The sequence below is a fragment of the Leptonychotes weddellii genome, chromosome 16 (assembly GCF_054177405.1).
Source record: "Leptonychotes weddellii isolate Sample4059 chromosome 16, ASM5417740v2, whole genome shotgun sequence".
Taxonomy (NCBI): domain Eukaryota; kingdom Metazoa; phylum Chordata; class Mammalia; order Carnivora; family Phocidae; genus Leptonychotes; species Leptonychotes weddellii.
The window spans coordinates 23,677,023-23,742,499 of NC_138384.1; the positions used below are offsets into that span (position 1 = coordinate 23,677,023).

A 65,477-nucleotide genomic window follows, 5' to 3' on the forward strand; every position below is an offset into this window, starting at 1 on the left:
AGTCGGCAAAGCGTCAGACTCTTAATTTTGGCTCAGGTCATGATCTCAGAGTCGTGGGATTGAGCCCCAAGTCGGGCTCCGTGTTCAGTGTGGAGTCTGCTTGTCTCTCTCCCTCTGCTCCTCCCCCTCCTCTCTCTCCCTCTCAAATAAATAAAATTAAATCTTTTTTTAAAAAAATGGCGCACCTGGGTGGCTCAGTGAGTTAAGCATCTGACTTCGGCTCAGGTCATAATCTCAGGGTTCGAGGATTGAGCCCCACATCAGGCTCCAAGTTCAGCGGGGTGTCTGCTTCTCTCCCTATCCTTCTGCATCTCCCCCAGCTTGTGCTCTCTTTGTCTCTCTCTCAAATAAATAAAATCTTTTTTTAAAAAAAATGGATCAAAGGCCTAAATGATAAAACTCTTAAAATAAAACAGGGATAAATCTCTGTGACCTTGGATTATAAAATGGTTTCTTAAATACAGCACCAAAAGTACAAGAAACAAAAGAAAAAATAGATAAATTGGACTTCATCAAAATTTAAAACTTCTGTGCTTCAAAGGACACCATCAAGATAGAGTAAAGATGACCCACAGAATATTTGCAAGTCATATATCTGATAAGGTCAAGTATCCACAGCGTATAAAGGATTCTTTTTTTTTTAAGATTTTATTTATTCATTTGAGAGAGAGAGAGAACACACGAGCAGGGGGGACAGGCAGAGGGAGAAGCAGATTCCCTGCTGAGCAGGGAGCCAGACATGGGGCTCGATCCCAGGACCTGGTGATCATGACCTCAGCCAAAGGCAAACGCTTAACAGACTGAGCCATTCAGTTGCCCCACGGATTCTTATACCTCAACAATAAAAAGAGAAATAATCAACTTTTTAAGTGGGTAAAAGATACTTCCAAAGGAGATACGCAAATGACCAATGAACACACGAAAAGATACTCAATATCATTATTCAGGAAATGCACAGCTAAACCACGATAAGACACGTCTTTACACCCACTAAGATGGCCATAATTTTCTGAAAAAAGAAGAAGTGGTGAGGATGTGGAAAAATTCAAACCTTCATACATTGCTGGTGGGAATATAAAATGGCGGTGCCACTGTGGGACACAGTCTGGCAGTTCCTCAAAAAGTTAAACACAGGGTAACCATATGGCCCAGCAATTCCACTCCTGGGTGTACCTCCAGGAGAAATGAGACATGATCATACAAAAACTTGCACATGAATATTCATAACAGCATTTATTCATAATAGCCAAAGAGTGGAAACAACCCAACGTCCATCAACTGATAGATGGATAAACAAAATGTGGTATACATAATGGAATATTTGGCCCCAAAAAGAAATGAGGTGCAGATGTATGCAGCACCATGAATGAACTTCGGAAACATTAGTGAGAGAAGCCAGACACACAAGACATGCATTGTATAAGGGGATGGGAGAAGGGAATGGAGATGACTGCTGATGGTTGGGGGTTTCTATCTGGGGTGATGAAAATGTTCTGGAATTAGATGGTGGTGACAGTCATACAATCTTGTGAATATGCTGAAAACAACTGAATTGTACACTTTCAAATGGCTCATTTATGGTATGTGAATGGCATGTGAATTATATCTCAATTTTAAAAAGAGAGACAATGGAAGCTAACATTAAGGCCAGCATGGGAGGCCTTCCTCATGGCTAGCATGAGAACTCTGAGGCTTTAACCATGTTTCCAGGGAAGCTATATTGCAAAGCCAGTGTGGTCTGTTTGGTGCAAAATAGTTGTGCAAAAACTCTGTCGGTCATGTGACTGAGTTACAGAGCTCTTGCAACTGGTTGTGAATGTCAGAGAGCATCCTGAACTCAGTTTGGATAGAAGGGTTTCCGCCATGATCACGAGGCACTCATACACCTTTACTCCTCTCTTGACCCCTAGCATTAGGTGGTCATTCACATCTCTAGTAGAGAGTGCTTTGCCCAGGTCATTCACTCATTAATTTATTTTCCCAGTACTTTCACTTGTACAAAGTTAAACAGTTTATATGTTAAGCTTCAATGTCCATATCATTGTTGGGAGACAAGTCTCCCTGGAATCCTCACTTTCTGCACGGCCTGGGCCTTTTGAGCCAAAGATATGTTTGAATAGCAAACAGCCTTAGAAGCTAGAGATAAGTTCCCTCCTGAGAGATTTGGATATTACCTCCCCAGAGATGTCCCAGAATAGTAAAGATAAGCCTTCTCTCTCCCTGGGAGATTCACTTACATTCCAGGGTAATGAGTAATCTCTCTCTCCAGAGGGGAAGATGGACAGGTCATCAGTTTCCTAATTTTAGGGTTCTTCTTCTGTGAGGCACCCCACTCCATGTGCAGGTAACACCCAGCTCTCATCACATTTCCCTGAGGAACTTGGAACATGAGGAAGTGTTGCCCTGGATCCTGGTTTTTCTGTGAGTAATAAATCTGTGTCGCTGACCCAGGGGTCTCTTGTTTTCTGTCAGTATGTATGTAAAATTGTGCCAGTCTGGAGAGCCTGGGTGGCTCAGTCGTTAAGCGTCTGCCTTCGGCTCAGGTCATGGCCCCAGGGTCCTGGGATCGAGTCCCGCATCGGGCTCCCTGCTCGGCGGGAAGCCTGCTTCTCCCTCTCCCACTCCCCCTGCTTGTGTTTCCTCTCTCGCTGTGTCTCTCTCTGTCAAATAAATACATAAAATCTAAAAAAAAAAAAAAAGATTTATTTATTTAGTTGAGACAGAGAGAACACAAGCAGAGGAAAAGGCAGAGGGAGAGGGCTTGTCTGAATCCCGGCTGAAGGCAGATGCCCAACCATCTGAGCCACCCAAGTGCCCCCATATTAGAAGTTTATAAATAAACTGTCCAACATTCTTACTGCCACCAAACACCCTTTGGTTTTCCACCATTCTTGGGAATGCCATTTCTTTAGTAATCAGATTGGGGGTGGGGGGTGGGGGGACATGTAATCAGGAAGCTTTGTCCTGCCTTCTAAACAGTGATATCCAATAAGAATAATGGTCTGGAATCTGGAAGCTTTGGATTCTAATACTGCCTACACCATGAACTCACTCCTGATTTGAAGCGAGTCATCCTCCTTATCAAATCATGCATTTTTTTCCATCTTGGAAGTGAGGGAGTTGAGCTAGGGGGTCTCTGTGTTCTCATGCAGTTTGAGATTACTGCTTTGTTCTGAAGAAATGGCATTTCTTCTTTTTAAGATTTTATTTATTTATTTGTCAGAGAGAGAGCACAAGTAGGCAGAGCGGCAGGCAGAGGGCGAAGGAGAGAAGCAGACTCCCCACAGAGCAGAGAGCCTGACGCCGAGGCTCAATCCCAGGACCCTGGGATCATGACCTGAGCCAAAGGCAGACGCTCAATCGTCTGAGCCACCCAGGCACCCCAAAATGGCATTTCTTTTGATCCAGCAGTTCCACGGTCAGTGCAGCCTTCTGCAGCAGCCTTCTGGTCCTGTGCGTATGCATTAGCCTCGTAGCTTCCAACGTGCAAAGCTGGAAATGTGGAACAGCTCAAGCCCATCTGGGCCTTTTCAAAAAGGCTGCATCATACCTCTCGTGGTCAGTGCCCACACTGACGTCACTCTTACTCGTTGGGAAATGCTCTCTCCAGTTTGGGGGACAGCCTGTGTCTACGAAATCAATGGCCTGGATTGCTGTGATCCTGACATTTTCCTTTTAATAACTTTTTAAATGACAAAAACACTCATTTAAGTTGTGTGAAGGAGTTGACTTCAACCTCCAAAAGCAGTGAGAGCTACACCTGGGCCTCAAAGTGGGAGGCCAGACACATGGCTTAGATTAAGGCAAAAGAACAGTTTCAAGTTTGAAGTTCAAGTTTGTTCTTTTGCGTGTGTGTGGCTCTGTCAGGGCCTTAGCATGATTAAAGCACAGCTTACTTGGGGGAACTAAATGATATGAATGTATACATTGGCTTCTACTTCTCTGAACTGTGCTGAGGAGCTCAAATGCGCTTAATCACTGAGCACGGGGAATCTCTCCCCAGGGCAGCTTCCAGACTTGGCTTTGAGGTCACTGACTGCACCCTCTCCCTGCCCTCCCTACTGTCAGCTGAGTGAGGCCTGGGGCTTGTCTGAATCCCCTAAGTCACCTTGTCAGGGCCACGACACTTGCAGAGAGAGGAACAAGGAAGACCTGGTTGGTTCTGACATCACTGATCTGTGACCTTGAGCCAGCCATGTGACCTCTCTGAGCCTCACACACTCTCTTTCCCTATAAAACGGGGCTGATAATCCTGCCATGAAAACCTCATCAGACTGCTGGTGGGACATCTCTTGCCCCTCTCCAGCTCATGTGATATCTGGGAGCATCTTGACTTTGTCCATCTACCTCGTCCCTGGTATCTTCCAGACTTGACAAGTGCTGTGCCATCATCCATGCAATGCCCTTCCTTTTTTTTTTTCCCCCCTTAATAAACTTTCACTCATTCTTCTAGAATCAGGGCAAGTGTTTCCTCCTCCAAGTGATTTTTCTTGACATCCCAGGCTGATTGTCTCTGTTCTGCATTCCTCTGGCAGGAGTAGGACCTGTGTTTACATTTGCTACTGCACTTAGAGAACCCGAGATCACAGTTTCCACCTTTAAGATGCTCACAGACAGATGCAACATGTTCTTTTATAATTGGCCTTTTTTTTGCAATGTCCCCTCGGGTGGCTAATACAAGTCTAGGCACGTAATGGGGCCACCAAGAGAGTACAAGGACCCAAGGGGTGTGGGGGCAGCATTGGCATTGTCCAAGACATGGGAGGCCAGCCCCCTGCCTCTCTTCACGGTCGGCAGATCCCGCAAGGCCTCTCAAGGGTGATATGGAAGCGATTGGGCTCTATCTCGAGGAGCCTCTGAAGAGTTTTAAGCCAAGTGAGAGATGGGATTGGCCATATGTTTTAGAAGGATCCCACTGGCTACTATATGGAGAATGTATAGAAGGAGCAAGACTAGAGTCAAACAGTCCAGTGAGTGGCTGTTGGTGTGACTCAGCACAGGGCTGATGGTGCTGGTCATGTGGACGGCAAGAGGCAGTTGGCTTCCATTTCCTGTAATAATGAGAAAGCTGGGGCTGAAACCAGCTCTGCCCCTCCTCACCTATGGACTTCAGAGAGTGCCAACTTCATAGCCTCATTGTGAAGAATATGTGAGGGAATAAATGTTTTAGTAGTGGTGCTCTGCCAGGCATGTTCTGGAGGTCAACATGTTCTGGAGGTCAACATGTTCTGGAGGTCAACATGTTCTGGAGGTCAACTGGGGAATATGGGAGGTGAGGGAGAGCCAGATCAAGGATGACTCTTGGATTTCTGGCTTAAGGAAATCGGCAGATAAGTCAGAAATGACTCAACTATGAGCATGTCAGGTCTTGGGATAGGTAGGAGCAGGACATACTTGGGATCTGTGGGTGGAATGTGTTTAGGCCCTCAGATCTCAGCCCTGGCTCTGATCCCTGGTCCTCACTCCCATGGGCAGGGCAGGGTGGATGCAGCATAAGCAGCCAGGAGGGGTGGAACTGACTGGAAAGAACAATAGGTCAATTAACTGAAAGGCTAGGCCCTATCAAGAGGTGCTCTGGATGGCCCCGAGTAAGTCACTTAGCCGTCACGCGTGTGAATGGGGGGGGGGACATCTGTGTCCCAGCCTGGTTTCCCAGACACTGAAAGCTGGAAAGGACAGATGATGACATTGAAATATCTCTTCAGGGCGCCTGGGTGGCTCAGTCGTTGAGTGTCTGCCTTCGGCTCAGGTCATGATCCCAGAGTCCTGGGATCGAGCCCCGCATCGGGCTCCCTGCTCAGCGGGAAGCCTGCTCCTCCCTCTCCCACTCGCCCTGCTTGTGTTCCCTCTTTCGCTGTCTCTCTCTCTGTCAAATAAATAAATAAAATCTTTAAAAAAAAAAAAAAAGAAAGAAATATCTCTTCATTTGAGGTGCCACTCATGTGCTATCTCTTCCACGTCACCTCTCCTGGTTCCCCAGCCAGCAGCAACCACTCTCAACTCTGGACTCCTAAAACCTGCACCTGCTGCGTACTTACAAGGCCCCTGCCCACACAGGTGCTCCTTGCCCCGTGAGCTGTTCTGCGCCCCCTCGCTGCAAGCGGCCAGTACCAGCCCGGGGTAAGTCCAGAACCCCGCAGCTCCTGCTGTCATGATCCTAGCCAACAGGGGAGCTAGATGGTTCTCCTTCGAGTGAAAAGTCCAAGTGTGAAGCAGAACCGAGAGAAATCAAGGCATTCACGCACAATAGGACTGTACAACAGGGGAGCCACAGGTGGACACCATTAATAAAGTATTTTTATATCATTTATTAAAATCCTTAGAGTTATCAGGTGGAGAAGGGTGGATGTACTTTTCCAGAGTAATTTCAGATACGCAGAAAAGTGTCTGCAGCCACGCTGTGAGCCAGTGGGAGAGATTTCCAGAGGGTCCACGTGTCAGAGACCAGGATACTCTGGGGGGGCTCTGGAGATGCTCTCCCACCCCGAGGAGGGCCCCAGTCACCAGAAACTACCCACTCTTGCCTCCTGCTAGGAGGAGGCTGACGGTGGCAGGGCGCTGCCCTCCCCTAGACATCCCCCAGCCGTTCTTCTGAGGCTTTGCATTTCTCCTGGGGCAGGCTGGACAGAGAGGGCAAGGGTCGGGAGGATACAAAAGACTCCGGGCAGTCCAAAGAAAGGGCTACCTCTTCAGATGAGAGTGGCCCTCTCGACCAGCACTATCCCTTCTCCACCCAAGGCCGCCGAGGCAGCCCAGCACCCCCTACCCTGGCTAAGCTGGCCTCCTCTGTCCTCCTCAGGGACAGGGGGCCACAGAGCTTCTTGCCTGATGGGTTCGAAAGCTGGCACACAACCAGTCCCCACCACTGCCACATACCGAATACCCGCATGCAAACGGGCACACACAGACACCCTCAGAGACACACACCACTCACTTCCACATATGCACACAAATGCCAAACACAGGTCACACTCAAACACAATCACCCCAAGTGCACATGCATGCCCTCCATAAACACCAAAGACAGACATGTGTATCTACAGCTACACACACACACACACACACACACACAGGCACTTCGAATATTCTCTCCTTAGAGGTTCTATATACAGTTATGTACCAGACGCTGTGAGGTGCTGCTCAGGTCCCCTGGCCCCTCTTTCCACTGCAGCATTCATTTGCCCAGGCAAGGTCACTCAGCGGGATGGGGTGAGAGGGAGTCTGGGAGGGGGATTCGACGCAGAGGTATAAAAGCCAGGCCCCATTGCCCCAGTTCAGGACAACTCTTTGGGGCCATTACAGTCTCAGATCCTTGTTACTGCTGTTGGCACAGCTTCTCCTTCTACCCAATCCTGCCTCCTTCAGCCACCCAGGTGTTGATCATCAGAGGGCTCCCCAAAAGAGCCATGAGTCTTTGCAGAACTCTCCCTTTCTTTCGGGGTCTTCCGTCCTCTAGACTGGGGGAGACCAACTCTTTTCTGCCTGCAGCCTGACGGCTGACCCACAGCATCTATCCTCTAGCTTGGATTCCTGGGCAGGTGACCAGAGGGCTGACTCAGGGATGGGAACAGATTGAGGATCCTCCCAAATATCTGTAATTGGTGCTGAAATTGGTAAAAGGAATCTACCCTTCATCCGTGCTTTTAATTCTAGTCTTAATCCCCAGCTGGCTATGTGACCTGAAGCAATTCTTCCCTCTCTGGCCTCAGATTTTCCATGTATGTAGTGGGAAGCCTGGAGATGGGGACACAGCTTCCTGGGACACCTATAAAGGGCTGGCAAGGTATGGTTTAGATCTGTGCTACTCAAAATGTGGTCCACTGGCCAGCAGCATTGGCTTCACCTAGGAGCTTATTAGAAGAGCAGAACTGCAGGCCCCTCTCACGACCTGCTGAATCAGAATCTGCATTTTAACAAGACCCCTGGGTGGTGCTGATGCACACTACAGTGTGAGAAGCACTGTCCTAAATGAGCTCTGAAAACCTTTTCAGTTTCTAGAGTTCTAGAAGTTATGACTTTAACAGGATTGGAGTAGAGAACGTGGGGCTTTGGATTGAGAGGAGTTATTAATTTGCCAGTGAAGCTTTTTCTTTGTCAATCCCTGTTGACACGAGATAGCTCCCTGCTAGAACTGAGTCCTCCCCCCTGGGCCCTCCTTGGGCTCCCTCTCCTCCATCTGATCTTTACCATGTTCTGTCTCCTCCTCTTAGCGCCTTTCAAAAATAGCTAGTGTGGCGCGCCTGGGTGGCTCAGTCGGTTAAGCTCTGCCTTTGGCTCAGGTCATGATCTCAGGGTCCTGGGATCAAGCCCCACAGGGGGTTCCCTGCTCAGTGGGGAGCCTTGCTTCTCCTTCTCCCTTTCCCCCTGCTCATGCTCCTGCACTCCCTCTTGCTCTCTCTCAAATAAATAAATAAAATCTTTAAAAAATTAAAAAATTAAATATCTAGATAGATAGAGTGAACCCTTTGCACTGTTATCTTTTATCTTTGCCCCTTCCTTGAGACTCCTGCCTGGACTGGAGACATGTCGCTAAAGTTGTTGCTACCACCTCAGAATACTGGGCGATGGCCACACCCAGGGAGCTCCAAGTCACAAGCCGGAAGGACCTGGGTCCTTGAGGACTTTGTGGGCAGAAATGCCGTGCCAGCCCTGGACTACTTATATCTGGATTTTTATGTCAGAGAAGTAAATTTTATCTCCTTCAAGCCAATTATTTGGCGTCTCTATTACTTGTAGACAACCCCAATTTTAACTGATATATTGGCAATTATTTTGAACCCCTTTTCCACCTCTTCCTGCATCTACTCACCAAACCCTTTTTATCTACCTCATCGATATATCCCAGATCTGTAACCTTTTTTCCGGAATTGCTACTTCCACCTGAACTCAGGCAATCAGAATTTCTTGCCTGGATTACTGCATCAGCCTTCTCTCTACTTCATAAGAGTTGTCCCTCCCCATCTATCTTTCCTACCAGTAACTCAAATTAGCTGTCGTATGAGAAAGTTCAATATATATATTACAGAAACCAATATAACAAATAAACACACCCAAAATGATGACTGTTGTTAATATTATCTGTAATTTTTTATGAAGCAAATATGACAAAGTTGTGCCATCCCCTCCACAAGGGCAAACACCCTATTATCCCCTCCTGATCCTGTATTTTTTTCAAACTTATACATACTTTAACGAATGAATATATGAAATGATTTTGCATATGTTAAATTTGACGTAAAGGGTTCTGCAGCTTGCTTTTTTAATGTTTTTGAGGTTTATCTATGTTGATGCCTATAAATTGAGCTCATTCAGGGGCTCCTGGGTCTTTCAGTTACTGGATATAAAAGTAAACTAGTGGGACGCCTGGGTCGCTCAGTTGGTTAAGCGTCTGCCTTTGGCTCAGGTCATGATCGCAGGGTCCTGGGATCTAGCCCCGCATCGGGCTCCCTGCTCAGCAGGGAGCCTGTTTCTCCCTCTCCCCCTGCTCCTCCCCCTGCTTGTACTCTCTCTCTCTCTGTCAAATAAATAAATAAAATCTTTTTTAAAAATTGAGCTCATTCACATTAGTAGTTCTATAGCGCTCCATTATGTGACTATAACAGCACATCTGTTTAACTGTTGATGAGCCACTCGGTTGTTTCCTGTGTTTTTCTTTTGTAAACAATGCTTCACTAACATCCTATACATGTGTGAGGTCTCCAAGATCTATACTTCGAAGTATAATTGCTGGGTCTTAAAGATAGTAATTGTTATGGGTTGAAATGCATCCCCCCAAAGTATAGGTTTAAGTTCCAACCCCAGGTACCTGTGAATGTGACTAATTTGCAAGATGCCAGCAACCTTGGTTACTGGCAACTTAAGATGAAACCATTAAGGTGGGCCCTGATCCAATATGAGTCATGTCCTACAAGAAAAGAAGAGACCCAGCCATACACACAGGGAAGAAAATACCATGTGAAGACAGAGGCAGAGATTGAATGATGTATCTACAAGCCAAGGAACTGCTTGCTGGCAAGGATTGCTGGCAACTGTCAGAAGCTGGAAGAGAGGCAGGGAACAGATTCCCGTCCCAGAGACTCCAGAAGGAATGAACCCTACTGACACCTCAATTTTGGGCTTCTAGCCTCCAGAACTGTAGAAGAATAAGTTTCTGTTGTTTTAAATCACCCAGTTTGTGGTACTTTGTTAGAGCAGCTAATCTAGTGGTGGAATCCAAAGTGGTGGAATCCAAAGTTGTGGCCTGGGGGAGCACAGGTTGAGTTCAGGGAGAGAGCAAGTGAGTCTGAGTCTGAGACAGTTAGCTGGGGCTAGACTGGGAAGGGCCTAGAATATGACCTTGGATAGGTGTTTGGATTTATTCATTCAGGCAATGAGATACCACAGGAAATAAATTAAATCGGCAAGGGACACAGCTCTACTTGGGATCTTTAGAAGTGTCAGAGAAACAGCCGTTCTTTAGAGCGGACTTGTTTGAATCGTTCTTCAACTTCTGATATCTCAAATTCACTCACTTTTTCCTTTAAAAGTGATTAATCCCTTCCACACACAACTGCAAGTATTTGACAAACTCGAGTTTGTCATTAGTAACCACGGGTTATCTTGTGCTACTAAACCAGGCTGTTTTTAGACATAATCGGCTAATCTCACTTAATCCTCACAAATACCCCCACGAGACCCGCCCGTTATCCTCTACAAACAGGGATTAAAGAAACTCAGGAGGAAGGCGAGGTGATTTGCCCTTAGGGAAATATCCAGCTAAAGATTGAGGACCGGCAACCTTGGTTACTGGCAGTAAGGCAGGAGGCAAATTACTTAGCCTACACCAGCCTACATTTTCCCAGCTTTCAAACTGGCACGATAGCAGCTCTACTGTCCGGTCCGTCGTGATTAAACGAAAGCTTTTCAGGCGCTGCGAACCGCGAAAAACGGCGCGGTCACCGTTCTCAGGAACCACGTGGTCCCGGGGATGCCAACTCCGCGGCGAGCCCACACACACCGCTCGGTGCAGGAGGCCTCGCCAGGGTGCGCTGTAACGACCCTCGGGCCGGCGGGCGGCCGCTCTAGCCGCCCCCGGGGAAGTCGCTGTCCTTACCTTCAGCCGGAGCCCGCGCCTCCGTGTCTACGGCCGCTGGCCCTGCGCTCCGTCCTGCTGCGACCCACTGCCTTCTTGCCGCCCACCATGGCCCTGCTGCACTCCGGCCGCGTCCTGTCCGGGGTCGCTGCCGCTTTCCACCCGGGCCTCGCTGCTGCGGCTTCTGCCAGAGCCAGGTAAGCAGGGGAGACCGAGGCGGAACTGGGGACAACAGGCCTGCCCAGCCGGGCTGCGGACGCCCCAGGACATCTCCCCGCCGCCCCCAAGCACAAGCGCGAGCACCACGCACACACTTTCTCTGACACCCCCTCGGCTTCCCTGGGGGCTGATAATTGAGCGTCGGCGCCTCAAAGTGACCGTCGGGGTCCTACATCCCTCGCCTCCCTTGCCCCCAGGACCGTAGGAGAGCGCGCCAACGCGTTCCCCCGGGGTTAGGAAGTGTGGCCCTCTACGGCACCCGGACTCCCATTCAGGGGTGGGGGGGTCACGAGACGCGGATTCGGCGCCGTGGGGGTGGGGGTGGGGGTGGGGTGGCGAGGGGAGAACACACGGGGCTGCGGTGCCGGCCGGCCTGGGGCCGATTGGCCGCGCAGCCGAAACTGCCTCGCGCCGATTGGCCGAGCAGCCGAAACTGCCTCGCGCCGATTGGCTGCGGCGCGGAGGGGCGCGGGTGCCCTTGATGGGCTACCCTGGGGCATGGCGGGGCTCACCTGTCCTGGCCTCTCTCGGCCCTGAGCAAGGTTGGCAAGGCCGCGGCGTGCTGCCGGTCGTGGGTGGGGGGATAGGAAGTACACGGCGGGAAGGCTCCTGGGGGGCTCTGGCTTTCAGACCCACCTTTCGCTTCTGCATCCCCTGACCTTGGTGTGTGGCATCCTCCCTCCCTTCCCCCCCCCCACCCCGTCCGTGTTACCGCCTGAGTCGCCGGTGACCCCTGGGCCGCGTGGCCTTTGCATAGAGAAGGGTCAAGGTGTAGTTTACCTCCTTTTTGTTTGACTGTAGGGAAGTCGCCGTTCTTCCTCTCCCCCTCGCTCTGCACTCGCTTAGTAAATAGTTTGTCACCTCAGTTTCTCAGAGCCAGGTGCTAGACCAGATGCTAAGTCTGAGGAAGAGACAGGTGTCACTCAAAAAACTGACAAATATGGGGCGCATGGGTGGCTCCGTCGTTAAGCGTCTGCCTTCGGCTCAGGTCATGGTCCCAGGGTCCTGGGATCGAGCCCCGCATCGGGCTCTCTGCTCCGCGGGAAGCCTGCTTCTCCCTCTCCCACTCCCCGCGCTTGTGTTCCCTGTCTCACTGTCTCTCTCTCTCTGTCAAATAAAATCTTTTTTAAAAAATGACAAATATGGGGCGCCTGGGTGGCTCAGTCGGTTAAGCGACTGCCTTCGGCTCAGGTCGTGATCCTGGAGTCCCTGGATCGAGTCCCGCATCGGGCTCCCTGCTCGGCGGGGAGCCTGCTTCTCCCTCTGACCCTCCCCCCTCTCATGTGCTCTCTGTCTCTCATTCTCTCTGTCTCAGATAAATAAATAAAATCTTTAAAAAAAAAAAAATGACAAATATGTAATTTCACACTGTGTGCTGAGTGTTGCAATAAAAAAGTACCGAGTTTAAAACGAATTAGTAATTCCTGAGGACCTGAGCCAGACGATTAATTCACTCAAGAAGGCGATTTGGGACTGTATCCTTAAGTACCACCTAATGAGGAACCTAGTGTCCAACCCACCTCCAGCCAGGTATTGACTAAAGCAGCAGACAAAGGCTTGGCCTGTTAGGCGTGCCTCGATTGTTTGCATGTCGTCTTCGAAGCCCGCGGGACAGTTTGTCCTTTACGCAGCCTCACACTGTTGGCAGTACAGTTTTGCTTGGGCTTTCACACTTTATCTCTCCCTGATTTAGCTCCTCCTTGGCCCCCTGTCAAGGTGTGCTCTTTAAGCCAGCCTATCTAGTGGACCAGAATTAGAGAGGGGTTATCATTTACGCAGCACTTTTGGAGAAGAGAAAGCGGTGTCTAAAATTATGGGCAAGAGAAAGTCTTTCAACATTGTAGTGGTCTTACAGTAATTATTGTTTTATAGATTTGGCTGGGTAGCCTAAAGCTTTACTTAAAGTGCTTGGTGAAAATCCCTATGGGTGTGACCTTTTAGTCATTGAGTTTGAGTGGCTGACTCATTTTTCTTTTCTGTCTTTTCACAATGAGAATGTAAGTTCCATGAGAGCAGAATCCTTACCGACTTTGTTCATTGATGTAAAGTCTTAAAATATTTGAGCATCTGCAGCTGAAAAGGTGTTCAGGTTTAAACAATGATGTATGACTGAGTGATAGAGCCAGATGCGGTATCTAGCCTGGGCTGGTATCTGTTCAGGTAACAAGGAAGTGAGAACCTTCACTGCTGCCACTGTAGAAGTGATCTTTAACAAAATCCAAAGGGAAAACGTTTAAAATAAACTCAACTAATTGAAGTTTCTTTTTTTTTAAACAGCTCATTTTAATACAATTCAACCTTGGCAGTCAGTATTCTGAAGAACTGAGGATTTATCCTATGAAATACTTAATTGGTGTTGGGTCATTTAAAGGGAACTCTAAGTTCAAATGTTTCGTTTAGCTGCATTTTTTAAACAGAAAGCACTCAACATTTAACCTTGTCTTGTTGACTGTGCTGTGAAAACATAGTGACATGAAATCAAGCTTAGTCCCAGGTCAATGAAGAAAGGAAAATATGCTAATGTATTTTGATTTACAATGATCTGTTCTTAATTATCCTGATTATTTAATTTTTAGTGAAATAACTGAAGGAGAACATGATACCCTTTAGTAAGTCAGCATGCACTCGCTCTCTCTCAAATAAAAATGTTAAAAAAGGGGGATACTCCTGGGTGCCTTGGTTGAGCGTTTTACTCTTGTTTTCAAGTCAGGTCATGATCTCAGGGTCATGGGATTGAACCCCGAGTCGGGCTCTGCGCTCAGTGGAGGGTCTGCTTAAAGATTCTCTCCCTCTGCCCCTCCACTCGCACGCACGTGCTCTCTTCTCTCTCTCAAATAAATAAGTAAAAATCTTTAAAAAAAAAAGGCAGTGTGCAATAGTGGCATAATAACCAGTATTAGAAGATCACAATTGTAGTACCATCTTTGCCATTTTTAGTTCTGTGATCATGAGCAAATTAACTTCTCTTCTTATTTTAAAATAAGAATGTGAGGGAGGGGCGCCTGGGTGGCTCAGTCAGTTAAGCGTCTGCTTTCAGCTCAGGTCAGGATTCCAGGGTCCTGGGATCGAGCCCTGCATCGGGCTTCCCGCTCGGCAGGATGCCTGCTTCTTCCTCTCCCACTCCCCCTGCTTGTGTTCCCTCTCTCGCTGTGTCTCTCTCTGTGAAATAAATAAATAAAATCTTAAAAAAAAAAAAAAGGAATGTGAGGGAAAGCATGTTTTTAAACTACAAAGCACCAGAGAGGTTCCCAGAAAAAGTGCAAGGCATTTGAATTAGAAATGCTTATCTGGATAGTTTGTACCTAACATCTTTTGGTTTGCTAGTCAACATTGCTCAATGGCTGAGACTTTGCACTTATGTCCAAAGTACATTGGTAGGAATCGGTTTGGAGGCCACAGGTTATCAGCATCAGTTTTGTCCCTAGAGCACTCTTGTTTTCATCTGTTACTATCCCTTGAAAACATCATGGTTCTTATATTGTGGGCATAAAGTCTTTACCCTTTTAAGGAATGGAGTGATGAAGGGCACAAAGGTTCTGAACATGATTACTAATGTAGAACTAATTGAATTGAGTATCCCTGCTCCTATATTTAGATTAAGATTCAATATTATGAAATTGCTTTTAGAATTCTTAAAATATACCAGTCTTGATCAGATCTCTGCCAAAAGACTCAAGGCCATGGTTTCTGAGAAAATCTCTGTGCTCAATAAACTTTTGAAAGAACTCGATGAATAAGTGTTTTTCACACCGTTTAATAAGAATGGTGCCTTCTGGGGGCGCCTGGGTGGCTCAGTTGGTTGAGCGACTGCCTTCGGCTCAGGTCATGATCCTGGAGTCCCTGGATCGAGTCCCGCATCGGGCTCCCTGCTCGGTGGGGAGTCTGCTTCTCCCTCTGACCCTCCCCCCTCTCATGTGCTCTCTCTCATTCTCTCTCTCTCAAATAAATAAATAAAAAATCTTTAAAAAAAAAAAAAGAATGGTGCCTTCTGGGGCGCCTGGGTGGCTCAGTTGGTTAAGCGACTGCCTTCGGCTCAGGTCATGATCCTGGAGTCCCAGGATGGAGTCCCGCATCGGGCTCCCTGCTCAGCAGGGAGTCTGCTTCTCCCTCTGACCCTCCTCCCTCTCATGCTGTCTGTCTCTCATTCTCTTTCTCTCAAATAAATAAATAAAATCTTTAAAAAAAAAAAAGAATGGTGCCTTCTGTCCTGTGGCTTGGGGCCACAGTCCTGTCGTTGTTGATTAAAGGCCTTAGAGACAGAGATATCTTTTTTAAAATGAAAATTGCTTACTGGAAGTTTTCTATAATATGTCATTGACATTCAAAGTATTCCTTTCACTCATCAGTTAACGACAGTGATGTACAGAGGCAGGTGGCTACATGTCTTCAGGGTCTGAATTGTGGGTAGGAAGTAAAGGAAGCTTTCTTCAGACCCAGGTCAGAAGTTGCTTCAAGGTATCTGTTTCATACTGTTGCTTAGACACTGGAACAACTAAGCAGCCTACATCAATGAAAAAAAGGGGGGAATTTGAGTCCTGGCAATAGAACTAGTGAGGGGAAAGGATGGTAATACTGTCTCCCAAAGCTGTAGAAAAACTAAGTAGAAATAATTGAAAAGCAAGAAAGACCTGTATTTGGTCGTAAAGTTATGACCATATGCTTCTTGAATTATCTACATACTTGCCTCACCAGTAGTTATAAATGAAAGCATAGAAGTAATAATTTAGTAGCAATGATACCAGGTAACAGCAAGCACTCACTCTGTTCCAGGCTCAGAGTTTTATATTTAATAACTCCTTTCATCCTTCTAACAACCCTGTACAATCGGGACTGTTATGCTCTCATTTTACAATAAGGAAAGTTGAGATTTAGAACTTAATTGGCTTGCCTGTGCTCACCCAAGCTGGTAGGCAGCTGAGCTGTTATTTGAATCCATGCAGTTTGCCCAGTACTGACATTATCTAAGGCAAGCGAATAAAAGCCTAGGAAATCCAAAAATGGAATAATCTACCCTTCAATAACAGAATTAACTGTATGTAACAATTATAGCTACTAATACTAAGGCAGTTTTCAACGTGTCAGAAGAGCATGAATTTAACTTTGTAAAGCTGTGCTGAGCCATCCAGTGTGCCTCATGGAGGAGTGAGGTGTACAAGTGCTGACTGGCCACTGACGAGTTCAACAAGAGAACCATTTTCGAGAAGGAAATTCTCACTGAGCTTGTCAGCATGGTGAGCACAGAGAACTCTCACTGTGCTGTGCTAAAACGTTCAATTGGTTGAGATTGGATAAATGATTACTAAGAGAACCTGAGCTAGTTCCGTGGGTAATTTGGAACCTTGCTTCCCTAGCTTCCACCTGTCACTGCAACACCACCACTCCCCAAGCTCTTTTTCACCTTTAGCCTTTATTCTTATGCCTCTGCTGGGAATGCCTTTTTCCTCCTGTCATCCTTAGCACTCACCTCATATGTCACCTCCTCCTGGAAGCCTCCCTAATCCTATTCTTTCTCCCCCTTCCCCAGGTTATTAGGTCCTGTCGTCAAGGCTCTGAAAAATATTATGTGCTCTGAGCCTGTCTTTTTCACTGTACATCATCCCCCCCCCCCCCAGCCTGCATTGTTTAGAACTCCCTACGGGGTCATCCCCCTGGGCTAATGTGGTAGTGAGGAGTTGTTCTACTCTTCTTTATATTCCCAGCTCTTAGCACATAGCACATTCTCAATGACTGATTTAGGAGATCATAAAGACTTTGTTTTCTGGGGCCCCTGGGTGGCTCAGATGGTTAAGCATCTGCCTTCAGCTCAGGTCATGATCCCAGGGTCCTGGGATCGAGCTCCTCGTGGGGCTCCTGCTCCGCGGGAAGCCTGCTTCTCCCTCTCCCACTCCCCCTGCTTGTGTTCCCTCTCTAGCTGTGTCTGTCAGATAAATAAAATCTTTAAAAAAATTTTTTTAATTAAATCTTAAAAAAAAGATTTTGTTTTCTATAATATAAAACTGTAAAAAGCTTTTTGCTTATTTGCCCTGCAGAAAAAGGGTAGAATAATCTTTTTCTCAGAACAGTAATTTACCATGAGGTAAAGCCTCAATTTTGATACATTAATGCATCCTGCTGCCAAGAGAGTGTTTATTGGAAACATGGATGGTGCTTCTTGGGTGCCCTCTTAGAAATCTCAAAGTAGTTTTAGGTGAAAGATCACCTGAAAGTTTTATGTTTTCTATATTTAGGATTCAATTTGGGCAGGCTGAATCAAAAAAATTGTTAAATATTTGATCACTTGATTAAGATAAGATTGTGAGTGCCTGAGAATTAATCATTGTTTATCTATTTAATTAAAATGACATTAAAATTAAACATAACATGACTGTAAAGCCATTTCATATGTGAGGAACTATGTTTTGTGTTTTGTTTTTTAAGGAAAAAACAAGGTTTCAGGCCCTCAACAAGTTTTAAGAATAAAAAGAATATTTTAAGAATAAAAAGGGATCCAGGGCGCCTGGGTGGCTCAGTTGGTTGGGCGACTGCCTTCAGCTCAGGTCATGATCCTGGAGTCCCGAGATCGAGTCCCGCATCAGGCTCCCTGCTCGGCGGGGAGCCTGCTTCTGCCTCTGACCCTCCCCCCTCTCATGTGCTCTCTCTCTCTCATTCTCTCTGTCTCAAATAAATAAATAAAATCTTTAAAAAAAAAAAAAGAATAAAAAGGGATCCAAAGACCAAAATGGTTGAGGACCACTGCCTTAGGACAACACAACTTTTTTCCTTGAAAAACAAAAACATATACAAAGTTGCATTTCTCTGTGATAGTTGATCCTAGTATATTCTCAACCACTCATTAATAATAACTTTTAACCAAAGTAACTTCCATTTCACAGACAAAACTGAGGGGAGGGCACTGATGTCAATCCTACATAAGCATTTTAGCAGACTAGTGGATGCACATAGTTCAGCTTCTACAGCCACACATATATCCCTTTTATACTTTCTTTATATATATATATATGTACTTTTTTTTTTCCCCTTAAAACGACAACAAAGAACGTGTTCACTAAAATGACCCAAAGCTCTGGACTTCTAGTTTCTAGAACTGTGAGAAAATAAATTTGTTGTTTAACCCCCCCCAAAAAAATTTTTAATTAATAAAATGACCCAAAGCTATAACCTCTCTAGCACATATAAAAATAGGAAATAAGGGCGCCTGGGTGGCTCAGATGGTTAAGCGTCTGCCTTCGGCTCAGGTCATGATCCCAAGGTCCTGGGATCGAGTCCCGCATCGGGCTCTCTGCTCCTTGGGAGCCTGCTTCTCCCTCTGCCTCTCTCTCTGTCTCTCATGAATAAATAAATAAAATCTTTAAAATAAAAAATAAAAAATAAAAAAAATAGGAAATAAAAGTGTATAAAAATTATGCTTAGTAATCAATGTGTCTGTATCCTGTCTTACTTAGAAATTATCTAGGTATCCAATAATTAAGTAACCCATTAATTAACTCATATTAGTCCAAGATTTTAAGTTACTTAAAGATCTTAGAAATTATCTTCAAGTGGACATACTACAAAATAAAATTACTTTTCTCCTAACCACCCATAACTCCAGTCTAATGAGAAGAATATCAAAGTCCAATAGAGGGGGGCGCCTGGGTGGCTCAGTTGGTTAAGCGACTGCCTTCGGCTCAGGTCATGATCCTGGAATTCCGGGATCGAGTCCCGCATCGGGCTCCCTGCTCAGCGGGGGGTCTGCTTCTCCCTCTGACCCTCTTCCCTCTCGTGCTCTCTGTCTCTCATTCTCTCTCTCTCAAATAAATAAATAAAATCTTTAAAAAAAAAAAGTCCAATAGAGTGGTATCTTGCAGTATGCCTGACCAGTACTCCCCAAAACTGTCAAAGTGATCAAAAACAAGGGGTATCTGAAACTGCACCACCAAGAACAGCCCAAGGAGACATGACAAGTAAACGCAATATGATATCTAGGTAGGCCTTTAGAACGGAAATAGGCATTGGGTGAAAACTAAAGAAATCTGAATAGATTGTGGATTTAATAATGTGTCAGTATTGGTTCATTAATTGTAACAAATGTACTCTACTAATATAAAATGTTAATAATAAGAGGAAACTCTTCAGGGGCAGCTGTTGGGAACTCTGTACTAGCTGCTCAATTTTCTGTAAATCTAAAACTGTTCTATGGGATGCCTGGGTGGCTCAGTCTAAGCATCTGACTTCAGCTCAGGTCATGATCCCAGGTTCTTGGGATTGAGCCCCACATCAGGCTCTCTGCTTAGCAGGGAATATGCTTCTCCCTCTCCCTCTCTCCCTCGCACTGTCAAATAAATAAATAAAATATTTTTTTAAAACTAAAAAATTTAACCTACCGGGGTGCCTGGGTGGCTCAATCTAAGGTTAAGCCTCCAACTCTTGGTTTCAGCTCAGGTGTTGATCTCAGGGTGGTGAGTTAAGGCCCAGGTTGGGCTCCATGCTGAGGGTGGAGTCCAAGAATGAATGAATGACTCTAATAAAAGAGAAAAAATAGGGGCGCCTGGGTGGCTCAGTCGGTTAAGCATTTGCCTTTGGCTCAGGTCATGATCTCAGGGTCCTGAGATAAAGCCCCACATCGGGCTCCCTGCTCAACAGGGAGTCTGCTTTTCCCTCTGCCCCTCCCCCCACTTGTGCTCGCTCGCTCTCGCTCTCTCTCTCTCTCTCCCCCCCTCTCTCTCCTCAAATCTTTAAAAAAAAGGGGCACCTGGGTGGCTCAGTCGGTCAAGTGTTTGCCTTCGGCTCGGGTCATGATCTGAGGGTCCTGGGATAGAGCCCCACATCGGGCTCCCTGCTCAGCAGGGAGTCTGCTTCTCTCTCCCTCTGCTCTTCTCCCCACTCATGCGCACGCTCTCTCCCACTCTCTCTCTCTCCCTTTCTCTTTCTCTCTCAAATAAATAAATAAAATCTTAAATTCATATTTAAAAAGAAAAAATATGTAAGTTTTATTTTATTTTTTTTAATTCAAGTATAATTAACATACAGTGTTATATTAGTTTCAGGTGTACAGTATAACGATTCAGCAATTCTATACATAACTCAGTGGTCATCAAGATGGGTGTGCTCTTATTCCCCTTCACCTATTTCACTCACCTCCCCCACCCACCTACCTCCCCTCTGGAAACCACCAGTTCTTTATATTTAAGAGTCTGGTTTTTTGTTTGTCTCTTTTCTTCTTTGCTCATTTGTTTTGTTCATAAATTCCACATGTGAGTGAGATTATATGGTACTTGTCTTTCTGTGACTGACTTATTACACTTAGTATTATACTCTCTGGATCCATCCATGTTGTTGCAAATGGCAAGATTTCATTCTTTTTTGTGGCTGAATAATACTCCATTCTACCACATCTTCTCTATCCATTCATCTATGGATGGAGACTTGGGCTGCTTCCTTCCATATCTTAGTTATTATAAATAACGCTGCAGTTCACATATGATGACATACATCTTTTCTAATTTTGTTTTATTTTGAGTAGATACCCAATAGTGGAATTGCTGGATCATATGGTGATTCTATTTTTAATCTTTTTTTAACTTTTTTCTTTTTCTTTTTTAAATAATCTCGACACCCAGTGTGGGACTCAGACTCACGACCCTGAGATCAAGAGGTGCATGCTCCACTGACTGAGCCAGGCAGGCACCCTCTATTTTTAATTTTTTGAGGAACCACCATACTCTTCTTTTTTTTTTTTTAATTTTTATTTATTTATTTGACAGAGAGAGAGACAGTGAGAGAGGAAACACAAGCAGGGGGAGTGGGAGAGGGAGAAGCAGGCTTCCCGATGAGCAGGGAGCCCGATGCGGGGCTCGATCCCAGGACCCAGGGATCATGACCTGAGCCAAAGGCAGATGCTTAACAACTGAGCCACCCAGGCGCCCCTACCATACTCTTTTCCACAGTGGCTGCTACACCTTGGATTCCCACCAGCAGTGCATGAGGGTTCCTTTTTCTCCACAAGCCAATGTTTGTTTCTTGTGTCTTTGATTTTAGCCATTCTGACAAGTGTGAGGTGAAAATATGTCACAGTAATGATTAGTTGAACACAAATTTACATTTTTCATAATTTTAAACATTATATAGGAATAATGTTAGCTTATAGTATCAGTAAACCAGTATAAGTTTAGGAAAAACAAAGCCACAGAATAAAATGTATACTTGTATCATGCTTAACATGAATAAATAAAAGACATAACTATTTTTATTAAATCAGTTCAGCTAGTCTCAAAGGTTTATATCACTGATGTGAACTTGAATTTTTTAAACATTTGAGTTAGTTTCTTTAAGAAAAAACTTTTGTGTAGCACATTTAAAGTACTAGAAATTCAGTCTTTATAACACAGTCAGACCAGAGCACCTTTGAGATTTTTTTTTTTTTTAAGTGGAGCCCAACACAGGGCTTGAACTCACAACCCTCAGATCAAGACCTGAGCTGAGATCAAAGTCGGGCGCTTAATGAACTGAGCTACCCAGGTGCCCCAAGATTTTTATGATCTCAATTTATCAGTACCCTATAGAGCTGGAAAACATTTCACATTCAGACACTGAGAGGTAAAACAAAAAAGCCTTTCTGAATTACTGACACATAGAGATCTTATAGCTCTTTTTTTTTTTTTAAGATTTTATTTATTTGTTTGACAGAGAGAGAGGCAGCGAGAGAGGGAACACAAGCAGGGGGAGTGGGAGAGGGCGAAGCAGGCTCCCCACGGAGCAGGGAGCCCAATGCGGGGGCTCAATCCCAGGACCCTGGGATCATGACCTGAGCCGAAGGCAGACACTTAACTGACTGAGCCACTCAGGCGCCCCTCTTATAGCTCTTTAGGTTTACAACTTCAGCCACAGGCCAAAAATAAATACAAAAACCTCACAGTTCTGATTTAAAAAAAAGAGCTGCAAGATTTTTTTTTAAAAGATTTTATTAAATAATCTCTGTACCTAACGTGAGGCTCGAACCCACAACCCCAAGATCATGCTCCACCAGCTGAGCCAGCCGGGCACCCCAGAACTGCAAAATTCTTGATTTAAGCTTCAAATAAACAAAGTCAAACAAACAACAAACCAAATTATGTGTCATCTCTCACCCAACAGAGAATAGATCTCTGCTACGCATTTTCAGAGATTACTGAATGGTCAGATCCTAAAACCAGATTCACAATCATTGCTGCCAATGAGGACTAGCTTACTGGCCATAGCTGAACCAGAAACCAAACCCCAAATCAATAGCGGGTAGGGACAAACCAGAGAAACAGTTTTTGCCTTGGGCTGCTTCCTGGAGACCACAGGTGTGGAAGGGAGTGCCCCGCCTCCAGCTGGCAAGGCTTCTGAAGCCAGCAGGATGAATGTGGGGGTGGTGCACAGCAAAGTAAACCCCAACACTCGAGTGATGTAATAGGGCATCTGGCTGGCCTACATTGTCTTGGTAGGACTGCCACATGTTCTACTCAGCATCCCCTTCAGCATTCCCGTTGTCTGGACCCTGACCAATGTCCTCCATAACTTGGCTATGTATGTCTTCTATACAGCGAAAGAGATGCCCTTTGAGACCCCTCACCAAGGAAAGCCTAGCTACGGACACACTGGGAACAGATGGACTATAGGCTCCAATGTAAATTCCTCAGCATTTCTCCTATTGTCCTCTACCTCCTGGCCAACTTCTACACATCATCTACACAGCCTAATTGCTCAGTGTACTGCTGCCAAAGTTACCCCAATTTCATGGGGTTCGTGTCTTTGGCATCAACAAATCCTGAGGGATGGGCCTGGGGACAACACTGGACCAAAGGGCTGTGACATCCTTTCCATCTCCATATTGCCTTCTGTATCTTGAAAGTCTAAAAACTACAACTTTTCCCAACCTTTCTCTTCCCAAGGAAGAGAACAGATTGGAAAATGGGGCTCCCTGGCCCAGCCTTGCTAAGAACAGGTTTCTTTGAATCAGGAAAAGCAGGAAAGATAAGGGCCAAATCACTCTCCCCCCACAGTAGGAAGCCATATTTGGGCAGCTTGTTTGCTCATTAAGTTTTTCCAGATCTTCCACCCCCACCACCTTTCAGCTCTGTTTTGCTGTGTATTTTTCTTATAATAAAGGTAATCTGACGGGGCGCCCGGGTGGCTCAGTTGGTGAAGCGTCCAAGTCTTGATTTCGGCTCAGGGTCATGATCTTGGTCATGAGATTGAGCCCCACATCAAGCTCGGCACTGGATGTGAAGCTTAAGATTCTCTCCCTCTCCTTCTGCCCCTCCCCTACACCCCCCCCCACACTCTCTCAAAAAAAATAAAGGTAATTTTTTTTCCAAAAAAAATAAAGTTGTTTTTTTTTTTTAAGATGTTTTTATTTATTTATTTGTCAGCGAGAGAGAGAGAGCACAAGCAGGGGGAGCAGCAGGCAGAGGGAGAAGCAGGCTTCCTGCTGAACAAGGAGCCCGGACTCAATCCCAGGACACTGGGATCATGACCTGAGCTGAAGGCAGATGCTTAACCAACTGAGCCACCCAGGCGTCCCAAAAAATAAAGTCCTGTTGCCTCTTGAGATTACCTCGGGACACCAAGGAGAGATGAGGCGTACTTCCCTAGCAACATAGTTCACCTGACCCAGGTGGATGACCTCCTCCCACAAGACTGTTAAGAGATAATTTTTTTAAAACATTTTTTTATTTAAATTCAATTAATTAGCATATAATGTATTATTGGTTTCAGAGATGCAGGCCTATGATTCATCAGTCTTATATAACACCCAGTGTTCATCACATCATGTGCCCTCCTTAATGTCCATCACCCAGTTACCCCATCCCTCCACCCCCCTCCCCAAGGGATAGTTTTTTAAGGCAAAATCATGACTCATAAATATAGAATAATGAACATTGTCCAGCATTTTAACTTAGTAAGTAGTGAAGAAATCAGTAGGATGTTATAAGTAGTTCTTGTTGATTTTTAATTCCTAAATACCTCGAAATTCTGTCTTCCTCTCTACCCCTACTACCTCATCCTGGTTTAGGCCCTGATTCCTTTATCTCTTTTGCTAATTAATGAACCAGTGATCCTTCTGCATCTCCTCTTAGCACTCTGCATTCAGTACCCCACCTTGTGACCAGATGGGCTCCAAAAATGCAAGGCTATTCATGTCACTCCCCTTACCTGATCAACCCGCCTCCCCCCGCCCCCAAAAACAGAGAATGATTCTACAGGTTCTCACTATATCCAAGATGGGACACAGTTTTTAACAAGTTCTCTAAATGCTACCCTTTAACAAGTTTGAGAACAGGATAAAACCCAGGCGCCTTGGGGGAGAAGGGGGTCACATAATACTCTTGCAGTGGTCCTTGCTTGCTTCTCTTGCATTGTCTTTTACCACTCTCGGTTTCTCACAGCCAAATTACATGAAATAGTCTTTGCCTGGGAATTTAGATCAGGTTTGGACTGTGAAAGCCTGTCCTCCCCGGGATGATTAGGGTATCCCCCTTCTCATTGCATTTGCACTAAAACCTTTGGTCTTCTGCCCTCCTCTGTGAAGTGCTTTGGCAGATTTGAGATGTCTCTGGCCATGGAAATCCAGCTACTGTGACTGATTTCTTTTATTTCTCATTTCAGCTCCTGGTGGACCCATGTGGAAATGGGGCCCCCAGATCCCATCCTGGGAGTCACAGAAGCCTTTAAGAGAGACACCAACAGCAAAAAGATGAATCTGGGAGTTGGTGCCTACCGGGATGATAATGGAAAGCCTTATGTGCTCCCTAGTGTCCGGAAGGTGAGTTTGCCATCTTTCTCCTGCCTTCTTGGGATGAATAAACTGAAGAAAGCTCCTGGAGAGTGGCAGAAAAAGTGCCAGGCTGGGAGTTAGGAGACCTGGCTTCTAGTTCTGGCACCAGCTGCTTGAATCACTTGTAAAAGTGACAGATTGGAACTATGTGGTCTTTTTCAAGATTGAACTTCTGTGATCATCTATAAAGCAGGCATAGTGTCATGTTTAATCCTGAAGGTGCACAAAAGGACCAAGAGTTTAAACATTGCCTCTTGGTTATAAGAATAGCCCTTTGTGGATGAGGCTTACTGCCGTTATTTTCCATTTCTCTCATGTTGATTGCCTTAATAAGCTCTCCTACACGGGCATGCTCTGTCCCTTCTTCATACTGAACTATAGAGTAATTCGCTTTATTTTTGTTGTATTTTTATCACTAGTCTTTCTATTGGTTATCACTATAACTTCAAATAGTTAATCCCCTTAGAACAGTTTTTTAAAAGGAAGTGTGTGTTTCCTTTCCATCTACACCTCCTCTGTTGGTATATGAATGCTTCTTTGTCACTTCCAAAAGTGGGGTGGTGATGTGTCATTCCTCCATAGAGCAGAACTGGGCACAGTGAGTGCAAGTTACAAAGGAGTACTTCAGGTGAGGGTACGGCACTCCGGAATCATCTGAGCTGCACCGCCCTGCATCCAGCTGGCTCAGGCCTCAGGAGCCACTGAAGTAAGAACATGGGCTGAATGAACCCCTGAAAGAAGAAGTGGGAGTGTGGGTTAAGGGTTACCTCTAGAACTCTCTGAGTAGAAAAAAAGGGCTCGAGAAACCATTGTGATGAGAAGACCTATTGAAAACTGCTGGCTGCTGGGTCTCAGGTCATGCAGGGATTGCTTTAGTCTCAGTCAGTTTAAAGTATTCAGCAAGTATTAGTCAGCTATTTTGTAAGCTGGAATACCACCACACGCTTCTGTACATTCCTTCTTCAGGTCTTCAGCTAGTCGTAAGAGCTGTAGCAGCTGTTCCCTGTTCAGCAGATGAAGAAACTGGGGCTCAGGAAGGTTACTAAGTTGCTCAGGGTCACACAGCTAGTAAGGGGCAATCTCACCTCTGTCTCCAAAGCACGAAGAGATGTGGCTGCTACTATTAACTCCTTGAAGTTCTTAGACTGGCATTTTACCTTGAAATACTTTTTTATGTATTCAGTTTGATTTTATCATCTTATATCTCTTTTAAGTGTTGCTCATAAATCTTGTTCCTGTGCATTCCAAGAATGCCGTATATTAAATATTAACCAAGAAAACATTGTGTGCCCATCCATATAAAACCTAACTGTAAAAAAACATAAAATATAATTTTAAAAATTCAAATATTTCTGTTCTACGGTATAAAATACCAACTCTTTTTTACTGTAGGTTTTTGTTTTTGTTTTTTTGGGGGGTATGTATTTTCAAGTTTTTATTTAAATTCCAGTTAACATACAGTGTCATATTAGTTTCAGGTATAGCACTTACCCTTTTTCTTGGACAGTATTTCCAAATAAAAACAAGGCTTTACTTCCTTTGTATTTAATATATAAACTGAATTTATAAAACATTAAATACTAATCATAGTAATTCCAGGTAAGGAGAAGAAACTAGGCAGATACCTTTTCTCTTGTCTAGGCAGAGGCCCAGATTGCTGCAAAAAATTTGGACAAAGAGTACCTGCCCATCGCGGGACTTGCTGACTTTTGTAAGGCATCTGCAGAGCTAGCCCTGGGTGAGAACAACGAAGTGTTGAAAAGTAGCCGGGTAAGCAGAGCACACTCTGGCATCATACAGAGTCTGTTTTTAAATTTAACACTTTAAACAAATTTGAAATAATTTAAATAAATAAAAAAAGATACATCACTTTGTGTGTGATGATTATTTTGAGGTGACTGCACTATTGCTAATATCTCTTCTTTAGAAAGTAAGCTGGCACTTATTAAATAAAGGATTTCATGTAACACCCATGGTAAAAATGTAGCAGTAATCCTGAAAATGGAATAGTAATTTGACTGAAGAGTTGACACTGCTCTGTGTGCTTATGTTCATTTTATACTGAATATGCTTTAGAAATGCCAAACTAGGGGCTCCTGGGTGGCTCAGTCGTTAAACATCTGCCTTCGGCTCGGGTCATGGTTGCAGGGTCCTGGGATCGAGCCCTACGTCGGGCTCCCTGCTCAGTGGGGAGCCTGCTTCTCCCTCCCCTCTGCCTCTTCCTTCTACTCGTGCTCTCCCTCTCTCTCTCAAATGAATAAATAGATCTTTAAAAAGAAGAAGAAGAAATGCCAAACTATGCCCAGTTTTAGGCCTATAATTAGCCGCTACCCTCATGTTCTCGGCTTCCAGCTTGGATGGAGGAAACACACAGGCAGGGCTCTTAGGGCCAGGACCAGTCTGGCACTCCTCTGCTGCCCCTTCATGGCCAGTTTGGACATTAAAAGAGAGCAGACTATGCTCCCTTTTGCTGCCTCCCTCGTCTCTCAGTTCCAGAGAGCATCGTGCAGCCACGAGGGAGAAGCACACCTGTCTCCTAGTGTATCCTCCTTCCGTCTCCCTGGGGGCCCTCTTATTGTAGAAGAAAGATGGCACTGAACACAGACTTTGCACAAGCAGATGGCTGTGTGCACCCACAGAGTATGCACAGCCTCAGCACTTAGAGTAGAAGAGGAGTAGCGCTGGGCAGGCGGATGCTTCCAGGCCAGTGAACAGCCCAGTGACCTGTGGCCTCGGGCACTATAGTTTACTTTCCTTTGAAACAAATGTGTTTATTAATGGATACATTCGTATGTTTAAACATCTATTTTTCTGGGTAAGTCTGGAGAAAAACATACAAAGTAGCAGAACTAAGCCAACATTTCTCCCCTTCCTCCCCCAAGACCAGAATAAATACAGTTTATTCATAAGGCTGGTCTAAGTCCACGTTAGTTCATTAACTCAAGAGAAAAGCATACAACCTCCACCACAGGGTGAGACAATAGTGATCTTAATCCATGGTTTGATTGATATCCGAACAATCAACCACTTATTAACCCCTCATGGAAGCTTCCATATTTTTCTGCAATTTTTGCTTAGCTCTATCTAGCTAAAATAACAACAGCTTGTTCATAAATTGCTGTGCCTTTGTGGATTATTAGTATTATCAGATCCACAGTTAGGTTTGTTTGGTTTTTGTTGTTTTTTTAAGTAATCTCTTCACCCAACGTGGGGCCCGAACTCACAACCCCAGGATCAAGAGCCCCATGCTCTACCGAGCCAGCCTGGTGCCCCCGCAGTTAGGTTTTTATTTCTGTCACAGCAAAGTTTGCAGGGACAAACTTTGGTAAAGAGTTTGTTAGGTTCCCCCCATTTCTTCTACTGCCCTTCAGGGCAGAAAATAGGTTTATGTTTCAGAGACCTTAAATTTCTATGGTGCCTTAAAAAAAATCTGTGGTTTCTTATTCCTTAAAGTTGACTGATTTGAAGAAACAGATTTACCTCAGGCACCTTCCTATTACTCAAAAGATAATGTTTTCATGGGGCGCCTGGGTGGCTCAGTTGGTTAAGCGACTGCCTTCAGCTCAGGTCATGATCCTGGAGTCCCGGGATCGAGTCCCGCATTGGCTCCCTGCTCAGCGGGGAGTCTGCTTCTCCGAGCTCTGACCCTCCCCCCTCTCGTGCTCTCTCTCTCTCTCATTCTCTCTCTCAAATAAATAAATAAAATCTTTAAAAAAAAAAAAGATAATGTTTTCAGACTATGGAAACTCGCAAAGTGGAACTTCTGAGCCTTTAAAATGTAGCGATCCTTATTATTCTAATAATAATAAGTTGACTTGCTTTTCAAGGAACTTTGATGTTCAGAGACTCATTCAATTTTGTATAATTCTGGAATAATATTTTAGTGTACTGACTGTTCTTAGTGTCTTTTTTTCTCTGTATAAATCAGCTCTCTCTCATGTGGGGGAAGAGGTTGTATCCTGAATGTTCCTCCTGCAATATGGTATGATACTGATAACAAGCCGTGAGGAGTTAGCTTCTCCGTCAGCAAAGGTGTGGGAAACTGAAGAGATGGCTCTTTTGAGAACTCACGAGGAGAGGCAGTCTGTCTCTTAGCAAATGGGGAAATGAAACAATAGTGCTGTTCTCTCGTTTCTGAATACCGTTTGGAAGGTTGTCTTCAGCTTCTGAAGAAGGAAGAGCTCTGCTCTGTGGGCTTGGCCTCCGTTCTGTTCGTTGTGGGCCTGTAGAGAGTGTCCCACCTCACTGACCGTGCTGTCTCTCCTTCAGTATGTCACCGTGCAGACCATTTCTGGAACTGGGGCCTTGAGGATCGGAGCCAGTTTTCTGGTGAGTCTGAAAACTCCTGCAGGAAAGAGCTGTAAGACAGTCTGTAAGTTGAGGATGGTGGCGTTTCCTATTGCATGTGTGTTTGCTGACAACTTTCCACAAAGTTGGAAGAGTTCCTGTTCTCTGATAAACGGAGTCGGGGGTAAGAAAAATGAAAATACTTAGAAGAAATTACAAGGAAGATAGAATGATGATAATAATAAATCTAATTTATTGAGCACCTGTCTGTCACTACCAGCTTTTGTTTTAACTCATTTAATTCTTTATGAAGGAGGCTCGCTTACCGCCATTTTACAAATGAAGAAAGTGAGGCCCAGACAGGCCCTTGGCTACACAGCGAATTTACTTGTCAGAGCTTAGATTCCAACTCACGCAGTCTTGCTGCTGCGTCGTTACTATCTCTCATTCATAAAGATAAGCTGAGTTTCAATAGAGGAAAATGTCTTCCTCAGTAAAATATATCAGCTCTTTTTTTTTCCCCCTCTTCCTTCTTCACTTTTCCATTCCCTTTCATCCCGTTTTTTAGCAAAGATTTTTTAAGTTCAGCCGAGATGTCTTTCTGCCCAAGCCGTCCTGGGGAAATCACACGCCGATCTTCAGGGATGCTGGCATGCAGCTGCATGGTTACCGATACTATGAGCCCAAGACGTGCGGCTTTGATTTCACAGGTGCCATAGAGGACATTTCGGTAAGTGTGACTTTCAGGGCAAGGGGGTGAAGGGACAGGAAGCAAACCTCCTTGTGGAGATGTGATGCCTCCCAGCTGGGTGTCAATATCTGACTTAAAATACTGGGGATGAACTAATTTCCAGATCTCAGGTTATCTTTGTTACTGATCCAAAATAGTGAGCCTGTGGCATTTCAGGTAAGTTATCGCCTTCAGAGCTGCAAAGTCACCTATCTTTTGGTTGTCTCTTTTTAGAAAATGCCACAGCAAAGCGTTCTTCTCCTGCATGCCTGTGCCCACAATCCCACGGGAGTGGACCCCCGTCCTGAGCAGTGGAAGGAAATAGCAACAGTGGTGAAGGTAAGGAGAGTGAGCTGACTGGCGACAGTTTGTGTTCAGTAACTGGCCATAGATGCTTAACTGGGCAAGGTCTTAACAATGAGAATTAATTACCCTTGAGCCCACATTGTTAAGTTGTCAGGAAAGAGCTGCTTATTTGCGTAATTAGCAGTTTGGGATTGTTTTGTTTTTGTTTTTTAAGATTTTTGTTTATTTGAGGGGGGAAGCACACGCACATGCATACAAGTGAGGGCAGAGGAAGGGAGAGAATCTCAAGCAGACTCTGCTGAGCGCAGAACCCAATACGGGGCTCAATCCCACAACCCCAAGATCACGACCAGAGCCAAAATCAAGAGTCAGTCGCTTAACTGACTGAGCCGCCCAGGCGCCCTGCCTAATTAGCAGTTCTTAAGTGGTGGTACATGAGCAGCTTGAAAATAATTTCTGTTCTTCAGCCTGGATGCTGGGTGTAGGGAATTCTGAGGAACCTTGTCATTGGCTAGCCTGTACAGTGGGCATCCACTGGCCACAGGGTGTCTCTCATTGGCACCTACATTTGCCCTGGCCAGGATTACTTGTTCGTCCTTTATACACTTTGTCATGTCTCCTGTCCTGGCCTATTTCCTTGGCATGGCCATTATCATTCACAGGGTCAGCTGTCAGAGAAGGCACTAGTCAAAATTTCCAAGGGAGCAGGGGCGCCTGTCTGGCTTAGTTGGTAAAGCATGTGACTCATGATCTCAGGGTTATGAGTTCAAGCCCCACGTTGGAGGTAGAGTTTACTTAAAAAAAAAAAATTCCAACAGAGGAAAATACTCCTGTTGCCTTGTACCCCCATTTTCACTTCTTTTGATTTCCCTTTCTTTACATTCTATCAAACATAAGATGCAAACAGAATAAAACAGAGGGGAAAAAAGAGAGAAAGAGCATTCAGAGAGCACTTTGAAGATGAGATGGTTCTCATGAGTCCTGGGTATGAGACTGCCAGAGTTACATTAGCCCCAGAAAAGACTGATGTTGGTCCTGTATTGACTGGACCAGAGTAATTACCCAGACTCCTTTGGGCCTGAAAAGAGCTTCCTGTTTGATCAAGCAGCTTTCTGGGAAGATTGAAATTAAGAGTATCTTTTCTTCTCAAGGGACCATATCCACCAAAGTAAAAAAATATATATGACGATGTCTTAACTCAAGGAAAATTAAACCTCTCGAGGCAATCCGGGCCCCATTGACTGGAGGGTTGGAATACATGGGACGGATCAAGATCTTCAACAGTGGCAACACTGGGGGAGAAAACTGTTGACTCTGTGTGAGGCAGACATCGTCCCAATAAGCACAGGCAAGCATGTGGAGCTTCTTGACTGCCTAAAGCTTTGCTCTTCTCTTTTCCTTCCCAGAAAAACAATCTCTTCGCATTCTTTGACATGGCCTACCAAGGTTTTGCCAGTGGTGATGGTAACAGGGATGCCTGGGCCGTACGCCACTTCATCGAACAGGGCATTAATGTTTGCCTCTGCCAATCCTATGCCAAGAACATGGGCTTATACGGTGAGCTAAAGGACCCAGTGCGTGATGTGTGTGTGCTGATAAGATTGAAGAAGTTCTGGAAGAGGATGCCACAGCGATACCAATTTGGGGGGTGGGGTGTATGCTCTGTGTGTGTGTGTGTGTGTGTGTTACCCAGAGAAGAAAGACAGGTAACATGGATTTTACTGATCTCAGTCACATCTTTCATGTCTCTGAACTCCTCCAGCAGGGAAAACTAATGACTGCTTCTGTAAATAAGAAGTGACTGCTCCACAAGCCAAGAAGATGGATATGATTAAAAAAAAAAAAAGACCTTTGAGTCCTCGAACTTCCTGCTGTTTCTAGATTAACCACACTGGTTGTTGAAAGCTTTTAATTTGTAACAGATATTTTTGTGGCACTTTTTTTTTTTTTTTTAAGATATTTTATTTATTTATTTGACAGAGACAGCGAGAGAGGGAACACAAGCAGGGAAAGAGGGGGAGGGAGAAGCAGGCTTCCCACGGAGCAGGGAGCCCGATGCGGGACTTGATCCCAGGACCCTGGGATCATGACCTGAGCCGAAGGCAGACGCTTAACAACAGCCACCCAGGCGCCCCCTTTTGTGGCACTTCTGGTGGAAGCATAACATCTAGCAAATTGAATCATGATTTGCTTTAGCATGTTAGATTGGAAAACTGAAAGACGAGATCCATGTGTGTCTTTCCAGGTGAGCGTGTGGGAGCCTTCACTGTGGTCTGCAAAGATGCTGATGAAGCCAAAAGGGTGGAGTCACAGTTGAAGATCTTGATCCGTCCCATGTATTCCAACCCTCCAGTCAATGGGGCCCGGATTGCCTCGACCATCCTGACCAGCCCTGACCTGCGAAAACAATGGTAAAAGCGCATTGTGGCTCCCCTGCCATCTGCCTTTCCCACCACCGATCTTTCCAAGCTCGTTTATAATCGGCAAGTAGTAACATACAGTATCACCCAGCTTCCATATGTGGAAGGGGAGGAGGGGAGAGAGGAATGTGCATTTTGGTAGCCCTTTCAGATACATTGGAGACAAACGTAATTCAGAAACGCAGGGGTTTTTTATTCCATTATCTCCACGCTAAGTAAAACCTCCCCTCTCCTCAACTGAGGTTCAAATTGAAGTAACTTACATAGGAAAGCTTTTTTAAGAACATCGTATTTTTGGTTCTTATCCCAATAATAGCTACCATTGAATCACTGTTTCTGCTTATTTTTTACTTTTATTAGCCTTACCACCTGAATCTCTTGGCACCTGTGCTCTAACTTAGTGTTACTCAGTCTCTTGGACCATAGTCCACAAAGACAGATATTTTGTATCATGACCCTGAACACACATTACCTATAAACATATATGCAACTGAAACTATTGTCAAAAACTCAATACTTAGGCTTCATGTGTTCCAATATTTTCTAAATGTCAGTTGCATCCAACTACCTTGAGTATATGAGCTACTAACGGGTCATGCCGCACAATTTAGAAAACTTGCTCTAGATCAAAGATTGGCAGACTGTTCTGTGGGTCAAGCCTAGTCTGCCCCTTATTCTTAAAAAGTTTTACTGGGACACAGCCACACCCATTTCTGATGACTTATGTCGTGGCTGCTCTTGTGCCATATGGCAGATTCTAGTAGTTGTGACAGAGAGCAAATGGCCCACAAAACCTAACACATTTGTAATTTAGCCCTTTATAAAAAGTTTGCCATGTTAACTGTACTGGAACTTTAAAAAAAGTTTTTAAATAAAAATTTGAAAATGAAAAGTTTACCAACCCCTGCTCTATACAATTCAAAGTTAATAAAAAGCCAAGATGCCCATGAACAATGTGATTTGTCAGACAAGAGTTTGTCTTTGTAGCTGGTTAATTGAGAGGCTAGATCCCTGAGCAGCTTCTCGGGGATTGTCTGTTGTTTGTAAGGAACTTTATCTGCAGCCCCCCAACTTATCACACGACTGCTATTCTTTCTACCTTAAATTATTCCTGTGAAACATTGAAGTGAGTCTGGTTCATGGTAGTTCTTTTTAGTTAAATATATCCATGCAAGGTCTACCAAAAAACTGACTACTTTTTAATTTATAATTTTTCCCATTATAAAATTAATGTGGGGCGCCTGGGTGGCTCAGTTGGTTAAACGACTGCCTTCGGCTCAGGTCATGATCCTGGAGTCCCTGGATCGAGTTCCACATCGGGCTCCCTGCTCAGCGGGGAGTCTGCTTCTCCCTCTGACCCTCCCCACTCTCATGTGCTCGCTCTCATTCTCTCTCTCTCAAATAAAAATAAATAAAATCTTTAAAAAAAAAATAAACTTAAAAAAATTAATGTGTAAGTACATTTCAGAAAGTTTGGGAGAGGGGGAAAAAATTAACTGTAAATCCAGTCATTATAACCCACCTTTTGTCTTTGTTCACTATTTTCCATCATGGTAACATACTATATACCTTACTCCTATATATGTATGTTGTAGGTTTGGTTTTGTTTTTGTCTCTTAGCATCATACTAAGCTTTTTATTTATTTATTTATTTTACTTCCTATTTGTAAGTGGTTTTTTATATTTCCTAACAGTTATCAAGATATTCTTTTTTTTTTTTAAGATTTATTTATTCATTTGAGAGAGCGAGCATGAGAGAGAGTACATGAGAGGGGGGAGGGTCAGAGGGAGAAGCAGGCTCCTCGCCGAGCAGGGAGCCCGATGCGGGACTCGATCCCGGGACTCCAGAATCATGATCTGAGCCGAAGGCAGTTGCTTAACCAACTGAGCCACCCAGGCGCCCAAGATATTCTTTTTAATGTGTGCACTTCAGTACACCTTTGAAGTCTGTCATGTACAAAGATAGCAGAGGTACTGTGCTAGATGAGTGAGGCATTTCTACCTGTGGAGAGTTTATAATCCGGTGAGAAAGGTACACGTACGGCATTGACACAAGAGACCAAGAATAAAGGTGGACCAAAGGAAGGGCTATTGATTCTAGTGGGGAATAAAGGACGATATAATGAAGACAGCAGCCTGTGAGCTGTGCCTTGAAGAGAGAAGAATGCCTTTCCCCCAAAGGGAATGAAGAGTAAAGGAGAACCGGACAGAGCTGTGCATGAGGACAGGCGCAGGAGCACGATGTGCCTTCTCTAGGACGTGCTTCGAAAGTCCCAGGTAGTTCTTGTGGCCTCGACTCTGAGTGGGAGGAGGATAGAGAAGGCAGCAAAGCTGGGAAGTTGGGAGCAGATGATGAAGCACCTTCACCAATATCATGAGAAGTCAGAACTTCATTCTATGGGCACCAAAGAGCGTGGAAGGGCTTTGCTGGAGTTGCCCTGGATCTAGCTGTGGTCATAGCCTCCATGCTTTTAGGACCCCAGCCTGAAAGTAAATGGAGCTGGACAGATGGGACCATAGGAAATTTTTTTTTTTTTAAAGACTTAATTTATTTATTTGACAGAGAGACAGCAAGAGAGGGAACACAAGCAGGGGTGTGGCAAAGGGAGAAGCAGGCTTCCCGGTGAGCAGGGAGCCCAATGCGGGGCTCAATCCCAGGACCCTGGGATCATGACCTGAGCCGAAGGCAGACACTTAACGACTGAGCCACCCAGGTGCCCCGGGACCATAGGAAATTTAAAATCAAATGTCATCCCTAGAGGGGTCAGGAGCTCTAGCTCCAGCCAGGAATCACACTGCTAGTGAAGTGTTGCCAGTTTTTTCCAGAGAGGACAAATCCATGTTTTTATGTGCAAATGCCCAATTTTAAATGTTTACCTGAGTCAAATAAAAATAACTAAGACTAATTTTGTTTGACTTCTAATTGGCAGTCGTGACCCGTTGTAACTGTGTATGACATCATCATAGATGGTTTAAGAACATGAACACATTAGAACAGGGAGGTAAACTATAAATGTTTTTACAGTCGTCTAGTTGGGCAAGAATTTCCCCTAGAGCCATAGGTACAGAATGGGAAGAGGAGATTCTAAGGAAGGCAGTGATTATGTCCAGAATCGAGTGAGCCATGTGTATCAGAGGACTGCCTTCAGCCACCAGATAGAACTGACCCTCTCTTCCTGGGGCTTTCAACACAGCACTGTTCTGTTGGTTCTTACATTGTCCTGCCTTATTCCATAGTTGGTGGTTTACACGTTTGTTGCTAGTGTCAGTTGTAAGATTTAAAGGCAAGGACCATGTCTGAACTCTCCCTTCTCACCACCTAGCACATGGCTTGGCACATCATAGGTTCCCAATGCACTGTCTTAACTGCAAAAGCAGGAGTGTGTATTCCTTCCATGTTAAAAATAAGGTCATAGTTTACTATTTAAAACACAGCTTTTGGGACGCTTAGGTGGCTCAGTCAGTTAAGTGTCTGCCTTCGGCTCAGGTCATGATGCTGGGCTCCCAGGATTGAGCCCCACTTCGGGGCTCCTTCCCCCACTCATGCTTGCTCTCTTTCCCCCTCTCTCAAATAAATAAAATATTTAAAAAATAAAACAGAACTTTTGCTCCCTGCATAAAGGATGGAGAGCCTTAGCCTTCCTAGATTTGAGTCATTCATCCATCTTTTTTTTTTTTTTAATTCATTTATTTCAGAGAGAGAGAGCACGGGGTGGAGGTAGGGCAGAGGGAGAGGGAGAATCCCAGTGGTCTCCATGCTGAGTACAGAGCCCGACACAGGGCTCGATCCCACAACCCCAAGATCATGACCTGAGCTGAAATGAAGAATCGGATGCTTGACCAACTGAGCAACCCATGTGCCCCCTCATCTTTCTTAGTAACTCCATTACGTTAATCATTAGGTGCCTAATCAAAATAGTGTTCTGATAGGGCGCCTGGGTGGCTCAGTCGGTTAAGCGACTGCCTTCGGCTCAGGTCGTGATCCTGGAGTCCCTGGATCGAGTCCCGCATCGGGCTCCCTGCTCGGCGGGGAGTCTGCTTCTCCCTCTGACCCTCCCCCCTCTCATGTGCTCTCTCTCATTCTCTCTCTCTCAAATAAATAAATAAAATCTTTAAAAAAATAAAAATAAAAAAAAATAGTGTTCTGATAGAAAACAATGCTGTAAAATAGCTTTTCACTTCTTGAACCAGCGACAGCATCTGACTTGGGCTAGGACAGAGAATTAAGGCACACTAGGGGAATACTCAAGGAAGGTAAAATTGCTGTGAGCTGCAGCTTATCTGTGGTGCTTGTCCAGAATTGAGCTGCATCCCAGGGGCTTTTTTTACTGTTTCTTGTTTTACAGGTTGCAGGAAGTAAAAGGCATGGCCGACCGCATCATTAGCATGCGAACTCAGCTGGTCTCCAACCTCAAGAAGGAGGGCTCCTCCCACAACTGGCAGCACATCACTGACCAGATTGGCATGTTCTGTTTCACAGGACTAACGCCCGAGCAGGTGAGTGGGCTCCGATTTCTCCTCAGCTGACCGATTGATCAGTCCTCGTAAACTAGAATTCCTCACAGATCCCCTACCTATTCAGATTACCCTTAAAACAGTCATTTTGGAGCCCTGTTAGGTAAAGGAAGAGGGTAGCATTCATTTTGTTTTGTTATTAGTTGTTTCCCTGTCTGTGTCGCCCATGAGGTTGCAAATCGCTGAAAAGCAGAGCGTGTTTTGGTCTTTCTTCAGACTACTGCTGCTTCTCTGAAGAGATACCAGAACAAGCAGGAGCCTGAATACTGATAGGAGACATAGCTGAGCTGTTCCGTAGCTGGATTCTGGATCTGTTTTTTCCTACAAATGCTGGATCTAAGATTTGTTTTCACCTGTTCACACCTCAGAATTCCTCATCTGACTTTAAGATGGTTTTTTATCCTTCTCTCTATGCTAGCCCACCAAATTCTGGGAATAGGGTTTAAGCGAGAAAATAAGAGTTTCTGTTATTTTCCTGTTTTACCGCCTGGGCTGGGCAAATCCCCCCGCCTAGAACACGCTCCTGTACTCTCCTCTCTGCAGGTGGAGAGGCTGACCAAGGAGTTCTCCATCTACATGACAAAGGACGGCCGCATCTCTGTGGCAGGGGTCACCTCTGGCAACGTGGGCTACCTTGCCCATGCCATTCACCAGGTCACCAAGTAATTTCCCTGGCGGGAGGAACCAGAGACAACCTTCCTGCCTATGGCCCCTGCTGTTGTGAGATTCACACGGAGAGAGAAGGAGGGTGGATGGTGGTGAGCAGGTCCTTTCTTTCAACCACAGTACACAATACTCAACCACTGAATGTGTTTCACAGAAAAGAACATGTAGTGAAATAGGGCAGAGGCATCCGTGGCAGGTGTCTGAAACTTTGTGGCTCAAAACCGAACTCCTGCTCATCCTTTAACCTCAGCTATTCCAAAAGAGTTTACATGTACAAGAAAGACATAGCCCCAAAACCATGTTGATCATGCCATTGCAATATTTCAGAAGCTTTAACTGCAGCATCTTATGGTGTTGGGGCACTTCTAGATCCAGCATGAGAACAGCACCTGCAAGAGGTGTTGTGGGAAGAGCTCGTTCTAACATTGACAGGCAGCCTTGTGTTTGTCCTCCCGCGATCGAGCAAGCTTATCAACAGACCTCGTTACAGAAATCATGTTTCGTGAAAACCAGCAAGTCTGCTGCCACTACAGTGAGGAAAATAAAAAGATGCTGTTTCCTGTCTTATTTAAGGAAAAAAAAAAAAACGTTCTTCTTTTCAATACTTTCAGGCATTTTAATGTTCCTCTCTTTTCCCTTATCATTGCTGTTCTTTTCCTTGGGCACAGAGATCTATAACTAGCCTACATTTTCATCCTGTGCTACTGCTTGATTGACCACCTGCCCCATGCTCTAGGCTTTCCTTATTTAAAGAACCAAGAAGATAATTTCCTACTCCTCCCGTACCCTCACCTTTCTCATCAGAGAATAGCAGAGAGTAGGTAACGGCACTTGAGTTCAGCATCGTCTTCAGTGATTGATTGTCTGCTGTCGGGATGTCGCCTCTGCCCGGTTGGATCCATTCATTCAGTACGGTTGTGCGGTCTCTCTTCTCACACCATGAGCGCAATGCAGGGCAGAACCAGACAAGCGGACCTCTGCACTTCGGTTTTAACCTCTGTGTGCTGCCAGCTGGGCTCAGGCTTCACCCTTTGGAAAGCTAACCACCATCTGCTCCAATCATGTAGACTTCTTGGCAGCCTGGTTTCTCTGCTAAAATAAAGTTACCGTAGACCCCACCACTGTCTACTATGTTCTTCTTTAATGGGAGGAAAGGCTAGGAGTGGCCGTATGTCCCAGAAGCCTGCAGGCCTATTCAGCTGCCCGTAAGCCAGTAGGCGTGTGAGCTGTTCCGAATGTAAACAAAAGCCACATCTTCGTCTTTGTCTTGCCATTCGGCTTGTCCAGTCCAGCAGTGTTGAAAATGTGGGTATAATCCTTTGGACTCTGGCAGACAAGTGGAATACCTCGAAGGAAACTGTAGCTAGAGCAGGGATGAAGAAGCGGAGGGGCAGTGACGACTTGAGGTGTCTACAGGAGCCAAGTAGGTAATAGAAGCAAACAGTGAATGTAAAGTAAAAAAGGGATGTGAAATAGATAGATCATGACTGGTGAGCAGCCTTCATCCTCAGTGTTGGGGAGTGGTAGGGAAGTGACAGCACCAAGAGAATCGAAGTTCAGGGTTTCAGGTCTTAAGTTGTGGTTTTTTTGGTTTTTAAGATTTTATTTATTTGACAGGAGCGGCAGACAGAGGGAGAAGCAGGCTTCCCACTGAGCAGGGAGCCAGATGCGGGGCTCGATCTCAGGACCCTGGGACCATGACCTGAGCTGAAGGCAGACACTTAACCAACTGAGCCACACAGGCGCCCCAGGTCTTAAGTTTTTTTAAATAAAATGGAAATCCTGGTTTTTATGGGAGGTCTGTTGATGCTTAAAAGTTGGCAACTAATTCAGTTGTTTTAAAATGATTTGCTAGCAAGATGCAAACAGTAGTTTGCCAGTGTGCAACCTTTAACACGAAGTCATGTGCTGTCAGCAGACATCTAGCAGGGGCACCTGCTTAGCATCAGTCCTCCCAAGGTTATTCTGTCCCCTTGTGCTTAGTGCTAGGAACCATTCGAGATGGGCCAGCTACTGACCAGACAGACAGTGGAACAGGACTCAGGCCCAGAGCCCATCCACAGTGTTTTGACATTTCGGGGGAAAGAAGAAAGTGACCTCTTGTTTCTCTTAGCTCCCTGAGGGTCACGGTGCACAGGGCATTCCTGACCCTTGGTTCTTCTGTGTTCCTGTTGCCAATGGAAATACCAAGGTGGTAAAAGGAAGTGAATGGACCAGATCTCGGGGTGTCTTTGGAAATATCTTAAAAGGAAAAGCAATAAATAATATCAACTGATCCATAAAGGGACTGACTGCTAAGTCTCCTTGTCTGGAGCCAAAAGGTTGAAAGTTGGCTGCCAAGACCTCAACCAAAAAAGGAACTTAACCACCCTGCTGACTTGTTATTTTTAAACACATGTATTACCAGCACACTCTGGACCAAGTCCCATTCCTCACTGAAAACAGAGCTGGTGGGTATGAACCTGATGCTTCTCTCTACTGTTCAGACTGTTAGCTTCACCCCTTCCTAGTTTCTTAGTCAGGCTCTAAGATGTTAATGTTCTTGCCCATGATGGAGGAGGTGGTTTGCCTACTCAGAAGAGTCATGCCTTTGTTCTGTTATAATTTAAGGTATAATAGTTCCCAAATCTGAATTGATTTTTTTTTAAGATCTTATTTATTTATTTGACAGAGTGCAGAAGCAGGCAAAGCGGCAGGCAGAGGGAGAGGGAGAAGGAGACTTCCCACTGAGCAGGGAGCCTGACGTGGGACTCAATCCCAGGACCCTGGGATCATGACCTGAGCCGAAGGCAGACACTTAACCGACTGAGCCACCCAGGCATCCCTCCTTGGAAAAAAAAAAAATTTTTTTTAAAGATTTTATTCACTTATTTATTTGAGAGAGCGAGAATGAGAGAGAAAGAGAGCACACATGAGAGGGGGGAGAATCAGAGGGAGAAGCAGACTCCCTGCTGAACAGGGAGCCCGATGTGGGACTCAATCCCTGGACTCCAGGATCATGACCCAAGCCGAAGGCAGTCGCTTAACCAACTGAGCCACCCAGGCACCCGAAAAAAAACTTTTAAACTCTTTCCTTACTTCTAGGCTTGGGAATTTGGGGGATTTTTTTGATTTTTGTTTTTAATTTTGGGGGCTTTCAGAAATTACTAGTTTACTTTTTTTTTTAAGATTTTATTTATTTATTTGTCAGAGAGAGAGCACAAGCAGGGGCAGGCAAAGTGAGAAGCAAGTTCCCCACTGAGCAGGAAGCCTGATGCCGGACTCAGATCCCAGGACCCTGAGATCATGACCTGAGCCGAAGGCAGAGGCTTAACCAACTGAGAGACCCAGCCATCCCACTAGTTTACCTTTATATCCAGTAACTGAAAGACCAACTTTTTCAAAACAACAATCTTATTAAAAAATGTTGAGATTAGTACTGCAAATCACATATCTGATAAGGGACTTGTATACAGAATATATAAAGAACCAGTACAAATCAGTAATACAAAGACAACCTGCTTAATAACTGGAAAAGGGGTCTGAATAGACATTTCTCCAGAAAAGACATACTAATGGCCAATAAGCACATGAAAAGTTGCTAACAGCAGGGAAATGCAAATCAAAACCACAATGAGAATCTTTTCATACCCACTAGGATGGGTATAAGGAAAAAGAGAAGACACCCAGGGATATCAAGTATATGGAGAAATTGGGAACTTATACACTGCTCATAGGAATGTAAAATGGTGCAACTGTTTTGGAAAGCAGTCTGGCAGTTCCTCAAAAGTTTAAACAGTTACCATTTGACTCAGCAATTCTACTCCTATGTAAGTACTGAGGATAAATGAAAACATGCATCCATACAAAAACGTATGTGAGTGTTTATAGCACTGTTACTCACACTAGCCAAAAACTGGAAACAACACAAATGTCCAGTCAACTGGTGAAATGAATAATCAAAATAGGGAATAGCCCAACAATGGCATATTAACCAGCAATAAATATGCTCCAACGTGGATGAACCTTGAAAACAGTAGAAGGCAAAATATATGTGATGAGAAGGTCACATATATTAATCTGTCTGAGGTGGATGTTCTTGTGACACAAGGTCACATATGATTCTATTTTTATGAAATGTCAAGAATGGGCAACTCCGTAGAAACACAGAGTAGATTAGTAGTTTGCAGGGGCTTAGAGAAAGGAGCGGAGACTGGCTGCTCATGGTTACAGAGTTTTAGGAAGAGTGACAGCAGTGTTCTGAAATTAGGCAGGCTGCAAAACTCTGAATATACTAAAAACCACTATACTGGACACTTTAAAAGGGTGAATTTGGGGGCACGTGGGTGGCTGAGTCGGCTAAGCATACAACTCTTGATTTTGGCTCAGGTCATGATCTCAGGGTCTTAGGATCAAGCCCCATATGGGGCTCCCCCCGCACTTCTACCCTAGGGCTCACTCTGTCTCTCACTCTCGCTCTCTCTCTCTCTGAAATAATAAATCTTTTTTTATTTTGTTAAAGATTTTATTTATTATTAGAGAACAAGTGGAAGGAGGGGCAGAGGGAGAAGGAGTCTCCTGGTAGAGCAGGGAGCCTGACGCAGGAATCCATCACAGGACCCTGGGATCATGACCCCAGCCAAAGGCAGACGCTTAACCAACTGAGCCACCCAGGATTAAAACTAACAGGATAAGCATGGTGAGCTGGCCCGCAGAGGGTCTCCGGTCAATGTTGCGGGGTTGAGGATTCAGGGAGCTGGTGCCTTCCAAGACCAAAGCCTGTGGAAAACTACAACTCCCAGCGCCTCCCGCGGCCCGCAGGAGTTCCCGGCGGTCATGTGACCGCGGCTCACGTGTCCTTGCAGCCGGCTCGGGTGTGAAGCAGTGTAGGTAGGTGGAGGAAGGTAGAGGTTGTGCCGGGTGGAAGCTTAAGTCCCGGGGCCTTAAGGGCCCCCGCTGCGGCAGAGTCTTGCCCACTCCCTGCAGGGCTCGGAAGCCCGGCGTCCTCGGTCCCCCGCCCGCCCTCAGTTGGGCCGGCTTTGCCCAGCCTAGCCCCACTGTCTCCACTTGGTGCTAGGCCCGGATCGAGTCCCGGAGCGTCTCCCTAGCTTACCTCACAGCAGCCTCTTCGCCTTGCTTCGGGCCAGGGGATCCTCCCCTCCGCTCCGGGTGCGCCCTGGCCCTCTTCCCAATGCAACCCACCCTGCGGTATTTCTGGGATCCAGCCCCAGGCTGGACTGGGAACCCGCTCCGATTGGAATGTGAGGGGGCCCGCGGCAGTGGTTACAGCTCTGGCCTGAGCCTGTGGATGTCAGGCTTGTAGTTCTGATTCTGCCAACTACCTGCTGTGACATTCCCTTTACCCTTCCCTGGGCCTGTTCCCCTGATTGATCTGGTGTCAGAGCTTCTCAGTTTCCTTCACTCTGCTGACCAGCGCAGAAACAGCTCAAACTCTTCTCTCTGCTGACAGCCGATTTTAGGTGAAGTTTTGAGAAAGAAAAGATTGGGGCCAGCGAGGGAAGTGAGGAAAATCAGATCCCAGATCTTTGGGGAGAAAGAGCTGTAAGGAGCAACACACCCTCCACCTTAGACCATCAGGTGGAAATAGCAGGTAAGCTGGGAGTTGTGGAGCTGAGGACTTTTCTGGGAAGGAGAGCTGAGAACTCTTGGACCAGCGCAGAGACCTCTGTGTCTGAGACGGAAGCAGGGTGGATGAGGAGGTCTCACAGCTCTGGGAGTGCTGACTTCGCAGGGCTCTGTCTGGAGCTATGCTGGAAAGCTGGGAGCCCCAAACTCTACCTCCACTACTCACAGCTTTGATTTTTTGCTGAGTTACTGGTTGGGTAACAGGTTGCATAAGAGGAAGCCCTGTAGCATCTGACTGATCTTTCTGGACTTGGAGCCGGCAGAGAGAGATTCCCTCTGGAGCTGAGGTGTATGCTTGGTGACAGTTGTCTGAGAGCATCCAAATTCTTCCTTTAACCTCTCAGGAGTGTACGATTCCCACCTTTGTTCAGCCATCACCAGGAGGAGAAATGAGAAGCATCTGACTACCTAGGGGGTCTCATTAGCCATTCTAAACCCCCCAGTGTACTGAGGGCATCAGAGGGATGCCTCTCTGATGGGCGTGGTTAGGTCAGTCGCTCGGGAGAAGAGTGAGAATTAATTAGCCTTGAATTTTGAACGGCTTTGAAAGCTACGCAGAATTTAGACTCTGAGCCAGAGGGAGATATGTGGGACTGTAATACATTGAAATACCCCCAGTTCTAGGTGAGGGCTGCTCTTGCAACTCTGGTGTAGAAACAGGCTGAGAAGCCAGATAGATTTAGATCCAAATCCTGTCTTGCTAATATGTGACCCTGGGTCAGTGATATGATCTTTCTGAACCTTATGACCACTGTGGTAAGGACTGAATGAGATAAGATGTGTCCATGATACTCCTGCCCAACATGGAGACTCTCTGTCGTGCTGATGTGTTAGTACTCCTCTGTTTTATGTTTATGTCTTATTGACCCTGAGGGTCTGTAAGCCTGAAGCAAGCAAGATTCGCATCGGATGTATTTCTGTCTCTGCCACCCTGCACTGTGGCACCCATCGCCGTTTTCTGTACAGAGGCACCCCTGGGTTTGAGTCTCCGCCATCTGACCTTCAGAATGTTGTTTCAGCTTTCTGTGCCCATCCCAGGGTAACAGTAGTACCTGTCTCTCCCATCTAGGTTGAGAAGAGCTGGAGCTCACAGGCCTCCTGGGATCATAGTTCCAAACAGGCTGGCACCACCCTCCAGCTGAAGGTGTTCCCTCAGCTGCCCAGGGGATGTGATTGTGAGGCCAAATCTGCAGACCCCGCGGGAAGAGGGCTCCCGGGGCCATGGCCGAGGTCAGCATCAACAGTGACCTCGGCGAGTGGGGCTCGAGCTCAGACTCCGGGGAGCGGGCCCGTCTGCTGCAGAGTCCCTGTGTGGACACAGCCCCCAAGAGCGAAGGGGAGGCCTCTCCTGAGGGTCCGGGCAGAGGCACCACTTCCACCATTGGGGCCATCTTCATCGTCGTCAACGCCTGCCTAGGTGCAGGGCTGCTCAACTTCCCCGCAGCCTTCAGCACCGCAGGCGGGCTGGCGGCCGGCGTCACACTGCAGATGGTGAGTGTGCTGGCCGCTAGGGCAGAAATGCACTTCGGGTGCTGGGTCTGGGTTCTTCCCCCAGAAGAGAGGTTTTGCATCCGGGAGAGTCAGTGCATGACACATGCGGCCACTCTCCCCACCCTCACACTTGGCAGACATTACTAATCTATTCCAGCATTCTCTCCTCTGAGCCCAGATGAGGCTTCAGAGCGCTTCCCAGCAATCAGGGAAGTTTGGACATCGGCTGCAAAATGAATAATTGTGTAGTGTATGTCTAAAAAGTGAGCCCTTTTATTTTATTTTTTTTTTAAGATTTTATTTATTTCTTTGACAGAGACACAGCGAGAGAGGGAACACAAGCAGGGGGAGTGGGAGAGGGAGAAGCAGGCTTCCCACAGAGCAGGGAGCCCGATGCGGGGCTCGATCCCAGGACCCTGGGATCACGACCCAAGCCGAAGGCAGACGCTTAACGACTAAGCCACCCAGGCGCCCCGGGCCTTTATCTTTTAGAACTACATGCTGAACTATTTACTGGTGACATAATTTGGTAGCCTCTATTTCCTTCCACATAATCCGGGGGGGGGTGGGGGAGAGTAGCAGAAACAACATGGGCCACGAATTGATTATTTTTGAAGCCGAGTGATGGGTGAATGGGGGTTCGTGATACCATCCGGTCCACTCTTGTGTATGTTTGAAATTCTCCACAAAACTTCTGTTTTGAGAGAAAACCTCAACTCGGCAGCCTCCAGCAATCTGGTAAAGTTGCCCACAAGATGAGACTCATTTACCAAACTGGCTTCGGGCATTGGCTTAGTAAATGCTGAGCAAGACCAGGCTGCCCTTTGCTGCCAGGCCTTCCCCACACCCTCTGGCTCTGTCCTGCCTGCAGGGCATGCTGGTCTTCATCATCAGCGGCCTCGTCATCCTGGCCTACTGCTCCCAGGCCAGCAACGAGAGGACCTACCAGGAGGTGGTATGGGCCGTGTGTGGCAAGCTGACAGGAGTGCTTTGTGAGGTGACCATTGCCATCTACACCTTCGGCACCTGCATCGCCTTCCTCATCATCATCGGGGACCAACAAGACAAGAGTGAGGCTCCCCCTCCCGACATCCTTCATCCCTCCCCCTCGGCCCTGGGGATCCCCGGGGGAGGGAACAGGCACAAACACCTGCCCCGGGGCCTAGCCTGGGTCCAGCATTCTTCTGCAAATCCTCCCTCCTGGCTGCTGAGCCCATTACACTGATGGAGGCCCTGAGGCTCACCAGAGCAGGAGGGCTGCAGTCTGCAGGGGCCTGGCGTGATGTTCCCTCCTTCCTTCCTGTGCAGTTATAGCTGTGATGGCGAAGGAGCCTGAGGGGGCTGGCAGCAGCCCCTGGTACACAGACCGAAAGTTCACCATCAGCCTCACGGCCTTCCTCTTCATCCTGCCCCTTTCCATCCCCAGAGAGATCGGCTTCCAGAAATATGCCAGGTTCGGAGACCCCATCCCAGCCCAGGCCAGACAGAAGCTCTAATCACAGGCAGCTAGAGACCCAGGCACTGCTGGAGAAGCCCTCTCCTTCTGGGGCAGCAAGAGCGGGCAAGGCAGGGTGGGTCAGGGCTTGCAAAGCTTCCAGCCTAAGGTTTCCTTTTGTGTCAGCAACAAGGAAGACAGTGGCCCTTTGCATCAATGAGAGACTCCACTCCAAATGTCCTTGTCAAAGAAGGGATGGATGATAATCAGGAGTGTGAAGGCAGCTTCCTGGCCAGGGCTATGGTTTTTCCGGGGAGAGTGGATTTTTGATCATTTGGAATTGTCAAGCCTGGCCCTGTGTTCCATGCAGCTTGGTATGAAGGGAGAGGACTGGCTTCCTGGCTCAGGGTCTGAAAAGCTGTGTGATTCTGAGCTGTTTCCTGCGATCCATAATTGACAGGGTCGCACTCAGCTGTCTCCAAGCTCCCCTTTCATGTTGACATCCCAGCCCTTTTCCCTCCAGCATCTCCTAGTTCTGAAGGGCCCTGTTCGCAGCTGTCACCAAGTGGGGGCTGCACGGATGGAAGTTAACAGATGTGCTTTCAAGCCCAGACCTCTGAGCCATGGAGCTGAACCAGAGCATTTCCTAATGGTCAGAAATATCAGTCTTGCCCCCTCTTGGGTCCAGCTCCCTCCAAGCTGTGACCAGTTTCTCTAAAACTTATTTCTTTTTTTTTTTAAGTTTATTTCTACACCCAACATGGAGCTCAAACTCATGACCCCAGGATCAAAAGCCGTATGCTCTTCTGACTGAGCCAGCCAGCCACCCCTCTAAAACTTATTTCTTGTGCATCGTTTTAATCTTTGTTTGGAATAGTCTCCCAATTCATTCGGTAGACACTGTGGTCACGAGAGCTGAAGATGGGTACTCCCTGGGGTGGAAGTAGAGAGAGGGCAGCTGGGGCTGAGGAAGAGGAAGCTCAGTCCATTCTTTCTGGCAGCTTCTTGAGCGTCGTGGGCACCTGGTACGTCACTGCCATCATTATCATCAAATATATCTGGCCAGATAAAGAGATGACCCCAGGGGACATCCTGACCAGGTGGGTAAGAACCCCCGGGGGACGCCACCACTTGGGCCCCAGGAGGTGCTAGGTCAGACATCAAAAGGCCACACAGGTGCTCTTCTCAAGGCTCATTCGCTCACCAGAACTTGACTCATCGGTCATTGTAGAAAGGAGGCAGGAATCTCTTTTTATTGGAGGGAAGAGTGAGAACCAGGGATGGGGAGACTTTGCCACCAATATCCAACAAGATGAGTCATCATGAGACGAGGCCTCTGGTTATGGAGACTACCAAGGTGGACTTGTCCATTTTTACGACTTGTGCTCATCTGTAACTTCTGTATTTTCTGTATGAGGATGAAGCTGTTTTGTCATTTAAAAAAAAAAAAAAAAAAGTTTCTTGTGTTTGAAAGAGAAAGAAAGGAAAGCAAAAGCCCGAGTGCAGGAGCCAGAAATTCGGGATATTGGTCCCTGGAGGGTCTTCCAGAGCCTCAGTTTACTGACCTGTGAAATGGAGAGGTGCCCTCTCCTGTTACCAGACTTAGGGGGGTTGAATGTGTAGAATAGTGCTGGGGGAGGGTCATGGTGGGCTGAGTGAAGAGGAAGGGCATGGGGGCGGTCAGTGGCTCTGGGGGGTGCACAGGCAGCAGATCCGTGTGTGTTTGTCCACAGGCCAGCTTCCTGGGTGACCGTGTTCAATGCTATGCCCACCATCTGCTTCGGATTTCAGGTGCCGGTTGCAAGGTTCCTGTCTCGGCCTCTCAGCTTGCTCCCCACCCCAGGCTGGAACCCACATTACAGGGAGGATGGGGACATCCTGGGAGGAAAGACAGAGTTGGGGCCCTGGGACTTGTCCTGTGGCTTTTGTCCCCAAAGTACCTCCCTCTGGAAACCGGGGAAGGGGTTACTTCCCCCCATAACTGTGACCTTCACCCTAACAGTGCCATGTGAGCAGCGTGCCCGTCTTCAACAGCATGCGGCGGCCCAAGGTGAAGACCTGGGGTGGGGTGGTGACAGCCGCCATGATCATTGCCCTCGCTGTCTACATGGGCACAGGTGAGTGCTCCCCTCTGAGGGCTGGACTTGGAGTGCTCCCAATCTCCGCCTTTGTCTCCGTGTCCTCTGGCCCAGCTCTCCTGGGGATAGCCCTGCACTCCCAGCATATCAAAAACACTTCTGTAGGCATTGGCTTGAACCTGGGCTGCCTTGGGCCTCCTCCCGCCCAAATGAGAGAGATATATTCATCCATTCATTCAGCAGCTCTCAATCAGTGCCTGCTAAGTGCCAGGAAACGTTCCCAGCGTGGGGGATGCCATGAAGACTGACAGCCATGGTCCTGCTTTCGTGGAATTGACGGTCTAGGCAGAGAGAGTCTTACAGAGTAAATGAGGAATCAGTAAGGCATTCTAGACAGTGGCGAGTGCCACCGTGACAGTCAAACAGGGAAGATGTGAGTGGGACTGGGAGAGGTGGGGACAGCCAACATGGATCACAGAAAGGGGGTGGTTCACAGAAGGCTCCTCTCTCAGGGGGTGGCATCTGGGGGGGCCCCCAGTGATGAGGAGCCAGAATCTGAAGGGCTGGGAGAAGAGCATTCCAGACAGGCAGAAAATGCCAAGCCCCTGAGGCAGGGACAGAAAGGTCTGGAGTGGGGTGAGTTGGGGGCGGGTGGCAGGCAGTGAGGCCAGACAGGGAACGGATAGGTCCTATTGGGCCTGAGGACTGTTGGGAGCCAGAGAGGAAGCATTTCAAGCAGGGGCACGTCTTGGCAAAAAATGGCCATGGGCGCCATGCGGGAAATGGTTTGGATGACAGAGCAGGACCAGAAGACCAGGAAGTCCAGGCCCTGTGATTCCTTCCACAGGTGTTAGGGGGCCAGCACTGTTCTACCTCTGAAGACAAAGCCAGGAACAAGAGAGGCAAATAGGCAGAGTCCCTGTCCTCCTGGGGCTCGTGTTCTGGCTGGGGAGATACGCAATGAACAAGTGTTTAAAAAAGAAAATGCAGAGAGAGAGTAGTGCTCTGAAGAAAATAGAGCAAGGTGGTGTGAGTGAGCACCCAGGGCCAGGGGTTATGGTGGATGGGCAGGGTGGACGCGTTCTCTGAGGAGCGGACATCTGAGCTGCGACCTGAACGGTGAGGGGATGGGGGTATGAAGGGCTGGGCAGACAGAATGTTCATGCAGATGCCCTGACACAGGAATGTGCTGGGTGAGCTCAAGATGACAAAGGTGGCAGTGGGGATGGAATGGGAGAAGTCAGGGAGAAGGCCTCGGGTCCCAGCCCGACACCCTCTTAGCCTCCAGAGCTGCTCCACCGCCCTCCCCATCTGATGTTGCACCCAGGAGTCAACAGTCCATCCCCTTACCCTCCCAGGATCGCCCCTGCCCAGCCCTCTTGTCCCTGTCCTCAGGCATCTGTGGCTTCCTGACCTTTGGAGCTGCCGTGGACCCCGATGTGCTCCTGTCCTACCCTTCCGAGGACATGGCTGTGGCCATTGCCCGTGCCTTCATCATCCTGAGTGTGCTCACCTCCTACCCCATCCTGCACTTCTGTGGGCGGTGAGCCCCCTCTCCATCCCATGAGGGTACTCCCTACCCCCCAGGCTCCTCTCTTTTTGTAAGCCCTTTGAACATGGTCCTTTGACCTTCCGTGAGTCCTCTAAGAACCTGTAGTCCAGATCCTTTCCTGAACACCCAGCCTTGTAGGTACCCAAGGAGAATAATAGTATCAGTTCCTAGGGTTGGGGGGGAGAGGAATCCTGGGCCAGCCCAGGCACTAAGCGCATCGCATCCGCCATCCCAGCCAGTCCCCATGGCAACCACAAGAGGAGTCCTGCTAGGCCCATTTCACAGAACAGGGAACAGTCTCAGAGCTTAGGGCCATACCCCCAGTCTACCCGCTCAGAGGTCTGGCTCTGGGAACTGGAAGTGGGGGCCTCTGAGCCACTGTCTTCGTGGGCAGGGCGGTGGTCGAAGGCCTCTGGCTACGCTACCAGGGGATGCCGGTGGAGGAAGACGTGGGGCGGGAGCGGAGGCGGCGCATGCTGCAGACCCTCGTCTGGTTCCTGCTCACCCTGCTGCTGGCGCTCTTCATCCCTGACATCGGCAAGGTCATCTCGGTCATTGGAGGCCTGGCCGCCTGCTTCATCTTTGTCTTCCCAGGTGGGGACCCCCGGCACCCCCCTCCCCGCAGCACTGGTGCCCACGCCTCTCGGCCTCGGCTCCTCCCTTGCTTTCCTGCTAGTGCTTATTAACCATCCACCTTGGGCTCTGTGCTAACCCCTGCCCCTCCTGAAAAGAAAGCACAGGCGTGTTCTCCACTTTGCTGATGAGGAGATGGGAGGAAGTTAACAGACTCAGCTATTGAGTAGCAGCTTTTTTGACCCAGATCTGTCTAGGTGCACAGCCTGCACTCTTAACCTTTCATTCACGCATCTGTTGCTGCCTGCCGATGAGGGGTCAGGCTGGTTCAGGCCGTGATAGCCCAGAGGGTGATGGGGTCCGGTGGCGGCACCCCGATGCAGAGGTCGGGAGACTTCAGACACGAGTCTGCCGCCAGATCCTGGGAAATGGTCGCATGTGCCCAGCCACGAGTTCCACCTGTACCCAGCTTATTCCTCCCCGGGAGACCAGCTGGCAAGTCCTTGCCACGGTGCTTGGAGCAGTGGCGGCCACACCTGCTCAGAAGGACACTGGGAAGGGCCCCAGGTGTTGTGGGCGCTGCTGCTGAATCACCTTCCGCTGCCGCCCGTGAGCTCTGAGGCCCGGTGCGGCCCACGGGGTGCCTGTCAGGTGCTGGCCTCCAGCTGTGTGCGGAGTGGGGGCAGGGTATTATCTGGAAGAGCACACGCAGGCCTTTCTCCACTCACTGCTACGGCCTCTTGGTAAAGGGGGAGGATGGGCCCGAGGGAAGGAGCCCACCCGAGCTCTGGGGGCCTCCTCTTCTCTTCCAGGGCTGTGCCTCATTCAGGCCAAACTCTCTGAGATGGAAGAAGTCAAGCCGGCCAGGTAAAGCAGGGCACCCTGTGGTCCTGTCAGGGAAGTGCTGGATGAGGGATGGTCTGGCAGGGGCACGGGGGGCCGAAAACAGGTAGGGATCAAGAGACTTCTGTACTTGAAAAACATAAGAGTTTTCTAAATCCCTTTTTAAATGGGTGGCACATGCTGGTTGTACCAGTTCCAATGCTACTGAAGGACTTCGGAGAAGAATGTGGAAGTCCCTCTTGCCCCTACAGCCCACTCCCCACCAATCCCTCGTCCTGAGAGAGCTCTCTGCATGAAGCATGCATGTGTATGCACAAGCACATGAGGCTCTGTGTCTAGTTTGGGTTTTCCAAAAATGGCTTTATGCTAGACTTTTCTACTGCTTGCTTTCTTTCACTTAACCATTTGTCTTGGAGATCACTCTCTGTCAGCACAAGAAGATCCGTCCACTTTTCTTTTCTGAGGGCTGCAGAGTGTTCTGTTTGATGAATGCATGAATACTCTTATACACGGACACCTTGGCACACCTATTTTGAGGATCTTGGCAGGATCAATTCTTAGAAGGAAATTGCTGGATTGTGGGACATGCTCATTTTCACTTTTGCACATGGGCTCCAATGTCCCTCTAGAAAGGCGGTACCAGTCAGAGTCCTAGCAGCAGAGAGGGAGAGTGCTCTCTTTTGCACAGCCCTGCCGGTATTGTATGGAAAAGCCTTTTCAGTTTTTGTTAGTCTGATACATGAAAAACACAACATTGTTTTAATATCCACATTTCTTCGAATAGTACAGAGGTTGAAAACAGGTTGCAAGCTTTTAAAAAAAAATTATTGTGCAAGAAGTATTCATTATAGAAAACTTTTTTTTTGTAAGATTTTATTTATTAGAGACACAGCAAGAAAGGGAACACAGGCAGGGGGAGTGGGAGAGGGAGAAGCAGGCTTCCCACCGAGCAGAGAGCCCGATGCGGGGCTCGATCCCAGGACCCTGAGATCATGACCTGAGCCGAAGGCAGACAATGGACTGAGCCACCCAGGCACCCCTCATTATAGAAAACTTTAAAAATACAAGTCTAAGGAAGAAAATTAAAATCACCCTTAATCTCAATACCCTGCTATATTCTTACAATGCCCTGTTGCTATCTTTGATACATGGATTTGCAGATGTCTGCTTTTTTTGTAAATGGAGTGGATTACACTCCATGTGAACTGCTTTTTCCTGAACATATTTCCATCAGGACACATGCGTTCTAATCCTGGTTCTGCCCTTGGCTTGCTGTGAGTAGTTAGTGAATCCCATTAGGCCTTGGTCTCCTGACCAAGTTTAGGGATCTAGACTGGTCCCACATACCTTTGTATGAAAAGTCATCTAGAAGTAGGAAGTGTTCTACCCACGGGAGAAGTGGTATAAGTAATTACAATAATTAACTGATATATATATACATATATATACTTATATAGATATACACATTTATATATATATACTGTATATATATATATATATATATAAAAGTCTGCAAAGTCAAGCGTGGGTTGACTTACTAGGCCCCTCTCTCCCTCTACCCTACAGCTGGTGGGCGCTGGTCAGTTATGGTGTCCTCTTGGTCACCCTGGGAGCCTTCATCTTTGGCCAGACCACAGCCAACGCCATCTTTGTGGATCTCTTGGCATAACCACTGCCTCCCAGGCAACACATGGCTTTTGCCACTGGACCCAGGAACCCATCTCCTTGAGCTGTGGGGCCACCCTGAGTCCAACATCATTCGTCTTTCCTGCTGGGATGATATCTGGACATCCTTTCCCAGGGACAGTTCTGGAGTGAAAGCAGGCCTCACACCTCTGGACAGCTCAAACCCGGCAGTGCGAGGATTGGGGGAGGAGGTCTCGTGTCACAGAAGAACCTTCCCTGTCCTCCAACTCTCAACTTCTCCATGCCTGAAAAACATGGGGAAAGAGGGTCAGAACATCTCCGAAAAAAAGAACCCAGCCTGACTTTGCTTTGGAGAAAGAGTGTGGGCAAAGGGCCACCACCATCCTTCACAGAGCAGCCTGTCCTGAGCAGGGGCTGCGCTCATTACCCCGGCACTCAGGGCCTGCTCCAGTTTGTCAGCCGCTTGGCCCACAGTGGCTTCTCTGGTATCTGGCAACTTCCAAAGGGAGCACAGAGGTAAATCGAGTCAGGCCCTGTCCACTCCATCCTGGGGCCTCTTTCCCCAAACCTGAGGGTCCAGGCATCCCTGTCTTCCCCCATCCCCAGACATCATCAAGTCTAATGTTTACAAACGGTGCCAGCCCGGCTCCGAACCCGAGGCCGGGGACCGTGCCGCACCATCACGGTGCTGTGAGGACTCCTCAGTCAGCTTTTCCCTAGGCAGGACGGCTGCTTCTCTCTTTCTGATTCCAGGTGGACCCCTCGCTTCAGAGGCACGGGGTGGGTGATAGAGAAGACTGGGAGCCTTCCACACCCATGTGGGCTGGGCTGGTCGGGCTCAGGGTGAGCCTCTCTGGTAGCTTCTCTTCTGCCTACCCTCTAGTCACCTCTCCCCTGTCACCCTAGCAGGATAGCCCACGGAGAAGAAGAGCTGCTGAGTTGTCACTGAGCGTAGTCCCGCCAGTCTGGAAGTTTGCCTTCCAGTCCAGATCTTGTCTGCTCCCTCCCCACCTCATTTTTTCAGCCCCTACCCCATTTTCCTAGCTCAGTCTCTCCGGCTCACATAAGCCTGGGGGGGTAGTAGGGGATGTGCCCGACCTTCTCTTGTCAGCTCCAGGGGTCCACCAGGCCTGGCCTGAGGTTACACTGGATTGTGCCCCAGGCGAGGTGAGGAGGACACTGTTCTCCTGGTCTGCGTTCCCCTTTCTCTCTCTGGCTGTTCACTCTGACCCACCAATCCCAGGCATTGACTCGGGCTTCCTCCACCTGGAACTCCCAGCATTTCCTCGGTCCCTCTTCAGCAGGGGTGAGTGGGACCCCCCACCCAGCAGCCCACCACTCAGGGCGCTGAGATCACAGAAGCAGAGGCTGGCCGGCGGCCGGCTGGGCTTCTGCTCAGTTTCCAGACTGGAGGACAGCCGTTCCTCACATCCCCGCGCCCTCGGGCCCTCGGGCCAGACCCTCGCTGCTGTTTTCCCTCAGCCCCAGCACGGTTAGGACGGTCCTGTCAGCAGGGCTGCGCAGCCTCCTGGTGTCGGATTTCAGCTGAGGAGTGGGGGATGGGGGGCACCGCCCAGAAAGAGACCCGTCCGGAGGAGCTGGAATCTGGCCGCTTGGCCTCACCTCAGGAGCCCCTGCCCTGCCCTCCACGCCAGGGTATTTTACTGTTTCTTTGCTACTTGTGCACATTCGTACCAGAGAGGATGGTTAATAAAAAGGGGCTGTGCTGCTGAGCTGTGTGGCCTCCGTCTGGTGCTGGGGACAGAGTCCAGGCCACTGACGGGAGGGAGATAGGCTGGGTGGGGGAGGGGCTGGCGGCAGGACTTTTGGCCTTACCGACTTTGACCCCTGTCTCAGGCATGAGTGCTGCCATGCTCCCTTCACCGAGATGGGAATATGTAAGTGGCTCTTGATGCCTCCCCTTTCTTCCCCATCCCATCAGCACCCCCCCACCACCACCACCAACCTCCTGTCCCGCTGCCTCTGCCTTGGTTCCAGCCCTCACGTCTTCCCCACACCGCACGGCTTCAGACCAGTCTCTGTGCTGTGTGTCTCGCTGACCTCACATTCTGGGACGAGCTTCAAAGTCCTGAACAACCAGCCTCATCCCTTCAGAGGCATGTGTTGAGCAGGCCCTGGTTATAGAGCCAGGCACTGCTCAGGGCCGGCAGGAAAATACTCAGCAAAACAGCAGCTCCACTCTCAGACTCCTGCGTATGACTGATGCCAAGCAAGTGGCCACACAAGTACGTACTTGCAAGTTATGATATGTGCCAACAAGAGAATATATAGAATGTTCTCTTTGGGGGCCTGAAGCTTGTCTGGGGAGTCAGGGAAGGCTTCCTGGAGGAAGCGGCATTTGAGCTGGCCCCTGAATGATGAGTAGGAATAAACTAAGTGGGGAGAGGTGGGGGAACCTTTCCAGGCCATGGGAACTGCATGGGGAAAAATTTCGTGTTTGGTACTTGGCATTTGAAGAACTGAAAAGTGGCCATTGTCTTTGGGTTATCACCTGGGTGTGGGAGAGCAGCTGGGATAAGACTTGCCCGTAAGGTAAAGTCTAACCAGCTCATCTTCCACCACACTCCATTTCCCTCCTGGGAATGGGAGTGGGGACTCTCCAGAGAGAAAATACTTCTGAAGTGGCCTAGTATTTTTGAAGGGCTGGAGGGGTGAGACAGCTTTGGGCCATGCTTCACACGGGACTATGGAGACCAGAGCTGGAGGTTTGCTTTCACTTCCTCTGGGTGAACAGAGGGAAGGTTTACACCTAAGCTAAAGGCAAACAGCCGTATTCGTCCATTCATTCATTATACTCAAGACATTCCCTGTCTTGTTCACCATAGTTATAAGCACTTGATCATATATTCCCCGTTACACTGTAATCTCCATGGGAGCAAGGGCACATCCCCTGTTCAAAAAACAAAATTCAGGGGCACCTAGGTGGCTCAGTCGGTTAAATGTCCAACTCGATTTTGGCTCAGGTCATGATCTCAGGGCTGTGAGATGGAGCCCCACATAGGGCTCTGCGCTCAGCATGGAGCCTGCTTAAGATTCTCTCTCTACATCTGCCCCTCCTCTCTCTCTCAAAAAAAAAAAAGTTCAACTGAGTGAAATTGAAGATCAAATAGGCTTTGTTAGGCAATTCATGAATCAGGCAGTATCCTATCTAGCAAGTACGGAGACGCTCCAAGGAGTTGTGCAAAATGGAAGGTGTTGAAGGGAAGGGGAGTGGGACAATGTGGTTATTAGCAAAAGAAAAGAAAGGATTGCTTCAGGCAAAGTCACCTCTTAAAGGGAGGGGCAGGGGATCTTAGGTGGATTACTTCATCTTCCTTTGGGGGATGGAGAGGGCCCAGGTGACAGATTGCCTCCTAGGTGCTGACGAGAAATTCCTGGCTCATCAGTTAAAAGACATTTCTGCGGGAGGCTGAAACTGCATTGAAGTTTCAGGTTGCTATCCCGGGGGCAAACAACTCCACCTTGGGCCTGTGGTTTTCTTTTTAACACTTCTGTCCATCTGGAATCTTGGCCCGGAGCCTGGCACATAGTAAGCACGGAGCCTGGCACGTAGTAGGCACGGGTCCTATAGTTGTGGAGCAAATGAATGAATAGCAACGACCATTTGTTAGGGTTCTGACCTCGTGCCAGCACTTCACCTGCATCATCCTTTTTTTTTTTTTTAAAGATTGTTTATTTGAGAGAGAGAGTGACAGCACGAGTGGGGAGGGGAGGGGAGGGAGAGGGAGAAGCAGGCTTCCCGCAGAGCAGGGAGCCCTACGCGGGGCTCGACCCCAGGACCCTCAGATCATGACCTGAGTGGAAGGCAGACGCTTAACTGACTGAGCCACCCAGGCAGCCCTGCATCATCCTCTCTTGATCCTTACAATAGCTCTGAAGAGAAGGCTAAGAGAGATTATCAGATAGTTTGCTCAGGGACACACAGGTAGTAAAATTGGAGTCAGACCACACTCATCATGCATGGATAAACAAGTGAGCAGAAGACTCTCTCAGAGCCAGCCTTGTGCTTTCTGACCCCTGAAGGCAAGCTCAGGAACCTTCGATCCCTGTGCTGGCGCCAACACCAGATCTTGGAACCCTTGGATCGTCCTCCCAGCCAATCCATGTCAAGTGCTGGGATGCCTGCTGACTAGTAGCTCTGGGCAGAGTGCTTCACCCCTCCGGGCTTCTGTTTTCCCAGCTCTAAAATCAGAATGATAAAAACTGACCTTATTTACCTCCCAGGGGAAAAGGGAGCCTATGTAAAGACAGTGCATGAAAAATGACAGAGTGCTTTGTAGCCAGAAATTCACGTTCACAGAATAAATAGGAGAACTCAGTGTCTCCTCAAGAAGACAAACGAATTCCCCTACCACTTCCTGGGAGTCAGGGTGCTCCTCAAGCTTTAAGGTACAGACAAAATTTTTATCTCCTTAGGATACAAATTCTGATTCAGTAGGTCTGGGGTGGGGCCTGAAGTCTGTATTAAGGTTTTAGGTTTTTTGTTTTGTTTTGTTTTTTTAAGATTTATTTATTTATTTGAGGGGGGAGGGGCAGAAGGAAAGGGGGAGAGAGAATTCCAAGCAGACTCCCCGCTGAGCACAGAGCCCTACGCGGGGCTCCAGTCTCAGGACCCAGAGATCATCACATAAGCCCATCATGACATGAGCCAATCATGACATGAGCCGCAACCACGAGTCGGACGCCTACTCCACTGAGCCACCCAGGCGCCCCGTGAAGTCTGTATTGTTAATACTCCCCCATGTTGCCCATGCTCTGGTCCTTGGACCACACTCAGTAGCAGGGGACTGGTGGACAGAGCAAGCCTTTGGTCTCAGACAGACCTGGGGTGGATTTTAGCAATGCTCCCTACGAAGCAGAAACTCAGAGAATCAATTCACGTCTCTCAACCCCGCTTTTCTCACCTCTAAAGTGGGAGCAATGGTGCCCACCTTGTAGATGTCAATATTGTAAATCCAGGGACAAGTGGCGTAATAACATGCTTGAAGTGCCTGGAAGCTGGCAGGGATCATGTTGATCATGTCCCTGTGCTGGAAGGAAGGAGAGTAACTGCAGTGTCTTCCTTTGGTCAATAGAGGTCATCTTCGTGTGTTTCTTCTTATGAAAGAGGAGACTCCTCTGAGGGCTCCTGGTGATTGGCGATGGCCCAATGCTCCCAAGTGATGCCCTGATACTGGGGGCAGGACCACCTCCCTAGATTCTGCGCTCCAGTCTGGTGGGGGAATCAGCCAACCAAATAATCACAGAAATCAGTTTTGCTAGATGTAGATTAGATATTCCAAATCCAGATTTGGTAATAATTCATTGCTGTGATACAATGAAACAAATTTCAGTAGGCGTGGAAGAAGGCCAGAGACATTGTAGCCAGGAAGAAGGCAGACACACTGTCCTGTGCAGGAACACTCTGTTTCCTAGGCACAAGATTCTTTTAGTCATTCCTCCATTAAAAATGAACTTCACGTGTTTCCAGTCCAGACTGTAAGAAGTTTAGAAGTGGCTCATCCTAACAAATAAAAAAGCTGAACAAACTGCAGAGTCAACAACTCCTCTTAGATCGGTAAGATATCAGATTACAGGGCACACCCCTGCCCTCCCCCATCCCCCGCCCCCAAAACTGGAGAGAGTGGCAGGCAAGAATAGGGCAGAAGCCCACAAGCAGAAAGCTCTGCAGGAACCCATTTCAGGGTAGAGCCCCCAGAGCTCTAACTGATGAATTGCTGAAGGCTCAGCATGCACAAATCTGAGAGAGAAAAACACAGGGGGGACCCAGTCATGGGAAGGGGGCCCACTTCGGTGCATTTTACCTCCTGGAACTCTACAGATTCTCATAGTAAACAGCGGAGAAAAATCCCCTCGAGTTTCCAGGAGGGGAGAGGAGAAGACACCATTTTGAAACGTGCCAGAGCATTGTGTTCTTTAACAAGATCTGCCCTCAAGGGAAACTTAAAATTTAACCAGAGCCTATCCTGCTGGGATTTTTATCAGAGCCGAACTGACCTAAGGGAAGGCACATACCCAACTCCAGCCCCCTCTAGCCTTCCATGTGGAGGAGAGGAAATAGAGAGGTCCAGCCCACTCTACTGGCCCTGTGCCATCTAGAGAGGACAGGAGACAAGAATTAAATGATTTGAGAACAATCAACTGCATAAATCTTAATATTTTAAAAAGAAAGTTAAGTTGTATTTTGGTAATTCACGAACTATCATGCAAATAAAAACTCGGCAAGCAGAGAGGACAGGAGAGAATGAGAAGCGTGTGTGGGGCACACAGAAACACTGAAGACTGTGGTTGAGTCATAGGACTACAGAATGCTTCCCTTCCTCCAGTACCTGGTCACTGTTTTATAAAAAGCCTATTTACAGCAGTTCCTTTTACCTAGTCCATTATGTCCAGTTATCAAGAAAAAATTATGAGACCTATTAAAGGCCAAAAATACGGTGAGATATGGCAAGAGTGATGGAATTAACAGACAAGGAATTTTTTTTTTTTTTTAAGATTTTATTTATTTGGGGCACCTGGGTGGCTCAGTGGTTAAGCGTTTGTCTTTGGCTCAGGTCATGATCCCAGGGTCCTGGGATTGAGCCCCGCATCGGGCTCCCTGCTCAGCGGGAAGCCTGCTTCTCCCTCTCCCACTGCCCCTGCTTGTGTTGCCTCTCTCACTGTGTCTCTCTCTGTCAAATAAATAAAATCTTAAAAAAAAAAAAAAGAATACAGGGCGCCTGGGTGGCTCAGTTGGTTAAGCGACTGCCTTCAGCTCAGGTCATGATCCCAGGGTCCTGGGATCGAGTCCCGCATGGGGCTCCCTGCTCTGCGGGGAGCCTGCTTCTCCCTCTCCCACTCCCCCTGCTTGTGTTCCCTCTCTCGCTGTGTCTCTCTCTGTCAAATAAATAAAATCTTTAAAAAAAAAAAAAAGAATACATGGACAATGTACGCAGAAAGATGGAAATTCTAAGAACCAATTATAAATGCAAGAGATCAAAAACACTCAAAGAGAGATGAAGAATGCCTTTGATGGGCGTATGAGTAGATTTGATACAGCTGAGGAAAGACTCTGAGCTTCAGGATTTCTCAATGGAAACCTCCAAAACTGAAGAGTAAATAGAAAAAAAGATTAAAAACAAAACAAAAACAGAAAAGAAAATCTAAGAACTGTAAGGGAGTACCATATACATCATGGGAGTACCAGAAGAAGAGAGAAAGGAACAGAAAATATATATATATTTGAAAAAATAATGACTGAGAATTCCCCCTAAATTAATGTCACACACCAAACCACAGATCCAGGAAGGTCAGAGAACACCAAGCAGTGTAAATGCCAAAAAATATGACCCCTAGGGGCACCTGGCTGGCTCAGTTAGTAGAATATAGGATTTTTTTTTTTTAAGATTTTATTTATTTATTTGTATGTCAGAGGGAGAGAGCACAAGCAGGGGAAGCGGCAGGCAGAGGGAGAAGCAAGCTCCCTGCTGAGCAAGGAGCCCAATGCGGGACTCATCCCAGGACCCTGGGATCATGACGTGAGCTGAAGGCAGACACTTAACCAACTGAGCCACCTGGGCGTCCTGAACATAGGGTTCTTGATGTCAGGGTTGTGAGTGTGAGCCCCACATTGAGTGTGAAGATTAGTTTAAGAAAAAATGACACCTAGTCATATCACTTTCAAAATACAAAAAGTGAAAGATAAATTTAAAAATCCTTAAGGAGCTAGGGCCAGGTGAGGGGGGAGGTAGGGAGAACACCTACAGAGAAGCAAAGGTAAGAACCACATCTGAGGGGCACCTGGATGACTCAGTTGGTTAGGCGTCTGCCTTCAGCTCAGGTCATGATCCCAGGATCCTAGGGTAGAGCCCTGCACTCGGCTCCCTGCTCGTGAGGAGTCTGCTGCTGCCTCTCCCCCTGGCTCATGCTCTCCCCTCTCACTCTCTCTTTCTCTCATTCTGTGTCAAATAAATAAATAAAATATTTTTTAAAAAGAGTATTAAAAAAAAGAAGAAGAAGAAGTTCTTTAGAGGTGCCTGAGTGGCCCAGTCAGTTGAGTGTCCACCTCTTGGTTTTGGCTGGGCCATGGTCTCACAGTTGTGAGAACAAGCCCCACGTTAGGCTCTGTGCTCAGCAAGGAGTCTGCTTGGGATTCTCTCTCTCCCTCGTCTTCTGCCCCTCCCTCCCCCTACTTACACACACACTTGCTCTCTAAATAAATAAATAAATAGTTAAAAAAAAGAATAAGCAAAATGAAAGCTGGCACCTAAAAATTAAAAGTATGATAGCTGAATTAAAAAATCAGAAGAGGAGAGGCGCTTGACTGGCTCAGTTGGTAAAGCATGCTACTCTTATTTTTATTTTTTATTTTTTTATTTTTTTATTTTTTTTATTCTTATGTTAATCCCCATACATTACATGATTAGTTTTAGATGAAGTGTTCCATGATTCATTGTTTGTGCATAACACCCAGTGCTCCATGCAGAATGTGCCCTCCTCAATACCCACCACCAGGCTAACCCATCCTCCCACTAAAGCATGCTACTCTTGATCTCAAGGTCATAAGTTCTTGATGGTCAAGCCCAAAATTGGGTGTAGAGATTATTTAAAATAAACAAATAAAATGTAAAAAGAAAGTTAAATTGGGGAACCTGGGTGGCTCATTTGGTTGAGCAGCTGCCTCTTGGTTTTGGCTCAGATCATGATCTCAGGGTCATGGGCTTGGGTCCTGCTGAGCTGGGAGCAAGAGGTGGGGCTTGGATCCCAGGCGCCCCTCTTTATTTATTCTTAAAGATTATATATATCTTAAAATATATATATATATAAAATAATTTTTTAAGCTTTATTTCATTTTCCTTTTTTTTTTTAAAGATTTTATTTATTTATTTGAGAGAGAGAGAGCATGAGAGGGGGAGGGTCAGAGGGAGAAGCAGACCCCTGCCGAGCAGGGAGCCGGATGCGGGACTCGATCCCGGGACTCCAGGATCATGATCTGAGCCGAAGGCAGTCGCTTAACCGACTGAGCCACCCAGGCACCCCCTTTTTTTTTTAAGTAATCTCTATGCCCAATGTAGGGCTCGAACTCATGACACTGAGATCGAGTCTCATGCTCCACCAACTGAGCCAGCCAGGCGCCCCTTTCTTTTTGCTTTTTATTTTATTTATTTATTTTTTTAAGATTTTATTTATTTATTTGACAGAGAGAGACAGCGAGAAAGGTAACACAAGCAGGGGGAGTGGGAGAGGGAGAAGCAGGCTTCCTGCGGAGCAGGGAGCCTAATGCGGGGCTCGATCCCAGGACCCCAAAATCATGACCTGAGCTGAAGGCAGACGCCCAATGACTGAGCTACCCAGGCGCCCCTCTTTTTGCTTTTTAAATTGCAAATGCAGAGGTTTGTTCTTTCTCTTGCCATGCCACACTTTGTTGGAGTTTGGGTTTTTCTCGCTCTTTCTGGGCTATAAAGTTCTTTCCAGGCTACTTAGCAGCAAGTTGAGTCTTGAGCATCACCTCCCACTGGAACCCGAAGATCTAGGTGGAGCTTCAGTCTATGACTAGGCTTCCAGTGGATTCGCCAAAGCAGCTTTACCCAACCTGAGCCCCGGGATCACTCAGATGCCCAGTGAAGAGAATTCCCAGGAGGGCTCAGGTGCCTCTCAAACTATCTCCGAAGTATTAACAAAGAACTTCGGTAAATTGACTCTCGACTCTAATATCGAACTCCCTTCCCCTCTACCAGAATATCCATCCCAACAGCAGGACAGAGAGAATAAACCACAGGGGCTCGCTGAGCACATCCTCAGCAGCAGCAGGGGTAGGGCTGGAGTAAGGACTTTGTTAACTGCTCGGAAAGAAAGGATGGCAAGGATAATTCGATTGATTCAATACCAGCACTACCTCAACCCCGGGTCCCAGAAAGCTTCAAAAAGATCTACAGCAGCAAAAAAAAAAAAAAAAAAAAGATCTACAGCAGAAGGAAACTGAGGAGGGTTAATCAAGAGTGGAAAGATTTCAATGTCGCTGTCATTACTGCCTGTATCATAAAGATCTTTCTGAGGATACCAGCATGGAGAATAATTATGATGGGGAGCCAATGTAAACGTAAACTTTATTCTTGTACTGTTTCTTCTGGCTGGTGATTTTAGGATCATTTTGCAGCAGCTTGGGAAAGCTGCTCTATGTTAGGGCAAACTGTATAATATTTTGATAATCTATGATATTATAAGATCTGTCTTTTTTGTATCTTTTCTACCTTGATACCAGTAATTTGCGAGGAATCCTGTAGTTTGCATTTGAATGACTTCCGTATACTTCCACCTTTTGATTTGACCTAAGGAAGCACTAATAGGTTTTGAGTGTTGCCTGTGTGTTTGAGAGGGCTGAAGTCACTAAGATGAGACCTAGAGGGGGGACTAGAATTCAGTTTTTTTGTGTCTAAGGGCAGGGTTGTGCCCCTGGCTGTACAGCGTCCTGGGAGAAGGACCCTGCCCCCTGCCCTGCCCTAATCCAGAAGAAACCTACAAAGGCCTTGGCAAAACTCTCAGTGGACAGGCCCTGACCCATCAGAGAGAACATTCACTCTGTTGCAAGAGATAGGACCGTCCCCAATTTCACCTGCAGCATTTGCTGTCACACAGCACCTGTCTCTCCCACGCAAGAGGGTGTACATGTCTAAGTGCAAATAAGTAAGAGTTAGTCTAGGGGTAACTCTGAATTGACTGATTTCCTTAAGTGATACATGCAAACTACAGCACTCTATGATTTTTTAAATAGGCTGCACACCCAGTGTGGGGCTTGAACTCAGGACCCAGAGACCAAGAGTCACATGCTCTACCGACTGAGCCAGCCAGGAGCCCCAGCACTCTATGTTTTTAAACAAAATAAGCAGCAGGAGGTCTCTCGCCAGGAACGGTGACAACTCAGGGGAGATGGGTGCCCTGAGCAGTGTTTCTGCCTCTGCTTCCCGGTGCTGGGCCCTCAGGGTTCTGATGAGCCATTGCAGGAATCCCAAAATAGAGAGTGTCTCACCCTTTTATTTGTTTACTTACTTGTTTTGTATTTTTCCGCAATTTCATTTGAATTTTGATAAAGGACTACTGTATACAGGGAGCTATTCCAGGTCACCAAACTTTGGTTTTCGAACAAGAATTAACACTTGAGGAGAATTTACCGGGCACTCGAGTTCAGATTTCTGCCAAGAAGTTTGGCAGCCACGCAGCCCGGCCCAGCTCCTGCTGCGCATGCGCGAGTGGAGATAGACGGAGAGCTACAAGCGGGAACAGGTGGGATGAGAGGACCCGAAAGCTTTTGCCCATGTCTCAATGAGCCAAATTGTCAGACGTGAATCGTGAACTCCGGCCCCTAAATCAGAACGGAGCACACTGGCCTGTCAGAGCTGGGTGGTACTTGGTAACTCTCTTCCCCGGGGGAGGGTTGTCGCAGTGCCTTCAGCTCCCCATCCTGTGGCATGGAGGTGTTCCCGGGGTCAGAGGCCAGAGGGCGCAAGCTCAGGTCTCACGTGCTCTACTGTAAGTTTTCAGCATGTTGGGTGTCAAAGTAATTGGACCCTATGGCCAGAAGTGTAGCATATTGTGTTTTGTTTTTGTTTTTTTTTTTATTCATAAGAGACAGAGCGAGAGAGAAAGGCAGAAGGAGAAGCAGGCTCCCAAGGAGCAGGGAGCCCGATGCGGGACTCGATCCCAGGACCCTGAGATCATGACCTGAGCCGAAGGCAGACGCTCAACCATCTGAGCCACCCAGGCGCCTGCATATTGTGTTTTTACCCTTAACCCTGGAAGGACCTTGGAATGACTCCTCTCTGCAGGTGTTAGAGGCTTCCCACGTGCTTCCGGGCATTGCCTCAACACCCTCCACCTCTACTCACCCTGCTGGGGGGGCACATGGCTCCCAGGGGCGTGGCGCTGCCAACATGGGCAACCTCGTCTCAAGATACCAGTGCCACATGGCCACCCGGGTAAGTGGTTGGTCAGGTGGGTGTAGACGATGAGGACTCTTCCCTCTGGTCTGGAGATAATTATTACCCATATCGCTTCTCTCCACCTTCACAACTAGTCCAGCCCACCATCATCTGTTGCCTGAACTATTGTAATATCCTTCTGATTTGGTGATTCTTTTTTTTTTTAAGATTTTATTTATTTATTTATTTATTATTTTTTAAGATTTTATTTCTTTATTTGTCAGAGTGAGAAAGAGCACACACAAGCAGGCGGAGAAATAGGCA

General features: G+C 47.2%; 2 protein-coding genes, 2 long non-coding RNA genes and 1 pseudogene across 8 annotated transcripts; 4 read left to right on the forward strand and 1 right to left on the reverse strand.

The window, feature by feature from the left end:
* The first annotated feature begins 11,070 nt into the window (after window positions 1-11,070).
* GOT2 (glutamic-oxaloacetic transaminase 2) lies at window positions 11,071-39,112 on the forward strand. Its single transcript, XM_006732807.3, has 10 exons — window positions 11,071-11,268; window positions 24,902-25,058; window positions 26,712-26,840; window positions 29,340-29,399; window positions 29,926-30,087; window positions 30,322-30,426; window positions 31,800-31,950; window positions 32,639-32,804; window positions 37,160-37,310; window positions 37,872-39,112. The coding sequence occupies exons 1-10, from the start codon at window positions 11,180-11,182 to the stop codon at window positions 37,992-37,994; spliced, it is 1,293 nt and encodes a 430-aa protein (XP_006732870.1). The 5' UTR covers window positions 11,071-11,179; the 3' UTR covers window positions 37,995-39,112.
* On the forward strand, window positions 21,224-23,064 carry LOC102750434 (ORM1-like protein 2 pseudogene; annotated as a pseudogene).
* Window positions 34,234-36,743, forward strand: LOC145717545 (uncharacterized). The gene is made up of 2 exons (XR_014140840.1): window positions 34,234-34,506; window positions 34,711-36,743. It is a non-coding gene; the product is annotated as an uncharacterized LOC145717545 (long non-coding RNA).
* LOC145717546 (uncharacterized) lies at window positions 36,480-37,129 on the reverse strand. The gene is made up of 2 exons (XR_014140841.1): window positions 36,970-37,129; window positions 36,480-36,748 (listed from the first exon to the last, which is right to left on the reverse strand). It is a non-coding gene; the product is annotated as an uncharacterized LOC145717546 (long non-coding RNA).
* A 3,665-nt stretch (window positions 39,113-42,777) lies between the features above and the next one.
* Window positions 42,778-54,971, forward strand: SLC38A7 (solute carrier family 38 member 7). Of its 5 annotated transcripts, XM_006732806.3 has the most exons (12): window positions 42,778-42,863; window positions 43,444-43,584; window positions 44,689-45,110; window positions 45,982-46,180; window positions 46,419-46,563; window positions 47,547-47,645; window positions 48,279-48,336; window positions 48,548-48,662; window positions 50,019-50,166; window positions 50,570-50,769; window positions 51,561-51,615; window positions 53,158-53,491. In XM_006732806.3, exons 3-12 carry the CDS (start codon window positions 44,841-44,843, stop codon window positions 53,258-53,260), a joined length of 1,392 nt encoding a protein of 463 aa, XP_006732869.2. In that variant the 5' UTR covers window positions 42,778-42,863; window positions 43,444-43,584; window positions 44,689-44,840; the 3' UTR covers window positions 53,261-53,491. The 5 variants fall into 5 exon arrangements, with proteins under 5 accessions (XP_006732869.2, XP_030883457.2, XP_081662629.1 ...); XM_031027597.2 differs by lacking the exon at window positions 51,561-51,615 and having other exon boundaries at window positions 53,158-54,971; XM_081806503.1 differs by lacking the exon at window positions 51,561-51,615 and having other exon boundaries at window positions 42,790-42,863; window positions 43,454-43,584; window positions 53,158-54,971.
* Window positions 54,972-65,477: the final 10,506 nt, after the last annotated feature.

Excerpts from the sequence above, each read along its gene's own strand:
- SLC38A7 (XM_031027597.2), top strand. The coding sequence starts at position 44,841 with ATGGCCGAGGTCAGCATCAACAGTGACCTCGGCGAGTGGGGCTCGAGC. Across the intron at positions 45,111-45,981 it reads CCGGCGTCACACTGCAGATG|GGCATGCTGGTCTTCATCAT; the intron begins GTGAGTGTGCTG and ends TCCTGCCTGCAG. Across the intron at positions 46,564-47,546 it reads GGCTTCCAGAAATATGCCAG|CTTCTTGAGCGTCGTGGGCA; the intron begins GTTCGGAGACCC and ends TCTTTCTGGCAG.
- GOT2 (XM_006732807.3), top strand. The coding sequence starts at position 11,180 with ATGGCCCTGCTGCACTCCGGCCGCGTCCTGTCCGGGGTCGCTGCCGCT. Across the intron at positions 25,059-26,711 it reads TGCTCCCTAGTGTCCGGAAG|GCAGAGGCCCAGATTGCTGC; the intron begins GTGAGTTTGCCA and ends TCTCTTGTCTAG. Across the intron at positions 26,841-29,339 it reads AAGTGTTGAAAAGTAGCCGG|TATGTCACCGTGCAGACCAT; the intron begins GTAAGCAGAGCA and ends TCTCTCCTTCAG.